Raw genomic sequence first — 72,089 nt, forward strand, 5'->3', positions numbered from 1 at the left:
ATGTGTGTTTTGGCAAACATGCCAACTAGAAATGATAGATGTAAAAAACAAGTGGCAATAAAATAGATTTTCATATAAGAAAAATGCAAGTGCCATGTGAATCGAGGTTGCATGTTGAAACTGAAATAAGATTTGAAGCAAATTCCACATGTGTGTTCCAGGAATCAAGACGCGTTATCCTATTTTGACGCCAGAAGTCCAATGCACGAAAATATATATAGATCATAAGCCCACAATTAAGTAGCTGAATTAGAAAGCAACAGAAGTTGTATATAGCAAAAAATTTGCTCCATGAACACAAATTTAAAGCATTTTACAGATACACCCATGCACTAAATGAATGGCACGTTTCCAGTACCACACATCTAAAGGCGCAAATTGGTTGCTCATGATGAAATCAACAGTAAAATGGTACTCTATTATAGCCAGAAAACAGAAGTAAAACCAAAACAATTTCGGCATGAATCACACAGTATGGTAATAAGGCTCTACAGCTTAAAGCATGTGAGTGATGATGATGCAAAAAGAATAAAAGACAGCAATAAAGAAACACAAGCATACCATGTAGCAAGTCTATGAATATAATAAAACCTCCATAGAGTAATCAATCAAAACACGCTAACTCATAGTTCCACAATCCATCCATCCATTCCATTATCACTAAAATATTTGAATTACATTGGTTTCTCAATTCTCTTCGTCAAACTAATCTTTTTAACCAGATTGTATTCTGCAAATGCATTCTACACTGCACAGGCAATTAAAGCTTTGCTATGATAATGCCAATCCTTTGACTCCATGGAGCACATATTTACTTGAAGAACCCTTTTCCCCTTCCCAGGAAAAGTCAGAAACACTTGACTGATTCAAATACCATGCATATGTAGCAACCTTCTAAACAAGAGGTCTAACTTGGACATATATTTAAGTCAAGAAACAAAAAATCAATGTATTAGGTCTTTATGGTACACCATAGTCATGATATAGTACGGATGAATTCCTTTGAGTAACATCATTGAAAATCTACATGAATCCCACTAACAAAAACAATTGCCTTGAACTTTAAACAGACAAGACTAATAATATCATGATGCTTATTGCTTCTATAAATTAAGTTGCATATGCATTAGTTATTCGACATTCTGGATCAATCAGCTTAAAGATGCCAGATGCCACTTAACTACTACACTTCCACGTAACAAAATTTTCAAGACATGGCCTAAAATTCAGTAATATTTTATCGACTTATAAATGCAATGAGCCGGAACCCAAGCAACATTTTGTGGTCGTTCCAGCCTGTATCCATCTTTAAAATTGTGCAGCCACTGGAACAATGTTTACGAGACATCATAGAAGTAGTGTACAAGTAATAAATATCGTACAAACCAAAATCATTTCACAGACAAATAGCATGAACTAAGTTAAGGAAAATTGAAAAAGAACACAATTAGATGAAAGATACCTGAGCAACATGTTCAAGTGTAATAGCCTCGGGAACAATAGCCGCCCTTAGCCGGATCACAACAAAACCAGAGCTACCTTTGAGTGGGAAACACTGACCAGGCTCTCCAAAGCTAGGCTTCAACATTCTTTCTGCATTTCTATGAACCCCATGGTTCATAATGTTTCCAGAAAACCAAGTATCAGCAGTTAGTGGTTCTGAATGCCGCACTACCCTGGCACCACCATTAGAAAGCGCATAATCAGGCCTTCCGAGGCCATCCGCTGCGTGTTTCTGAATCTCTTTCTCAACAACCTCCCTGGCGAAACCCCTAATCTCATCAAAATTCAAACCAATATCCCCACCAATTTCACCTCTCTTCAATTCATCATATACTCTGACCAAGTCATCTTTTGTCAACAATTCTTTGGATCTCAATTCTGTCAAATCCGACTCCAAACTCTGACTCCTCTCCTCTAAAATCCTCAACTTGACATCAACTTCTCCACCTCTATCCTCAATTCTCCTATTAACCTCTCTCCTCAAGTTCCCCACTTCACTCTCAATCTTCCTATCAATAACCTCTACCTGAACCTGAAGCATCTTTGCAGTTGTCTTAAGCGACGATTCGACACCCGCAATTCGACCCTCCATATATGAAAACCCCATCAAGTTACCCTCACCACCCACATTCCCATAATTAACCACTGACTTTCTAATCATCTGAACACCTCCAACTATCACAAACAACAACAACAAATTCTTTATTATAACACTCAATACCGTCCGCCACCTTGGCCTCGAATGTTTATTCGGCGTTGCTACCGCCTTTCGGTTTCGACTACGAATCGGCGCATTCGAATTAGGCAATTGCGATGATCTCTTTTCCTTGGATCTTTCAAGAACAACTGCTTCTCCCCTGATCGAGTGACTCAGATCTTTGTCACCGCTAGTAACTTTATCACCTCCTCCATCACCAACCAAATTAGGGGAATTTGTCGCATCGTTGACTATTTCGATGCTCTGCTTCACGTCTGAAACGGCCGATGGACGACGCCGAGGATTTGCCGTCACGGAAACCGTCGATGCTGACATTTGAATTGGGAAAGTTGGAGTCAACGGAGAAGAAAGTGGAAACCCTAGGTTTGAAATTGAGAGTGGGATGAGAGGAAAAGTGTAGTGATGTGTAGAAATGGAGTAAGTTACTGGAAGTGAGAGAGAGAAAAAGAGGGGAAATGAAGGCTAAAACACTTTTGTGAAATGGCAAACTATGAATTTGAATTGGAGCAATCAGGTTTGGAAGGATAAAAAGGAGGGAGATGAAAAAATATTTTAAGGTGGCGGTTCGTGAACAAGAAAAAAAAAATATTGGGTCATTGGGATTTGGCATTTGGGTGTGTGCTTTTGTGATGCCCTTCCAAGCAATTAGAATTTTAGAAAGAAAATTAACAAAATGTTTGGATTTTTCTACGTATAATTCTTATGACTTTAAAATTTTATTTCTTTTGTTTTATTAGTTGCATCATTTGTTTTGTCACGTTTGATGCGACACTCTTTTGAACATTAATATTGCTAAGTGTGTATATATAACATTTATAAAGATTTGATAGCTTGAATTTTCATATTAAAATTAATCTAATAAGACTTCAATTAACTATGTTTTTTCTTACTAGCCTCAAATGCACGTTCTGGGTCCAATGATATGGCTTACTATCTCCCACATGGGAGAACAATGTCGTTGCTAAATGCAACTTTCATTTACCATGTATAACCCACCTAAATACCAAAAATACTCTTATTCATTCAAAACTCATTTCTCCCTCTTCCTCTCCTCTCTCATCACCCTCCTCTTCTTCAGTTTCATCTCCTCATTTCTCGTTCACGAAATTTCACAAATTCGTCCACCATTAAACCCCAAATTCGTTTTCAATCTCTTTAATCTTTTCGAAAATGTTGGAAATTTGATAAATTACTAGATCTTTTACACATTTCGGGTTCAATATCAAGCGAAGAAGTTAATTGAATTTCGTCCAACTTTCTTTCAGAATTTTGAAGGGAACTTTGGTATTTTAAGGTTAGTTTTCTCCCCAATTATGTGTTTTACTAGTGTAATTTCATATTTGTGCAAAATTCGAACCTATTTCGTACTACTTCCTCCATTCCATAATAAGTAAAACATAGGAATTGGGCACAAGATTTAATAAACATCACTTTCGAAAGCCAAAAAGTCATAAAATACCCTTTTCATTATCAAAAGGAGGAGAGAGAAAAACAAACCACACAAGTTTGTGATGGGTATTCTTGTCATTTTATAACTTTCTTTTTTCCATTTAAGGTATGTTCCACTTATTTTGAAACGTTCTAAAATAGTAAGTGTTTCACTTATTATGGAACGGAGGAAGTATTATTTTACCAATTTTCGATTTTGAGAATTAGGTTCGATTTTGGTAAATTTGCATGATTATTGGTCGATTTTTGCGAAATTATTTTTGAGGATTAAGTTGGATTTGTTCAATAATTCAATAATACATTTTCCCCCTTGGTTCGATTTGTCCCCAACATTGGTGTAGATCTTTTATCATTTTCACATTATTTGATAGTGTTGGTTAGAATTTCATATAGATCTTAATGGACTTCATCTTTATTGAACAATATAGTTGCCTATTTTTCATATAACTAGGATGAGTAATTGTTATTGTTTCATGTAATTGGATAGAGAGGTTGTTATTGTTTCATATAATTGGGTTGAAATAGTTGTGCTTATTTCATCGATTTGGCATGAAGCTTGTTTATATCTCTCTATCAGATTTTTAGTATGGAAAAGTTAACTAGAAATGACTGCGTTCGTTGGCTTGTGGTATTACACTATTACTATTAGATGTGGTTCATCCAAGAATTTGAATGAATAAACATATGAGAGAAAACTTATCTCTTTTCAAACTAAGTTTGTCTTATTCAGATTGATCAAGTAAATATGAAGTCACACTAATGAAATTGAAATGTAAATGCGTTATGAGGTTGCTGTTGTGCATGGTCATTCCCTGTTAATTTCATGTATAGACATATAGTACTCTAGTTCATGCCTCTCAGCAGAAAGGCTGTGATCATAAGGAAAACTATCATATACTTGTTGCTACAACACAACACTTGTAAGGAAGCATAAAAGTGTACACATACCGAAGAGAATAATATCCCAACAAATTCCAAGAAACCTGGAATTCAGGAAGCTTGTCGATTGCCTGTTGATAAAACAGAAATATAAGAGTCAAGAGTCAAAACATGGAAACCACACAGATGTTGCAGAGTGCAGACAGATAATCCGAATTGTAAAATTAAAGAAGGTTTAAACTCACATCCCCGATAAGATTAAGAAGATAATGTACCTCTAAACAGCCAACTAACAAGTGATACAGAACCCCAAATCTCAATGGCAAAAAGAAAATAGTAGAACTTTTCATTCATTCTATGTGCACCTAGTATTCTTCATTAAACTTAAGAGAGATCATTAAATGTTAGAAGCAGCAAATGATTGTTGCAGGTAGTGACAGAATATTAGTGCCTCGTACTGAAAGGATGAATAATTGCCACATGGATCACAAAAGACCATCAAACCAATTTTTTTCCAATTGATATTAAACTTACCACAGTCAAGCTCCTCATAAATAGACTGACCAAGGGGAAAATAAGAGCAAAGATTACAAAGATTGAGTATAAGTTGATGACAGATAATTTACTTATTTCTTATTAACTTATGTATGCAAAGGACAAATAAATTTGCAAAGAAGATTCGTCTAGACGGTAGGATAGTGACAGTTTCTGCCAGGGCTACTCGTGCGGCTAGGAGATCATCCCAGGATCCTGATTCGAGTGTTGGCGGTTCCAACGAGGAACATGTTGTCGAACTAGAGCAACCCGAGGAAGACAATGGCAAACGTAAATTGGGTAAAACGTCCTCGCACTTGTGATTGGAAGTTGATTGCACCAGCACCAGGAGGGCCACTTTCTACAAATTTGCTACGTGATTATCGAGGTCATGTAGCTTGTTACATTTGGGAGAAAAATGTGAGTACTTATGTGTAGTAGATTTGTTTGTAAACACAATATCAATATTGTAGTATTTTAATTGATTTGTGTTCACTTTCTCAGATTGAGCGAGGTTGTTTGGTTATTCAGTCACGAACACGTGCGATTGATCTCTTTCGATTTACGCCTCGTCACGCATGGTATCTATTAGTGAAAAGTGTTGGGTTGGGTCATTTGAGTGAATGCATGTTTCCTCATCATAATGCACCATTGATATCAGCTTTTATTGAGAGATGGCACCCCGAAACTAATAGTTTTCATTTTCCCTTTGGAGAGATGACAATTACATTACATGATTTTGATTTTGGGTCTTCCTATTAACGGGCTTGCTATTAACAACCCAATGCAACAAAAGGAATCACGGAATTCACTATTTTCTTTTGTTGGTAAATTGCTTAATACAAATACAAAAGAAATAGAGTTTGAACATGCACATGGTGGAATTAAGTTTTAAAAATTAGAGAGACTTTGATGGATCCAAAAAATGAGTATGGTGCGGATGATCTAGCTAGAGGTTTTTTAGTTACATTACTTGGGTCCGCTATATTTATTGACAAAATTGTAGATTGAGCATCCACTCTCTTATTTCCTCTAGTACGCGACCTTGTTAGTGTTAAGTCATACTTGTGGGCTTCAGCAGCTCTTGCGTATTTTTGTCGGGAACTTGGCAAAGCTACAAGACCAGAGACTAAGCAACTGGCAGGATCATCTATTCTTCTTGAGGTAAGAAATTAATTACATTTAAATGTTTGACTTAAATTCTCAATTTAATTTATGTGTTCATTTTTATTAAGGTTTGGATATATGAGCACTTTCTAATGTTTCGACCCAAGACCAATTCTAACTATTTGCCTGGTGAGCACCCTCCCGCTATGAAATGGGATGCTCAGACTCTGACACACCGAAATTACTTTCTACAGTAAAACAACATCAATGGAAGTTAGATGACATGACAGCTCAAGAGGTATATATTTATATTTTTGTTTGATTAGTTTTTATTGTTGTCGTTTAGTTTATATCATCTTAATAATATTGTAACACCCCGATAATTCTCTCTTTTCAAAAATACCTTTATAATATAAAACTTTGAGAATTACCCAAGTATTATCGCCCGTGCGATAACGTATCAGCTCATTCAGAATTTTGCAGCGGAAAACAATTAACTAAACTTTAAACTTTATTATAAATATATAAATAAGTATTTAAAACAACCAATCTAAACGAGTCTATTTAACAACAATATGAAATATGTTCTTATAAATGCAGAAAATAAATTATACTAGTTACACAATCCCTCCATTCTAGATTCCCAATGATGCACATCTGCGAACCTGTAATGTCAATGCTATACTGAATCTACTCACCAAAATGGATCATCAAAGGATCAATAAGGCAAAGCCATGATCACACACACAAATAGAGCACGTAATCAGCAAAGCTGAGTACTACATACTAAAACATAAGCATTCCTAACATGATACTAAATAATAACGTGCAGGGATAAATTATAGTATAATCATATAACATTCTGCAGACATCTTTTACTGAACTAAACTCTAAACATCTTTTTATTACTTTAATGGAATAGTTATTGGAACGAGTTAGCTTATCTACTAATGCCTTCATTAAGAAGATGAAATACGGGCGCGACTCCGTATTCCAGAATGACCAGCGATATCGAGGAACCTTTGAACTAAAAGAGGGATGGTGATCTATCCATTCCTAGAAAAGCCATGGGCTACCACCATGTACTCCAACCCTTAATGTCCAACTCTAGATGTGCACCAGTCTAAAGTCTATAACTATTCTCATTACACTTTACGTTAATTTCCAATTATCACTTGTTATGACTCACATCCAAGCAACACAGAGATAATAATCAGACAGTCACAACCGAACTTCTTTTATCTTAGAATTTAATAATTGATCACAACTTACAATCCAAGAATACTTTCCTTTTTAATCTCAACTTTCTTTACTTGTTGAACCTAGCCAACAATAATCTCACCTTTATATAGGCATAACTTGTAAACTTACCAAGTAAGGTCCACAGTCCTCATAAGATAATAAAAATAATATTTCTCAAAGAATACATGAATAACATGATTCAACTTCTATAACATATACTAATTCTTCATGCGAATTAATAAATAAACTTTCTTTTCATGCTTGCATCAATTATTCCATACAAACATACAATCTAATATTCATACTAAATTCCAAATCACATGCTTGCACACAGGCATAAAACATGTAACAATCAGATACTAGAAATCATATATATATATGAACATAATAAGTTCCTATACATGATACTAAAAATCTCTTAAACATGATACTAATCACATAGCACACAATTATGTATGTACCTCGTGTAAACTAGCCTGTAGGCCACTTTTAATCCTTTAAAAGTCCCCTACGAGATATTCTCCGCCTAAAAATCAATATAGCCGAAATTAATAACCTTAACTAAAAATTACGACAGCCTTAAAGTACTTAAAACCCCCTTTAAATACGTTTAAAAGTTGATTTTAATATCAAAACTTCAATTACTTTTAATTCCTAGCATAGTACTACCATACTAGTAATTAAAATTCTTAAAACTCCATTAATAAAAACCTTTATGAAATTCCAGCAACTTTAAAAATCAATAAACCTTCTTTAAACATATATAAACACGTTTAAAATCATAATCTAAATCAATCTCATAGTATCTAATATGCTACTATGGTTTTCTAGTAATTAAAACCCTAAAAATACATGCTTTAATGATTAAAACTTCAATCTAAGCAAAGTAAATAAATCTGAATTTTTATTCTTGTAATATAAAATATATATGAATCAAGATTACTTATTAAAACAGTAAATTAAAACCAATAATCATAATTAAAATTAAAAGAAAGCATAAAAACATAGTCTTTAATAGAAACTTGAGGAAGAAGAAAAGAAAAAGGGAGCAAAAGAGTGATATACCGAAATCGCGAGTGAAATATGGCAGCAGAATTGCGAAACTTGCAAAGGTCATAACTAATAGAATAAGAATCGGAATTGAGTGATTCTTGAGCTTAAATTCAATAATGTTTCGAGTCTACAACTTTAAAAAAGGAAGTTTTGGCTAAAGATAAACAGAACTATGAGAAATCTGGCCAATCAAATTCGAGTGAGAAAAAAACGAGTAAAGGGAGAGAAAGAAAACCATGAGGAGAGAAAGAATAGAAAGTGGTGTGAGATTTAGTGAGAGGAGAGAGAAAAATAAATCTTTGTGTAGAATAAATAATTGGGTATTAAGATACTTATAAGAAGCTTCCTTTTTGGGCTTAGGAAAAGGAGAAAATTGATGATGAATAGGATAAACAAATTAGAACTTTTATCATCAATATGACTCCTTTTTCCTTATTGGGTTCCTCAAGTCCACTAGACTTCTTTTCCAATAGAAATTAGTATTTAAAACTTTTATCAAAGCATGCTTAATTAAAATATTTTCACCTTTCTTAAATTCTTAAAATAAACTCATGTGACTTTTAAAATAGTCAACCTTTTTAAATAGTCAAATCATTTTAAAACTAATTTGTGTTTAAATATAAATATATAAATACTACAGTTATTTCACCAAATACCCCCGACAAATCAAAAAATTCACCATATACCCTCAATGTTTCAAATATTCACCTTATACCCCTGACTTTTCAAAACTGTGCACCATATACCCATTTTCTAACGGACGTTAAGTCGCCGTTAGTTTTATTTACGATTTTGCCATTATTAATCCTAAACCCTAATTCTAATCTAACCTTAATCCTAAGCCTAATCTAACCCTTACCCTTACAAACCCTAACCCTAACCCAGCCCAACACCCCTCAACCCCAGGCCCAACCCCCACCCCAGCCCCACCCCTCCCCCTCCACCGCCGCATCCCCTTCCCTGTCACTGCCGACCTCCCTTCCTCCCCGACAGCATCCTTCCCTCTCCCCCTCCCCCTCTTCGTTGACCATCACATCAACTGTTCGCACAGGGTAGTCGGTTCGCACAGGGTAGTCGGTTCGCGCAGGGTAGTCGGTTCGCGCAGGGCGGTTGGTTCGCGCAGGGTGGTCGATTCGCGAGGGTTATCGGTTTTTCACTCAAGGTGGGGGATTTTCGCGGGGGCTGGGTTAGATTTCACCACATGGTAGTCGGATTTTCGCACAGGGGCGGGGGAGTCGACGGTGAACGAAGAGGGGTGGGGGACTCCGGTGCAGAACGAAGAGGGGGTGGGGGACTCCGGCGAAGAACGAAGAGGGGGTGGGGGGACTCCGGCGTAGAACAAAGAGGGGGTGGGGGACTCCGGCGAAGAACGAAGAGGGGGTGGGGGGACTCCGGCGCAGAACGAAGAGGGAGGGTGAGGGGTGGCGAACAGACGCGCAGGGAGAGGATGGGGTGGCCGGCACGCGCAGCGACGGTGCGGTGGGGGAGGCCGGCCAAACATCGACGGTGGGGGAGAGGGAGGGGTAGAGGCTGGGATGGTGGAGGGGGAGGGGGTGGGGTGGGGGCTGCCAAGGGGTAGGGTTAAGGTAAGGGGGAGGGTTTAGGGGTAGGATTATGGTTAGATTAGGTTAGGTTTAATTAGGATTAGGGTTAATGATGGCAAAATTGTAAATAAAGCTAACTGTGGGTTAACGGCAGTTAGGCAAAAGGGTATCTGGAGCGCGTTTTCGAAAACTCAAGGGTATACGGTGCATTTCTGAAACATTGAGGGTATATGGTGAATTTTTTGATTTGTCGGGGGTATTTGGTGAAAAAACCGTAAATACTAAAATATATTTATAAAATCCTTTAAAATTGTGGGGGATTACAAATATAATGTTAAATACAGGTTATATGGGTGCCTTATGGTATCAATGTACGTAGTACACAATTTTACCATTATCATTTTATCATGGGTGCATTCGTTACGCTTCCATAATCGAACTGTATATGCCATACTGTGTTCTACGACAACTTGGATATGTACAGAATTGCCCTATGTGTCCAATTACACCAAACAAAGAGAACAAGCCGGCCCATTTTTACTCCATCGAATATCAAGAATCTATGATGTGCTTTTGGGATGATCCTTCCTCCCATTGTTTAAGTATGCACCGTCTAGGTGAGGTTGCCTCTAATCCATGGGATTGCTCTACCGACTACATGCAATGGTTTCTACAATGTTCACATCTAAAGTTGCAAAATCCTTAACATGACCCTAATGGATGTATGCCAAGACAACACCAACTTATTGCTGAAGCGGTGAAATCTATTTAGTATTATTGAGTTATCATCTTCCATTTTTTTCGTTTCATGATAATACTTTAATTTTTTTTTATTACAGCAATTCCACTTGATTGATCACTATCTACATCCAGTATATCCTGAAGTACGATCAAAATTGAGTTTGGAGGACCAATTTCATCATATTGACGTTCTGCAGGAGTTCGAAAAATTACATTCGTCACAACGATGATCAGATGAAAATGCATGAGATTGTGCACCTTTTGTTATTCAAGAGATTTACGTTATAACGTTTTATGTATTATTTGCATTTTTATTGTATCATAGATTAAAAATTATTGGTTTTTATTATTTGTTTCCATATTAGCAAGTCACCAATCCTAATGTTATCTACGATATTTTTCACATTCTGAAAACTCAAAAGCTTACACTTATAAGACACACAATTTAATACCAAACCAAAGTTCAATTCAAATGTGATAACAAATAATAAATTACCATATCCAAAAACAAAAAGTGATGTTACCAAACAGTATATCAAGGATCAAGCTCAAAAGGGTCTACATTATTTTGTTGATCTCGTACACCCGCAATGATTTCTATCTTTCAAATCTTGAATGATAAGGTATCGACCAACCTGCCACACTAGGATCATGATGATGACACCAATATGGGTAAATTGGCAGCGTAGGAAAACCTTCTTTCATTTCAACCTAAGAAAAAGCAAACTATAAAAAAACATCAAAATTATTGTAATATAAAAATTTTAACAATGCAAGTTACACTTACCACAATGTAATGCTCCATCCGCTGCAAAAATCATAATTGATGACTCGATTAGGTGCATGGTTCCCCTCACGAGCAATTATTGGCAAAAAAGTAATTGGTTGATCAAGAGACCAACAAACAACTACCACATTATATCTAGTGGAGATCACAAAACCCATGTCAAGTAATGACATCTAGTAATCTTTAGTAGCGGACCCGACATAGTGTTGAAGGGAGATCAAAGTTGATCTAACTTTGTCGTAACCCCCTAAAATATCACTATAAATGTCTAACCTAGTCCCAATCTCCACAGCTAACTCTTGTCAAACAGTTGGCCATCATTCCTCATCCTCATAAATCTATCGAGAAACGGCCCTATAACCACAATTACCATCAGCTCCAACATTGTGTATGCTACTAATATAAGGTACTATGTAGGAGGGGAGTTGATTAACAAATGACAAGATATTGGGAGGAATTATTTGTGAAGCATTTGATGGTGTCAACGAAGAACGTCCACGTCCACGAGCACGACCTTTAGCTGATGTAGATGTAGATGTAGAAGAACATCCACCACGTTCAGTTTTAGAATTCTTGGAGCATGTTTGTTCTGTGTATTCCCAATCAGATGGATCTCTTCTTGTAGAGTTTGTTTTTGGAGGACGACCTCTAGGTTGGGTTGTAGTGTGTGGCTCGTTCAATCTTGTGAATTCAAGGTACACTATTTTTTCCAATTGAGCTGCTATTATTTTTTTACTTTGTTCAGGTAGATATAGAATATCCTTGAACTACACTTGCAATTCCTTATCAATATCATGCCAGATCTGAAAATGAGATTCTTCATCTAACTTGTAATGTGTAGCAGGACTTTTAAGTTTAAGAGTCCTCCAAAAAGGGTGGATATCCATAAGTTGAATACTGGTATTTCTTTCTTCTATCTCCATCATCTCATGAGCACATGGAAGTCCATGTGTATGTCTTAAATAACATCCACAAACGAAACCATCAACACCAACTTCATTTGCACGTTTATATTCATTATCAAGCAAGCATATAGCCTTATGTGATACTTGACCTTTCAATAACATAAATAAACTTAGCACTGTCACATGAGGATATCTGTTCTGGGACCTTTGGAAAGAGGCTTTTATTTCACGTTTCTGGGCCTCCAAAAATGAATGAATAATTGGCCATATTGTATCCAAACTTCCTGTCGAAGTCTTTAACCACGATTTCAGTGCTGCATGAGCACTTTTCACCCTGTAATATAATTAAGAATAATAACGATAACACATATAAAAAACATTATCACTATAAAATATATCATTTACTTATTTGAATTATAATTTAATCAAATGAAATTTTAATTTACCTGTTGGTCGTTCTTGTGTCCAGATGTAGGATGTTCATTGTAAAAGCATTGACAAATCTATCACTATATAGATCCAACCAAGTAGATTTCACATAATCTAACACAATTGGCATAGATTTAAAGGCTTCATTCATTTCTTTTAGTTGTTGTTCATACAAAGCAACACTTGGTGCATCCACTAACTTATACCATCTAGCACGAAATGCTTTGACAATATCTTCATTTTTAGTCAACTTGCCCAGATAGTTGTCCACATTTTCCCCAATATGTCTTGTACATTAAAGATGAGCCGAGTTAGGAAATATTTGTCTAAACCGCGTTGATAAGAGCCAATTCCCTGTCAGTTACAATCACACCTGACAACTTCTCTGGATCAAATAACTGTTTCACACATTCCATGACACTACAAAAAAATTTGGCTATAGAGGCACATCATTTGGCCGACTTGCCTCTAAAACCCCCTTTTATCATCACATAAACATGGTTGCCTCTAATTATATGGTTTTTAGGGTCAAGTATATTCTGGTGCCTCTAAATATACATTTCAGCATCAGATGAATGTTGGTTGCCTCTAAAACCATGTTTTTAGCATCACATGAATATTGGTTGTCTCTAAATTCATATTTTTAGCATCACATGAATTTAATTGTCTCTAAAGCCATTTTTTTTAGCATCAACTGTAGTTAGTTGTCTCTAAAGCCATGTATTTAGCGTCACATGACTTTAGTTGTCTCTAAAGCCATTTTTTTCAGCATCAACTGTAGTTAGTTGTCTCTAAAGCCATGTATTTAGCGTCACATGAATTTAGTTGTCTCTAAAGCCATTTTTTCAGCATCAACTGTAGTTAGTTGTCTCTAAAGCCATGTATTTAACGTCACATGATTTTAGTTGTCTCAATAGCCATTTTTTTCAGCATCACATATATTATTGTTGCATCTAAAGATATTTTTTAGTGTCACTTGAATTGTATAAGGGAAAGGGGGACACCATTCCCATGTTAAAACAATTAACTATCACTTAGAGGAAAAAAGCTCTCATAAAACTAGCAATCCCGCCATAACATAACCATTAATTATATAAAAACAAGGTAATCCAACTTTAACATAACCATTAATTCCATAAACAAGTAATAGAAAGAACTAAACGAATGAAATAAATACTACAAATTTGTGCATCTTTTCTACCAACTTTCAGCTAAAACCATTTATAATCCTTGCATCTTACTCTTGCCCATTTCAAGACTAGAAGCAGCATGTGGTAAATCTTCATCGGGAATGTACTTGCCCCAGAACCAATGTTTTATATATACAAAATCTTTTTAATATGTTAATTTTCTCTTTTACTAAATATATAACGTATTATTTTCTTTATAACTATTTATAGGTTGGTACTATTTAGAATTATATTAAAGAACACTAAACTAATAAAATGAAACACAACAACTTCAAGTTGAGACGAACATGGTGTCTGACTCTTCGACGAAGATGGTGGTTGAGTCTTCGACGAGAGACGAGCAACGAGCACCGAGTGAGGATGAGAGGTCGTGGAGAGTCTTCGAGGAGCGACGAGCAAGAGTAAACCTAAAAAATCTGAGTTCGAGTCGTCACCATTGTCTTTGGTTATATTATACTACCTCCGTCCTTTATTAGTTTACCCGTTTCGACTTTCCACATTTATCGATGTAAAACTTTGAGTAATAATATCTCTAATTATATATTTGTAAAAATTATAAAAATTTGATATTCCGAAACTACATATTGAGACGCATCAAACGATCCCACTTGATTACATTTTTCCTTACATATAAAACACAAATGATGGTCAAAGTAACAATGATGAATAATGTTATAAGTCAAATTGGGTAAACTAATAAAGGACGGAGGGAGTATAATATTAGAACATATAAAGAGTCGTTGTACTCCTTAGTCATTAGACAAATCAAACAACAACCTACGTAGGATTTGAACCTACAACCTTTGTGCAAATGCACAATGCTCTACTAATTGAGCTAGTAGGTTATACAGGAGCAAAATTTGTCGAAACAATCTAAGCTAGTAGTTTATACAGGAGCAAATTTTTTCTAATGGAGCTACAAAATATACAACACAAGTAGCAAAGAGCATTGTCTGAATAAACATATAGATTTAGAGCAGCTTATTTTAGAACTAGGGACATGCGAACGTCAAAAAACTACCAGAACAATAACCATGAAACTATAAATCATATCATTTTAATATAGAAATCTGGTCCTCTAGCAAACTGCAGCTGCTGCGTGCATCATCATCAAAAGACAACAGGTTCATCACTGTAATTAGTAAAATGGATAATAATGCATTATGGAAATTCAAGCATTCATAAACAACCAATCTCTAATTAACCTACGAATATTTTTTTCTGATTTGAGAAAATAACCAGAAATCTCTTATAATTAAGCTAATCCATCACTTTTCAATTCACTCCTGAAACAGATCCAACCAAAAGAGCTTGAAACAAAATTGAAATATGAAGTCAGAGTCAAATTCACAAAGAAAGATATATATATATATATATATATATATATATATATATATATAAAAGAACGAAATTAAAGAACAATGGAGTATAATTGCAATTTGATAGAAAACCCATGAGGATTTACGATGGAATAAAACATAAATAATTAAATTATTATAACCTTAGAGAATAATTTCAGAGAACAGAAAAAATATGCATATAGATCGTACTTGGTCACTGGCTTTGGATTGATCTTTTCATATAAAGAGTTCTCTGGATTCATATATCGTAATGGGGAAAAAAATTAACACCTTTTGAGAGATTTCAATCTGAGAAGAATGATAAAGAGAAAAGTTTCATCAGGTGGGTAGTATTATCTAGTATAGCAGATTATAAACTATATAGTTTGTTTCTTAAGATAATTTCATGATAAACTCTTCTGAATTTATCATGCAGATATCATGATAAACTCAATTTTGACCTCTTTACCATTATTCGTATTCGGGAACGTAGCATCAAATTACCTCTTCACCTTTATTCGTATTCGGGAACTTAGAGCACAAGGCATAACCATCATATCATTTTGACCATAAACCAAAATCAAGTAACTTCAAGTAATCAAATTTCTCATAGGCATTTTATCAAACATCTTGGTTGCAAAAGCAAGAGCACCATATTTAACTTATGCTTTGATCAAAGAAACCAGAAATTCAAATTGGGGAATGAAATAAATAGCACCCACTGCCTAAAATTAATAAAATCCAAAATCAAACCAGTGCAATATGAAAAAGAAAAATAATAAGGAAGAAAAAGAGGAAAATAAGAAAAATTATATAAGAAACAGATTAGTGCACCTCCAGTTCGAATTTTACCTTTATCAACGCTCGAGAATCATCAACTGGGCATCATAAATTTGAATTGGGTAACGTGAATTTGACAGAGTCCCAAGGGAGATGTAGAATATGGAGGTTGAGAACGAGAGATGAGAGATGAATCAGATAGGGGAAGGACTCTAAGGGAAAATAGGTTATGTTCCAGTGAGAGAGTGGGAAGGAGTGGGTTTTTAACAATTTGGTGTTTGAAGTTTTTTGGGGGGAACTGAAATTTTAGAATTTCACGAAAATTTAGTGGCGCTTCTATGATATTTTACTTAACTGGTGATAAAACGTTACTATTGCAACAGTAGACTATATAATGCAAATGCAACGACATTTTCTATACCATTGCAATTGATATAATACTTGTGTACCTATTTTAAGTAGTCGTTACATTAAGTATCCTACTGTAATGGTACTAAAGATTCGTTGCAAGAGCTAAAGCTATTGCAACGATCTCAAATGAACCGTTGCAATAGCTTATCAATCTATTGCAACGGCTTACCAAGTGTTGTTGCATTAGACTCTTTTCAACTGTTGCCTTTGTTAAAAAATGTAGTAGTGCCAGTAGTAGCTTGGCGGTGGCTTTGGGACCCAGCTGCGGTGGCCAGAACGGTGACGAGATAGAGAAAGTTCTATCTCTTTAAATAGAACAAACCCCTATCAAAACTGAAAACCCCTTGGTTGAAGAGCGGGATACTGAAATATTGTAGCGGCAAAATGAAATTAGAAAATGTCTAAGTGCTAGTTGCCGAAATTTAATTTTCCACTTAAATTTTTTTCTAAAGTATATCAAATATTTACCTTGCAAAATTTGGGCATTTTGTCATTATAAATAGAAATATGCAAAAAAACTCGTGATTCTTATTTCATATCAATTTTATCTAGCCTTTCGAGTTGTTTAAACTAATTTTACTTCCTCCATAACAAAATAAATGTTACACTTTGGAAATTGCATTATTCACCTACTATATTTGACTATGTATTTTTTTATTATAGATAAAATCAACCGTTATTATATGATGTATTGTTGGATTCGTTTTAATGCATACTTTCATGATATTAACTTCTTATAATTTTTACTAATAAACAATGGTCAAAGTACTGCATCGAAAAACGTAAAAGTCATAGTGTAACATCTATTTTGTCACGGAGAAAGTATATGATTTCAACATATCGTATTCAATTAAGTAATCAAATATCACTTTCTTTAAACTAGGAAAACATGCGGTATTTTTCACATCACAGCACATTATCTTATCTCAATAAACAAACACATTATAGCCTTTGTTAATCGAATAAGTCAATTATACTTAAATATATACGTATAACAATATGACTTCATTATTAGCTTTGCCAGATGAATTAAAGTTGAGCTTAGCTTATTTGAATTTACTGAAACTAGCTAACTTAATTGACTTGAATTGAACTAATTGATCATAATCATATAAGGCTAGTTAGTTATGAAATAAATACTTTGTTTGAGTGTTTAATTGGTAGACATGAAGAATTTAGGAACGACAAAGCTTTTAAAAATTATAATGTAATCTCAAGTTTAGAAAATGAAACTAAATCACAAAATTAGCAGATTTACTTATATAGCTAATAATCGAGTCATTTACGTGAAATATAGTATAACAGTATACTTATATTGATGTATTATTGTATCAATGAGGTTTAAGCCATAGGTTTTCTTAATCGATACTTATAGGCTTCATATCAAGATCTTGTTAATAAGCAATAAGATTTAATCAATTAAAATATTGTTAATGTGCAAAATGATACAGGAATTTAACAAACCTCCATATATGTTATGATTAGCTTAAATGGAGCATTGTTATGTTGAACTAATCTATTGAGTTACAATGTTCTACATCTGTTGCAACTGAATTAGATGTTTTTGGTTCCATGATGAATATACTTAAAGTGATTAACTTAAGTATGGTATTGTTATTATCCTGAATTAAACTTAGGGTACTGTCAAAGTAGTTGTTTTGAGTTTCAATATAATTCAACTTAGAGACGACTAACTTAAACGGAGTATTGTTATATTGAACTGATCTGCTAAGTTATATTGTTCCACATTTGTTGCAATTGAATTAGATGCTTTCGTTCCGAAATGAATGCAACTTAGAGATGATTAACTTAAGTAGAAAACTAATGTTATTATCTTGAAATAGTTTATCGCCTTACATGTTGATACATCTAATGTACCATCAATTTCTTTCAATTTGACTAAGATACATGAGTTTCAAATTGAATATAACTTGTTAACGATTAACTTAAATGGAGTATTGTTGTCTGATTTAACTTATCGATTCACATAGATATATACCTTGAACCAATCCACTATTAACTTATTTTACGTCGATTATATATTTCAGTTTTCAAATGCATAAAGCTTAATGACCTCAACTTAGCTTTAATTTAAAGGTGGTCGATGATTAAAAAAAGCTTAAGCAATGCAACAATTGTTTTCCTCTTTCAATTTTTCTTTTTCTTTTTAGAGTTAGACTTGTACTCATATGGCCAAATCTACATCAATATAAAAGATATCTTTACGTTACAGGTTGATCAACGGAGTACTTGGTACAGAAATAGATATGCCTTTTCAACCATTAAAGCGTATATATTTTGGCGGAATCTCTTGCCCCTGACTCCCTGATGATAGTTGTATTGTTGGCGTTAAAAAAAAGATAAATTTGTGTTGTTTTTTTCCCATAATCTAATAACATCTAAATTATCGAGTAATTTCATAATAAAAATATAGATAATTTGAGTTTTGAATAAAATAATTAATTATAGCTCTAATTCTGACCATGATTGTCGATACGCATACCGGTAATCGAGCTAAATGTGGTCGTCCAACCCCTAGTTCATTGGAAACTCTTGTACTATCAACAAGGAACAAAGACATCAAAGCTAAAAATTAAATTAAAACAATTTTTAAGTCAAAAAAATTATAGTAGTACTTCCTTGTGCCCTATTACATATTTAAGTTGACTTCTTTGGTCAAAGTATAATAATTTTTAAAACTTATTATTTTTAAAGGATTTAATGAGATCCGATTTGATTTTTTGAAGTTATAAAATTTTCATTAAAAATGTTTAAAGCCCCCGCCCTTCAATATTTTGAAAATTTTCATCAAAAGTTTAAAAGCCCCACCCTCATATCACTCTGATTTTTCATTCTGGTTTTCATTTAACTCTCATTTCTTCATCTCTCTCTCTCCTAGGTTTTCTCTCTCCCCTTTACTTCCTTCTCATTTCTTCTTCACTATCTATCTCTGAAGAACCGTTGGATTATGTCTGTGGATCTTGAATAAATTTCGATGTAAGGTATGTTATTATGATTTTCTTGTTTCGAATTTTTGGGCTGATTTTTGTTCAGAATTTTTTCTCAATATTTTATTCTGATTTGTTGTTCAAATTTTTGTTCTTATCTTTCTCTTCAAAAAATTTGCTGCGATTTTTTTCGATATTTTGCTTTGATTGTTCGAGTTTTTCTTCTTATCTGTTCGAATTTTGGTTCTAATTTTTTTGAATTTTTCTCGCTTTTTTGTTTCTAATTTCATTTCCATATCTGATTCATGTTTTTTTTTGTTTTCGATTTTTTTCTGAGTTTCTCTTTCTTAATTTTTAGTTTTTAAGAACTAACATTTTTTAAGATCTGGGATCATTTTCGTTTTTAACAAATTTCGTTTTTCTTTGTTTTCGATTTTATCTTTTGTAAGTTTTGGTGGTGATTGTTTGATTTTTGATTTCTTGGGATTTGTATGAAAGTTTTGGTTGTGATTGTTTGATTTTCTGTTTTTCTGATTATTTAACTGTTTCTAACTATTCAATGGTGGCGATGGTGTTCAGACGTTGGTGGTGGCGGCGGCGGTGGTGTTCAGACGGTGGTGTTTAAACGGTGGTGGTGGTGTTGCTGGTGGTTGGTCAATGGGATGGGTGTTAGTAGTTGTGCTAATTACCTTAATTTTGTTAATATATGTTCTCTTTCCTGCTTAATTTTTCTGCTTTGTGCTTTTATCAATATAATACATCATTCCTTGTTTTCTCCCCAAACAGTAAATGCCCTAAAAATTATGGAACTGAGGGGATATTATCTGCTAATATGTTGTGGATTGACTATGTTTTCCAATCACTTAATTCTTGTTCTAGATAGTTGTGTAAGCCTACTAGAGGTAGTTTCAAGAAGAGTGTTATTCGATGTTGTAGTACAACCATGCTATATCATATTTAGAGCTAAAGAAATTAAGCGAAGTGGAACCAGATTGCTGTCTGCAGCCCGGATATATTAGTTCAGAATGTTAAACACGATGTATATGCTAGAATTAGCTCTGTAATGCCTAAAAATCCAGTTGCAGAGATAAGGACTGGTTCAATTGTACTCTGGCTTAGCTGATTGTATGTGAGTCTATTGTCTCTTGGTCTTGTTGTTGTTTTGCAGGTGTTTCTACAAGTGATTAGGGCTTTGATGGTACCCTTTCTAGAAGGTGAATATATGTTGCTCAATGATGCATTTGCAACTCTATGGTTTTGTACAAGGTAACTTTTAAGTATTTGATCTTTTGCAACGTTTTTATACCTTATAGCAACGCTATTGAAGCGTTGATATAGCTTAGTTATGTAGTCGAGCTCGAACCACCCTGTCTTTTCATTATTGTTGAGGGGTTCTCTGTTTTACTACTCAATGCAGTGAATTGAGTTACTTTTGTTAGGAAGGTCCCGATAGTAGGTAACTGTTACTTTGCTGTTCATTATTTGCTTTTTTTCTTTTAGCGAGTCTAAGTTATTGCTGTTTTTTTAGCGTGGTGTTTGCTTTCATATAGGGAAGTAACCTTCTTTCTATACCATAATAACCTAAGATTGCGTTCATATTGATCTGTTTTTTGGGTTGAATTTGCAGATTGAATTGCGTTCAAGTTGAAGTTTTATGTTGAAGATTCAATGAAAGTTGAATGTCGGTTGAAGATGGAAATTCTACATATTTTTTATTTTTTTATTTCCTCTTCTGAATGTTTGTATCAATTCGTCAAAATTGTTAGTAATAAGATTATACTTCTAGTTTCCTTTATTAATTTATAATGTTATTTTTTTCTTGTTTATGTAAGAATGTGCTTGTAACTGTTACTGTACTAATAACAGAATGTTGACGCTTACAAGTGTCTATATAGTAGCTTCAAATTGCGACATCTTCAATTGCAATGATGCTAAAAAGCCTCAACATTTTCGAAGCCTATGAGTGTCGTTAATTATTGGTGGCTAAATGTTCGCTGCTACTTTAGGGAGTCGATAATTTTTTATTTCGATGCTTATAAACGTTAAAAAATCCCAAAAAATTGTTGAAAATGTGGAAATTCTAGTTGTTGTTGCATCTAAAAACATCCTTTAGCGACAGACTTATGGTTGCATTAGATGCAACTTAAAATTAGAGACGAACTTATGGTTGTCTCTAAATATAAATGGCCTTACCACCAATGTAACATGTGTGCCCCAAAAAGGTGGTATTAGGGGCAACCTATTATTACCGACTGGCTTATGGTCGCCTCTAAATGTAAGTGGCTTTAGCAGCACTATAAGTTCTGTGCCTAAAAAAGGTGGCATTAGGGGCAACCAACAATTAGCGACAGACATATGGTTGCCTCTAAACAGAAGTGTCTTTAGCGGCACCATAACTTGTCTGCCTCTAAAAGGTGGCATTAGGGGCAACCTACAATTAGCGACGGACTAATTAGAGGCAGCGAGAAAATTGCTTCTAATCACCATTAGAGGCTACATATATATATTTAGATGCAATTTTAGATTGCCTCTATATGTAGTTTTTTTTGTAGTGTGACCCATTGGTAATTTACTTCCTTCTCGTTTCTCAACCAAGCAAAGGTGACAACAAATTTTTTTCCAGTTGAGACTATACCAACTATCTCCAAAAAAGGCATTTTGTATATGTTTGTCTTATATGTACAATCAATGACGAACACATAAGGAAACAAGAACATAGATCAACAACATCAGGATGAGCATAAACTATGTCACTAACCAATTTTGTTCCCACTTCTTCACGATGCCATTGTAGATAGTTATTATCAACAATCAGCTTCATTAGTTGTTACATCACATACCTACCACACATTGCCTCAGTTTTTAACTTCTGACAGGCATTATAAATATGCTTTTGTAGTCAAAGTATCTTCATCCACCCTACTAAGAACTCTCATGATTTGACTAGGCGGTACATGAGATTAGTTAATTCTTTTACCAAATTGACTTAACCTGCCAATAATTGCACGTCCCTCATTGAAATCGGGAAGATCATGATTGTGCTTGCCATTAATGACATAGACACTCCAACACCACCAACACACTCAATCGCTTGAAGTCGAAAAGGACATAATATTTTTTTGTATCGGTAAATTTCTGCACATCTACACGTTCTCTAGACTTATGCAGTCTATATCTCCCGCTTCTTTCACAATTGAGGGTAGCTTTTGCATTTCCAAAACCTTGCCCTTCACCATATTGTGATCGAGCGATGATTATCACCATATTATGCAGCCTACCTACTTCACGTAATGCTTTTCGAGTGGGAAATATAGTTGTAGTGGTGAAAAAATTCACTATAATCTGGTGTATTTTCATCAACCTCTTCTACATGGACATCATCCTGACAATTTATGAAAACCATAAAATACAAATGTTATCATAAATTTGATAAACATCATCAATCATCAATTATACAATAAATCACAAACAAAAAAACTATTTATACATCAATTTTCGAAATTTGATAAATATCATCAATTTTACATCTTGAATTTCATAAATTAAGTCAACATCATCAATCACAAACACAAATAGTAAATTGGGTTTGTTTTGTCATTAACTAGATTACATTCTTTCATAAGGTTTGGACGAAACATTTATATGTGTTTCGTGTGACCATCATGAAATAGAAAACACTGCTTCGTGCGACCTATATGAAACAAATGCAATAGTCTCTTAAATTCTTAACGAAACAAAATATAAGGTTTCGTGCAATCTGCACGATACAGAATATATTATTTCAAGCAAGCTGCACAAAATGGAGTCGATGGTTTCGTGCAATCTGCACGAAACGGAATTGATGGTTTCGTGTATCTTCACGAAACAAACTAATCATGTTCGTGTAGATTGCACGAAATAAGGCAAATCATGCATTACGAATCGTCCGACATATCATAATTACGAAAAAAATTAACAACTTACATCATATTGAAATTCGATTGGGTCAAAATTATGGTCCATTGAATATCAAATTAAAATTTGTAGATCTTCGATGAAGTTTTTTTTATATCTAACAGTTAGAGAGGAGAGAATATTTTTAGAGAGAGAAAGTTTTTTTAGAAAGAATATAATAATAAGGGTTTTTTGGGTTTTTTTTTTGGGTTGCGTTAGTAAAGTGAGGCTGCGTTTAGCAACACCCTAAAATCTTGGAGGAAACAAATTTCAATGTTGTAGGGGGGAGGGTTTTGGGGTTTGTTGGGCTTTTGGGTGAGTGATCCTGTGTGAGGGAAGCCCGAAATAAATTTTTCTTACCATGTGTTACCGAAAAGGGGTCCAAAAAATATATAAGAAGGTAAATTCATACGTAATTAAATTTAATAATTGGAAACAATAATAAATTTATCAAAAAAATGGTTATCGTAAAATGCAAATAGAATACTGAATAATAAGGTGAAAGAATATCATAAAGTTATAAAATTGTGTACAGTGGATCAAAAAGAACTAATTGGGACAAAAAAAAATTAGATTAAAAGACGTCAAATCCATATAAATAAGAGTAAAGTTACATATAATAATAATTTTTTTTACATACGTATATTCTGTTCTTGATAATTTTAGTATATTTATAATATATTTATTTTTTATCTACAAAACAATCAAAACATAAATCTTCAAAATTAAAAAATTCTCAAATAATGAAGAATATATTTATATATCTTATATGAGAACATTTTTTATGTGAGAACAAATTTAGGTTTAGAACATATGTAACATTTTTTTTAGAATATATGCAAACAAGTTTTAGAACAACATACTTAATGCTTTCTTTTAGGAAATATATATATATATATATATATATATATATATATATATATATATATTATATATAAATAAGAATAAATGTACATTGAATAAGTTACTAACCTATGCTAGATTTATGAGTTTTTATTTAAAAACGTGTTAGGGAATTTTTTTCAAATATTTTCAAACTAAAACCCTTTAAAATGAAGTAATAAAATATCACGCTCATTTTACGTAAGCAATAAAAATATGCCTATAATCATTAATTTTTTTTTGGTCTAACCTAAACTGGACCTGACCTTAATTGTTGAACATAGTTATTAACTTTAGGTTGAAACTTTTTGTTCAATTGTGCATGTCTTTCTATGATAGTTTTCTTATAAACGTGTAATTCTAATCTTTTATGATTATTTTTCTTCCAAAAAAACAAGTATATCTTAGCTTCTTTGAGTACTTATTTTTTTTTGTTAGGATAGATTCCTATTATTTACAGCTTATCAGATTGGTTTTTTCCTTTGATATTTTTATTTTAAAATTAATAGAATGGTAAGTGTTGTAATTTTTTTTTAGATACATTAGTCAAAAGGAGAGGACATCAAAGTACTCAAGAGTTTCCATATAATCTCTCCCTTTTCTTTTAATTATTAGACTTCATTTCGGGGAAGAACCAAGAATGAAATACCAAGAATGGGAAATATAAAAGAAAAAGTCCATTATATATATATATATATATATATATATATATATTATATTATATATATATATATATATATATATATATATATATATATATATATATATATATATAGGAGGAACTTTTCGGGAGCATAGAGCGTACCACATAGGATTTTCATGTCATCAATTTTATTTTTCTGTATTACAAAAATAGAGTTCTTCATATATTTAAATGCATATAACGAGCTTTGGATAATCGAAAATTAGAGTTTCTATGATTGCCATGCCATCAATTTTATTTTTCTTTTTTACAAAAATAGAATTCTTCATAGATTTCAATACATATAATTAGTTTTGGATAAGCGAAAATGAACAATTTAAATTATTATATCATGTAATTTGTGTATAACTTTTGCCACGTAATTCGGAATATATTATAATTTTTGTACAACTGAATAGTGCTCGAAATATGCTTCGAAATAAGATCCATATACAATATAGTTCTACAGCTTATGAATAGAGCGCGCCACACGTAGGATTGCCATGTCATCAATTTTTATTTTTATTTTTTTTTACAAAAATAGAATTCTACATAGATTTAAATACATATAAGGAGCTTTGGATAAGCGAAATAGAGTTTCGTGTTGAATGAACAACTTAAATTATTATATTATATAATTTGTATATAACTTTTGTTACATAATTCGGAATATTATAAATTTTGTACCATTGGATAGTGCTCGAAATATGCTTCGAAATAAGATCTATAAACAATATCGTTCTACAACTTATGAATAGAGAGTACCACGTAGAACTCTCATGTCATTAATTTTTATTTTAAATATAATAAATAATAAGAGTTCTACACATATTTAAATACATAAAAGGAATTTTGAATAGGGAGAAATTTACATTTAGTTTGGAATAAACAATATAAATTATTATCTTACGTAAATTGAATATAACTTTTGCTACCTAATTCAAAACGTTATTATTTTTTACAAATTGAGAGCGCTTGAAATATGCTTCAAAATGAGAACTATCTGCAATATAGTTTTACAACTTATGAAATTAAAGTATATTTAATTAGATGAATGGTAAGATATTTTTAGTCTTTCTTTTTTATAAATATAATAATAATTAAGCTATAAGTATAGTGTACAACATGTGATTATAACATTTTCTAATAGGTCCAACTTACGAAATTAGACATATTACTCTCTCCGTTTTCTAAAGATCTTCCTTATTACTGTTACTACAAATACCAAGGACGATTCATTTGTGTGGGGTGTGGAGTGGTAAAGTAGGAGAGAGAAAGGGAGTAAAATTGAATTAATAATGTAATGGTGGACTATATGATAAGGACATGAGAGGGTAAAAAGGAAAAAAATTTCGAAATAAGGAATAAAGTAAAAGAGGGAAGATCTTTTGGAAACACACTTAAATGGAAAGAGGGAAGATCTTTAGGAAATGGAGGGAGTATCTTTCAAAATCTCAGCCTTAATTGCTCAACTGAACCAAAACAATTTAGTATTGCAACAAAATTTATTAAGTAAAATTTATTGTTACAACAAAAAGTAAATCTATAGCAATAAAGTTACATATATATTAGAATTGTGGATGATAAAAAAAATTAGAGTTTAATTTTTAAAAACAAACTTAAAATATTATAGAGAGCTCCGTCTAAGTATGCATGTCATGTTATTATTTTTAATTATTATTTAAAAAAAAAATTGTGCTCACTATAAATACAAATACTTATAAGGTGTTTGGATAAGTGAACATTACATTCTAATTTTAGATAAACAACCTAAATTATTATACTGTGTAAATTGAATAACACTTTTGTTACAAATTTGCAATATTATAATTTTTTTGTTACCATTGGAGAGTGCTCGAAATATGTTTCGAAATAAGTTTCATATACAATATAGTTTTACAACTTATGAAATTTTATTTATTTGGATAAAAAAATAACGTACGATTTATTCTTTATTTTGATTACATGTAAAAATAACTATAAAATAGCGTATTATATGTGGGACATTATCAATTATATCTTTGAAAATCATACTTTGAAAAATTGAGTTGTATAAAGATAAAAATACATATTTATAATTTTGAACCTATAGTATACCATGGTGGCATTACATGAGTCAAATGAAAGTTGTCAACGACATTGCAGAGGTATTATTCAATTCACTATTTTTTTTATTCATAAAATATTTTATTGTGTACATAATTATTCATATATATTTTTTTTTTCACATATATCTATATGTCAAATCTTATTCTTTTCTTCATGAACTTGATTCTACTAAACTAATTGGAAAATCAAGGTTCCCGCTTCTAAACTATTTGATGTCACGAATCATCAAAAAATGAGAAAGTTTGATTAGTCGTGATAGGGTCATGATGGATGAAGAGATATATGTTTCTCTAAATAGTATTTTCGATTATTAGTAGAGGTTAAGTTTATATTTAATTAATTATAATTATGATACCGTCATTATGATTTTTTTTCACTTTTCCATCTTCCATTCAATATGTGTTAGTACTTATGTGCCATTAAAAGTTGAAGCTGTGGTTGATACTTATGTTTTCTATAATTTTATTTTCCGTCATGCATCTATTAAATAAGTACCCTCTACTTTCTTCAAGTATCATTGGGGTGTTCTTCATGTTAAAATTGTGTTAACTATGTTAGTCATACCAATTATCGGGATACGTACTATGTAATAATAGACTTAATTCCAATATTTAGTTTAATACTAAAAAAATATAAAATTTATATGTTGTAATAAAAAATCTAATGACAAATACTTTATCCATTCTTTTTCTACTGCAACAATGGGTTTGAGCATGTTTTTTAAGGAAATAAAAATAAAAGGATAGTTTAGCATAAAGGTACGTGTTTAATTAACAAGCGTAGGGGATAAGTAAATCCTTAATAAAGTAAACACAACTTTACGAGACAATTTGATTAGTAATTAAAAATGATTTTATTAACATAAAGTAAAGGCAATATTGTCAATTATAATTATTTTTTTTAATAAAAGTGGAGTGGTCTAAATAGATAAAACTACCCAAAGTGGTGATTATTGCAATAGAAAAAGAATAGAGGAAGTATGTAAATAAAATGGCGTTGAAAAATCTCATTTTACAACAAGACAAAATCAACCATGTTAACAAAAAATTTGCAAAAAAAAAAAATATAAACAAGAACTCGTACAACCTTCAAAACAATATAATAATATAAGAGAGAAAGGTGGGACAAGTGGGGAAATTTTTGTTGATTAACAAAATAATAGAAAAGGTTGATGTTGATAGTTACCTTAAAATTTTAGGATATTATTTTAAGATATCAAGTTTTTCTTATCTTTTGATTATCTTTCTTGTATAGGATAATATTTGCATTTGATATAATTTTTTCTTCCTTTTACCTTTCATCTTTTTTAGAAATTTATCATATCTTCTGCGATAAAAATTTATCATATCATTTAGCATCATTTTATCATTCATCATCTAGGTTTTATTTCATCATTTTCCACACATATGTTTTAGACTAATATATTTATCATATCTTCCCGTCAAAAAAAATATGTATCATATCTTAAGATCTTTTTCAAATCATCATCCAAGTATTTTTTTTTCATTTTCGATGTATATCATTTAGGGGCATATATTTGTCATATCATATTGTATTATTTAGGATCATAATCCACCGTAATTAATTTCACCAAATATTTTTTCCTACATTTTTAAGAGTAGTGTTGTGAAGGTGAGCTCTTTTTGTCACATATAGAGTAATTACTCCTCCTGTGTCTACCTGGAGTTTTCATTTTTTTCATTTATATTGTCCCAAAAAGATATTACATTTTCTTATTTTGCATGGCTCCACCAATCAAAATATTATTAGACTTTCATTTGCTTTATTATATGACCCATTTTCCAATAAACAAGATTACTTTGTAAAGTGATCTACATTCTCTGTGCTCAATAAATAATCCAGGAATAGTACACCAACTTCAATTTTTAATTCTAAGGTAAAACAACTAAGGTCCTAATGATTTCTCATTAATACGTATGCCTAAAAGAAATGAACACTCTATTTAAGGATTGATTAGGTAAAGTACTTCTCATTAAAAAAAACCAAGGGTAAAGTAGAAAGGGTATAAAGAGATAAAGATGAGCAAGCAAGGGATGAAATGTCCAATAAAAGAGTTAATATTTGGACAAAACAATCAAAACCTTCCTTAAAAATGAGATGTTCATAACTCTTTAAAAGCCCCCTAGAAAGTCATGGAAGATCCAAACACCGAGGTAGAGGTGCCATTGATTTTTTTTTTCAATAATTAATGTTGTTCAAATTCTATTATTTTTAGAACTCTAGAAGATCCAAACACGGAGGTAGAAGTGTCATTGTATCATGGGAAAAAAATACAAAAAGTCAAATGTTGTAAAACCACGAATAAATTAGGAAGCTTCCTCTTTGAGAAGCCAAAATGTTTGAGTTATATATTTGAAACCCCCACAAACATGTAGACACAGCGCTTACATAAACAAAATGTTAATCAAATCCTGAGAAGTACCAAAAGAGCTAGAGCATCTACGTGGGATACTTAAATTAGAGGTTCAAATTTGGCTCAAAAAGCATGAAACAAAGTGGTTTAACAGAAGAACATTGAGCTGCTGACATTAGGATGAAGCTTAGGAAGTTGAGGTACTTGGAAACTACCCGCAGATGTTACACCGCCATGACTCGAAGATGTCTCAGACATGTCATCGAACTTCATGAACTGACCAATCTGACTGGCTGCAAGATGCGCATAACATACAGGAGCAACTGCCATAACACAAAGATGCAAAGCATACTCCCATCAGAAAATAAGAAGATACAACACAAATGTATATCCTGGCAAAAACAGAGAAATAGAAATGTAAAATCAGAAACTCGCCTACAGAGATAGCTGTTGTGCTTCGCTGGTACCTGTGCAACAAATAGGACACAAGTATCAGAAAATTGGAGAAGACAGAAATACATTTTAGCTACAAAACCCAGGTTTGTGATCATGATTGACGAACTATACATACGAAGCTTGATAACAAAGATTTCTCGGCATAAGTGGGGATAAAATAGAAGACATAATGTTTGATGACTGATACTTACACATAGGATAACGAATGAACCAGATCTTGCAAATCATTAGCTGAGAAACCAATCTCATCAAGCAGCACATGATAATGTGTTGGCCGAGTTGTTCCCTACAAAAATTACCCGTTTTGAAGCTATAAGGAATCACACAATATAAAACACAGAATATATCAATGAAGTACTCACTATCATTCCAGCATGTGAGCACATGTAAAAGTCATTGTTCTTGGGATGACAGATGCTGTTATCGACAACAGTTCCTATAAAATCATACAAAGAAAAAGAATTAGTTTACAACAATGTAAAAGGTTGACAAAACTTGATTAATGATATATGTAGCATACCAGCCGGAACATTGTCTGGAGATCCTTGCTGGAAAAACTTAGTATGGTGATTCTTCTGTGCAACAATTAGTGTAAACTTTGGAGCCCAGCTCTCTTCTAGGAACTTGCAAGCCTCTTTTATCTGATCCAGTTCAATATTCAGAACTTGACTGAACTGGGATTCACTGACACCATCTCTGGACCACCATACAGATAATATTATGTGATTAGTAACCACGATTCTGGCTAAGATACGATTAACAACAGATAGAGGTAACCGTTGTAGGTGTAATTCAAATACAAGAATTCTTTTGAACAATCAGAGAAAAGTAAGTGAGTTGATAGTAATTAATCTCAATAGAAAATTCACGGGCCAGATGGCGAAACAGAAATGTCTATACCTGAATATAATGATGTGCTGTGGTTTTTGCTTTCCAGAGCTCTGAAAGAAGTCAACCAACAGTTCCCTGAATTAACAAGGTCGAAAAAGTCAGTATGATATGAGAACTGGAACTCCATGATTACTTACATATATCCAAGTCACGAAAAGCTACCTAATCATGCCATCATCTTGATTAGTTCCAGGAACAGGCTTAAAGAGGGCATCTATTATCTCAACCTTGGGAGACTGTGTACGCACTGACGCTCGATAGCGAGAAATGGATGGCCATCCTCGGGAGCCTACAACCTGATACATGCGTTACACACAAAACATACTCAGATCATATAGTAGAAGAAGGATGTGTACACAGAGTTGTGAAGAAATGAATTTACAAAGTGTAGTTTGGAAGAGCAGGAAACACACCGCAGCAATTGATGGAACATCAGCACGTCCTGGAGAGCCATGTGAGACATCCATCCCAATGATTACAGTAGGAACCTTGGACACCAAAGGTATCATTCTTGAATGTTCGATGGACAACATAGAATTAAGTCCACCAAGCTGAGAAATACAAAGAAGGAATTAGTGCATTTAAAGATAAAAAAATGTGGCACAGTAAGTGGGAGTTCTCAAAAGTAAGGAAAGAAGTACCTTGGCATTGATTTTCAGCAGAACATTTGTGAGATACTGATCATTCAACCTTGTCGGAGCTATGCATTGGGTCACAAGACCAATTTCAGCTAGATTCTTCCTCTTCCATGGCCCTTCAATCCCCCAAAACAACATAATTATCTCACTGATCCTATTAGCAATAAACATGGCATCAAGAAGAGAACATTCACTAACCATAGATATCACAGTTCTTCCTCTCAGGAAGAACGCACAAAATCATTTGAGGTGGACCAGGGAGTCCATTCTTGACACTTTCCATCATCTTTTCCACCCTTGCAGGAGCCGGCAATCTTCGATCTTGAGGGTTCTCGTTAAAGACTTTAAAGGGATCACTTACTTTCTACATTTAGAAATATATAAATTTATGAGATCATAATTATGGCACAGCTAAAATCCACACTTATAGAAATTATTATATGAGGACTAACCATTCCTTTCCTCTGACCACACTTCACAATATCTCTGCATAAGGTGTTCATATCAACGCGTGCAGAAAAGTTGACAATTACCCAGTTCTGTAAAGGTTTAGCTGGTTCGAACAATCCCTACATTAACAAACGTATTGTCAGCTCTACAGGCCACAGGAGTAAGGCAGTTATTAGCTCAGCATGTACAATGAATCAAGTATATTGTACCTTATTATTGAAGTTCCATCTACCATTACGAGGACTGAAATCCTCGCCATTTCCGACTCTTAGCTGCAAAAACGAGGATAGTGAAAAAAGAAACAAAAGGATAGTTTACATTGTCATCAGAGACACCACATCATGTCATCCAGCTGATCAGGACATGATTTGCAGATAAATTTTCCATTATCGATTCATGGCTCAAATTTTTCAATTTTTTTTATACACAACAGCTTTTGAAAAGCACATATCTCATTGTATCAAGCCACTCATCCTAATTATGCAGAAAGATATTTGTTACCTGAGGTGGTTGCAAGACACGGCCATCAACTCGAGCAAATTGAGTATTGATAGAGATGCCAGATGAGTTGAGCAGCGGATCTGCCGCATAGTTGCTACTCGTCAAGGCCTAGAAAAGGAAGAGTTTAATGCCATTGGAAGGTCGAATATGAAATGAAATCTAAATGCAGTTAACAAAGAATTTACGTATCATACATCAGTCAGAACTTTCATCCTCTCCTGGGGCTTCTGACGTGATTTTTCAACAAGGCTTGCTCTTTGTAATCCAGACAAAGACTTTGTGTATCTTTGCAGCGAAACCAAATCACATAGCTGTTAAATTGTACAAAGAAATTCAGCATCTATGTCACATATAACATGGAAGGGTTCCTGTAGTTCCATCGAAATTCAGTTATCACCTCAATCGGAAAGTATGAAGGCTTCTTTGGTTTGCCAACATTGATACAGGGAAGATCATCAGAATATTTCAAGCGGATGTCACGGTGTTTCAAAAAATAATCTGACACGGTTATCTCGACACTCTGGCTGTCCCCGTTACCATTTCGTTGCCTGAATTCAAACCTGTACCATACAAAGAAATACATAATCACCTGAGTTATGACAATGGCCCACTAGAGTCCATTAAAAAAAATGAAATGTTAACTTACGTTTGCTGCCTACAGGGTAGATCACTCAGACCAGTGATTTTGAACTCCATGTTTGAGGGTCGGGCAGTGATTCTCAGGTTTTTCAACGTTCTCTTAGCCTGTTAAAGCTCAGAGTAACACATATTAGTCATAAAACTCTTATCAAGGTAAACTATACCTACTTAATTCAGGATAGCAATGTCACCTTGGTCCAATCAATCTGGAAAGGATCACGAACATTTTGGTTTGCGATGAGAAAGTCCACCACAGGGCCAGGCCGGACAATCATAGTAGTTGACACATCTACACATAGCAATGATAAAAAGTTAAATATCACCAACACAATACTAATGTTTCATGTATATAACATTATATCATCTATCGACTTCTTTGTTAATGATTATATAGTGCTAACCTATATTAAGAGAAAGTCCTCCCTGGGTAGCCCTGAAACTTGAGTGAAATCCTCTACACCCAAGAACTCCACCGCCTATGTCAGTGAAGTTGCGTGGCTCGTTATGGAAGAAAGACTGACGGACTAGAAGACAGCCCCTAGAAATGCATACAAGTGGTCAAGTCCAGTGTCACAGGAGAAAACCATCCACTAAACCAGAAAGAAACAACTCGAAAGCTTACTGTCTTGCTGCATGCTGTCTCAATATGATATCAAGAACTCTCACTGCCTCTTGAAAATGCTCAGAATCCTGACCACGCAATGCATTTGTTATCGCCTGTAAAGGGATCTTGGTTGCATAGGTAATCTCAACCTTGTATGTCTTTGACCTCTGTGGCCGCCTAAGCCTCTTCCTTTCACCGTTAGGGTCTTCATTTTCCGTAGGGCTACCACCCCTCCCACCAGGGCTTCCTCCCCTTCCACCAGATCTAGTAACAAACAACTTCCAACATAAGCATGTGCGCCAACATAGACAAGTCATATCAACACAAAATCAACACTTGTACCTGTTAGATTGTTGGTCCTCCAAGATGACATCAAAATCAACCTTGGTACAAGGAAGAGCTCCGAGTGTGAACAAAGTCTTGTCTCCATCATAGGCAAAATGCTTACCGCCAAGCTCAGATTCATATGTTTCATGTAACTTATCAAGCACTCTTCTTCCTGTGCCTTTGGCTTCAACAGCAGTTCCATCTTCATAACTCATCTTAACCTGCAAGCATTTACAGCAACAATAAGAAATTTATCCAGTTGAATCCCAACCATCACCATTACCATCATCAGAAATAGTAAATATATAAAGGAGACATACACTATATTGGTAGAAATGACCATCAGAATTAGGCATCTTGACTTGAAAGTGGTTAGTTATGAGCTGTATTTTTTGTCCCTTGGACCCCAAGCCACAACGAACCATAGGAAGCCGCTTTGGTCCTTGTGAACTCTTTGGTATGTCAAGCTCTGATTCCTTAACAGGTGTAATGCCGAGAGGAATAACAGGCGGTGGTGGAGGGAGCGCTGCTCCATTAAGTTCTTCTTCACTACCCATCTTCTGAACCAAAGCAATTGGCAGCAAGTGCATAGCTCACAATTATTGTAATACAAACAGAATCCAAATTAAGCAAACAACTACAGACTGTTTTCAGTCAGAGAACTATAAAAATAAAATCTAAGAATTCAGATTTATATATAGCAAGTAATAGCAGCCATTAATAATTACCATAAGATTCCATCACAAGTAGCAAAATAATTTTCATTTTCAACCATCAAGAATCCAAATTTCCACCTTGATTAGTAGCAAATTATCATTTTTAACTCGTAAACATTGTAAGAGTGTAAGCTACTAATCATTAATTAAACTCACATAATCTTCTTCTCTTCAAACCTTTCAAGTTTCAACCCCTAGAAGTTTTACTTTCATAACTTAAAAGACTACACAAACCTATCTCCAAATGAAGGTGCAAGAGTAACAGCAAGTTTGAAGCAAAACAAAATCATTTATCAGGAGGAATATGTCCCCTCCTTCCGAAATAAGTTTGAAGTAACCTCCAATTAATAATTTAGGACATGCAATAATGTAACAGAACAAACAGTTTTTGTGATAGTTGTGTGAAACATCTAATTAAGTCGCATAAAAACACGAAAATTTCATGAATATATTAATTTGTAAGCTGTGGAAACCAAGAAAAGCTTTCCAAATGTAATCAAGCATTAATCATGTTCTTCATGTTTAGAACAAATGTAACTAAGTACTCCTTTTAAGTTCCAACTTAAGAAACTTTGACATCCTTTTACAGAAATACAGTATATGGTAAAAAGTATTAGATTTGGGATCTTATTGCTTTTTTTGAATGTTTATTGACAAAGTAGAAGTATGAGCTTATGATAATTTCAACTAATACCTAATTACATATAACAACAATTAGGATTGTGCATTAAAACCGTAAAAAGCAAATGTCACTACTATTATTCGATAACTTCGAATATAAAAGCTATAACCATCCTTATAAAAACCGATTATGAATACACATTATTAGTAGGAATTGTCCTTTGTCACAACGATATTTTGTACAATTCTGCAAAATTATGGTTAATTTAAAGATTTTCCAAATGTTGTGTACTAAAAATTTCCTTTTTTTTCCCTTAGAATTACAAAAATGCAATTGTGATATGCAGTATCACCCTATCGCGATTATATTTTGTTAGTTTTCTCATTAGTCTCCTATCCACGTAGATACCCATTATTAGTCCTAACACAAATAAAACTATGGACTTACATAATTACATTTGAACAATGACTATCATATATCAAAGTAGGAACATAAATTCACAAACATAACAAAAGAAGAAATTCTACCAACAATTAAATTAATGACCCGACGAAAACTAAAGGGAATTGTAGACTGATAACAATTTTCTGGGTAAGACACAACATTTACCCTCCATCTACAAATTTGTACTTGATCTAGTGGTTTGATTTGTATCTCATAACTTTAAGGTTTTGGGATTAAACCCCATTAGAGCCACTTTGGGAATGAGAATTTCCCCTTACCATTCCCCCCACTGCCAAGGGTTCCTTGCCTGCAAACCCGGATCGGGTTGACCCATGCGAGGTTTTGGTCCAATTAACTTACCTTAAAAAACATTTACACTCCACCTCAACCAAAAAAGGAAAAACATTGTAGGAAAGACTCTATGATGCAACTGTACCAATTGAGAAGGGTGTGTAACCAGGTGAAAAATGTGAAAATACAGAAAACAATTATCATGAAAGATAACTACATATTTTAAGTTTTTTTACTCCCACTGTTTTCTGTTTTTTTTCTTTAGCTATGCAGTTTGCCGATGCAATTATTTGATCCTAATATCTCTAAATCCATATTATTAAAAAATATAAAATTGAATATAAATAAAATATTCATTTAGACAAATTAGACAAGACTCTACATGATTATCTTTCTTTTATATACTGAGAAAATTTTAGAAGATTTACTCTATTTGTAAATAGTTTCAAAAACTAAAAATTGTCAAAGGAAGTATTCTTTTTGTTGTTTTTTTATCTCTCTCACTTTTCCGTACATATTTCCTAATGCATATATTTGAATTTAAATATCTTACATACTATATTGGTAAAAATTATAACAATTGAATATTAATAATGTACTAATTGAGAAGAATCAAATAAAATCCCCACATAACTATATTTTTCTTTATAAATTGAAAAGATTATCTCTTAAGTATGAATAGTGTCAAGATTATAAGTGAAAACGATAAAAAAATATGGAGGATGTATTTATTAGTTCTAATAAAAAAAATAATACTTCCTCCGTTCCGTTTCTAAATAAATGCAATATTTGCATAGTGTTTACTATTCATGGTTTAAACTTTAATTAGTTTTGGTGATTTATATTTTAGAAAAAACATAGTCATATGGGATCTTGTTAAATTCGTTTGAATGTGAATTTTTTTTAATATCAACTTTTTATAATTCTTACTTATTGATAATTGAAAATATTAATGATTAAAATAATGCAATGGCAAACGTAAAAACAAGAAATATTACACTTAGTTAGAAAGGGAGGAAGTATGATATAATTCCTTTCTTTTCCAAATAAATGAATTACTTTTATGAAAAGTTTAAAAAACCTATCATTTTTTGAGAATTCTGAAAATAACAATGAAGCTTTTATTTTCCTTTCAAATTTTTTGAAGCACCCATTACACTCTCTTCACTGGTACTTCAAAAGGCCGTTCTCGAGGAAATAAACTTTTTAAAATTTATTAGGAAAATATAGTATAAAGCAGAGGGAAAAGAAGATCACAGCGCCATAAAAACATCCTCAAAACGTCAAACGTCAATTCAACAAAAGAAATATAATAAAAAAAATTAAGCAGTCTATTCGTAAGTTTCCAAAGATGAAAGTGACATAATAAAATAAAGTAAAAAACTAAGAGACTTTGCGAAAAAATGGTAAATAAATCACGCAGAAATCAGATACTCAGAAATAAAATCTTCCCTTCTAACTTTTGTTTTAAATTTTTTATGTTAGTTTTTATTTTTTATATTAGAAAAGATAATTGGTCGAAGAACGCTAAACAGCCTAAAAAACAATAGGTCCATTAAGATTGGTACTCGACTAATCTACCACTATAAATGAATCCTTCAATGTGTTCAATAATAGGCATTAATATTGGTACTCGACTAATCTACCACCAATCCCTTATAACTTTTCTTTTGATACACTTATCATACCACCTCTGTTTTTTCATGTGCAATATTACAAAGAAAACGAAACATAAGCCTCAAAAAAATAAACCTTCTTAGCATAAAAAAAATGAAGGTAAGAAACAAATACTGAGAAAACCTAAGAAATCAACAGCAAATCAAGCATAATTTCGAACCCACAAAAAAATCTACATTATTATAGCGAGAAACATCAAGCCAACGAGATAGTGGCAGAGAAACAAATAGAAAAAAAACGTAAAGTTGCGATGAAAAAGGAAAACACACATAATTTAGCAGGTACCCACAATATAGAACTTGTTTAGACGTAGGGAACAGTAACAACTAACAAGAGTGAAAAGAAAGAAAAAAAAAGTTATTTTTGTGTTGGTTTATAACATGTAAGAATAAAGATGAATATAGAGGGAGAAAAATTACAGTGAGAAAAAGAGAGAGAGGCGCTGATGAGGAAGATAGAAGGTAAACCCTAGATGGAAGAACAATGTTGCTGACTTGCTGCAACTTTAGGGTGTCTTTCTCTTTCTCCTTCTCCGTTGTATGGTGTAGTGTGGTATAGGGAAGGGAAGAGTCAGTATTAATACGACAAATAGAATGAGGAGAGCCGCGATTCTGTAGCTCTCATTATATCAAGGGTTATTTTATTTTAATTTTTTGACATCGGAAAATCATACAAAAACAAAAAAACGAAATTTATCTCTATTATATAAGCCAAGGGTGGAGGTGTGGTGTCCTCTTTTGAAGTGACCAAAATACCCTTAATGATCTAATCAATGGAATAAAAAAAATTACAAAAGCAAATCATTTAAAAATTCTCATTCCAACTTGCCATTTAAAACAAGTTTAAAATGGTATATGCATCAAATACTTCAATCAAAAATTAAATGGACAAAATATTTATACCTTATAAAAAAAAGATGGCATACATAACGTGCACATGAAAAGTCTGAACATTCACTACCTTTGATACTATTTAATTTAGTTAAACCAACTCATTATTTTTGTTCTTTATGTTCAATATTCATTCACAAAAAATTAATGTTAACAATCACTCACAGCCTTTTTATTTTTTACATTAGCGAATTAATATATCTAAATTCATCTAACTGTTGAATTTTTAACATTTAAGTTTAATCATAAATAAAGTACGAATGGAGTATCTAATAGAATAACAAATTTTGAAATTAACGCACGCATCGCGTGCATATGAAAGCTAGTACAAATATATTAAAAGGCGTGCGTGATAATATATACACGTTATGTGGCACCTTTGTTACTTCTAGAGATGTAAATGGATCGTGTTCGAGGCGGGTGGAACGTCACCCACATCCATCACCCGCATCCACCCACTCCACCCGATCCATCCGTCACCCGAATCCATCCATCCATTTGTAACCGGGTTAAACGGATGGATCAGGTGATAAACGGGTGAAATCAAATAGTATTAGGAGAAGAAAGAAAAATTACTAACAAGAACCACTAATCCATTTATATAATTCTACTTACTATGTAAAATCGTCTCCAAACTAACCATAATCCACATTATTAACATTTATATACTTATATTATCATCTTGTAACTTTTGGGCTATAGATTAATAAAGCTGTAAAAATGAAAAAGCCAAAAATTAAAAAATTATATATTTTTTAATTTAAACAAGTGACGGATCGGGTGGTAAACGGATGATGGGTCGGGTGATGGATGAAAAAATATCACCCGAACCCGACCCGCATCCATCACCCGATTATCCGTCACCCGGCTATCATCCGTCTAAACCGGGGTTTTCACCCACTTAATAAACCGGGTGGAGCGGATGGTCGGGTGATCCACTGGATATTGACATCTCTAGTTACTCCACTAGAATTGTCCAAGATTTGAACTCGTGACCTCTTATTATTATACATGACACAATTATCATCACAACCAACTTTTAATCATGCTTTAAATATCCACATTATTATATTTGTACTTTTTAAATGTTGAGTTTTCCTTAATATATTTTAGTGCGAATGGAAAAAAATGCATATTAAGTTCAAAAATACAATATCAACCCGATGCAATACCCGGTCTAAATACTAGTTAAAATGTAAAAGCAGGAATATGAGGTGTTCTGACATAAGTAGTAATGTGACAAGCCTTCTGAACATCCAGGCGTGCAACCTTGGTAACGCGACAATATTGTAGGGACTTACCAAGCGTGAGAATATCCTGGAAGGAATTGATGGAGAGTGGAGAAGTAGTAGGGTTGCGTAGTCCATATACCAAATTTTCAGATGCAGTGTAAAGATCAATTGGATGATAGCCTTGTTCCTGGGTCCACCAAAGAGCATGGAGGTAGGTCTGAGCCTCGACCGCGAAGGGGTCTGAGCGTAGATACACTTGCCATGTTCTGTGTCCGGGGGAGAAGAGGTGGTGCAGGCCATCCAAGCGATGCTAGCCATTGAAGAATGTTTCTTCCAAGAACCATCAACTTGGATGCGGATTCCAGGTGTGCCTTGTGTAGAGAGATCAATATGTGCAACACAGAAGCCTGGAGGGAATTGGGGTTCACGCCATTGTTTCTTCAAAAGCTTAGGCGCCGAGATGAAAGAACTATGTTGCTGGAGGAGGGCATTCACAAAATTGCTCATAGTTTCAAGAGTCGGCGTACTCTGTTTGAAGATCCTATCATTGCGATTACACCAGATGGCCCACAATGTAGCAATGAAAATGGGGATACGATCGCCGTGGGCACCATCTTGTTGCCTAAGATAGAGAAGTCAGGCAAGAATCCATTTTTTAAAGGGAATGTAGGTCGTTGTTTCAGAGCAGATACCAAAGGAACTCGTACGGCCTTACTTGAACAGGATCAAGGGTAATTTTAGGGGTACATAATTTGGGCAGTTTTGCTAGGCAACCAAGGGGTGGGGTTTTTAATGGACTCTATTACGGATAATTTTGGGATTTCACCTTTTTTTATTATACTCGCATTAATTTAAGTATATTAGTATCCATGTCATTTCAAATTGGTACTACAAAAATCTTCTAGAATGGTATTCAAATCACTAGTAGAAAAAACATTATTTGTTACTGTTAAATATATGTAAACATATTCTGGTATATTGTATATTAGAAAAGTCAATATTATATTTCTAGGAATTAGCCTACATGCATGCTACTGTTACTTTGTATAAGGCGTAATGCATGCTCATGATCATACTGATGTTAGTATATATTAACTACTATGTGAATAATAACATTTGAGGAAAATATTCCATTATGGTATCAGATTTCTAGGGTATTCTCACTATCTATTCTTCCGCCAGCGCCCTAGTAGTCCCATTATTCTTCTTCTCACCACTACCATGACTGAGAACAAAAGCTCATTTCACTCGGCTCTCGTGGTGTCTAACATCTGCAATCATATTTCCATCACTCTAGAAATGGAGAATGTTCAATATTCGACATGGGTCGAGCTTATTAAAATTATTACTCGTTCTCACAAGGTCCTTCACCATATTATTCCTCCCGAAAAGCCGACGGTCCTGACTTCTGAGGATGAAAAGGAATTATGGTCGACTCTTGATGATACAATTCTTTCTTGGATTTATGCTACGATCTCTAATGATCTCTTGCACACCATAATTGAGCCTGATACTACGATCATGGACGCTTGGAATAGACTCCGGGACATCTTCCAAGATAACAAGAATTCCCATGTGGTAACGCTTGAAGCGGAGTTCTCCAATACAAAAATGGAGAATTTTCCTAATGTCTCAACTTATGTCAGCGTCTAAAGTCTCTTGCTAATTAGTTAAAAATGTTGGTGCAGCGGTGTTTAAAAGTCGCCTTGTGATCTAACTAGTCTCGGGTCTCATACGCACATACCGGCGTGTCGGAACCTTGATCCGACAGAGTGACCTGCTCCCCCCCTTTTATCAGGCTCGCTCTATGTTAACTCTTGAGGAGGCTGGCTTCGCTAAGGAGGCCGCTACGGGGTCTGAATCAGCCATGATCGCATCCTCCGCATCCGAGGATTCATTTGCTTCCAAATATACGTTAGATCACCCACACAACCGTGGGACGAATTTCGGCAACAATCGAAAATCAGGCTGGAAGTTCGATGGCGGCGTCAACCAAGGTTTAGGTAGGGGCCATGGTGACAGTAGTTGGGGCCGTGGAGCTCACAACAACAGGAACAAAGGTCCGTACCTTTGTGGTCACAACAACAATGGGGGTATTCTAATCCTTGGGGTTGGATTCCTAACTTGGCTTCCCCCACCTTGCACATATCCAACCCAAGGATGGGCCCGTGGTATTTCTTCTAACAAGCAACAACAAGCAGGTCTCCTTGGGCCTTATCCATAACAACAAGCTTTTGTTGCTTCACTAAATGGGAAATCCACTTCCCATACTCCAACTGCTATTGCTTCGGCTATGCACACCATGACTCTCACTTCACTGATCCGTCTGGGTACATGGGCATCGACGCTACGTCACACATGACGTCTTCTAATGATAATTGCTCGTTTTAATTTAAGTTGAGCAATCCTTCTAGTGGTATTATTGTCGAAAATGGTCATACTATTCTAATTAGTGGTTACGGTTACACATCATTACCTTCCCCTAATCCCTCATTATCCTTGAAAGATGTTCTACATGCTCCCAAAATTATTAAAAATCTGATTTATGTTCGTAAATTTACTATTGATAATTCTGTGACAGTTGAATTTAATCCGTTTGGGTTTTCTGTGAAGGATTTTCAGACGGGGAGACCAAAAATGAGATGTGACAGTCGGGGTGACCTATATCTGGCCTCTCACCACAAACAATCAAGCTCTTCCTTCTACCTTTGCAGCCATCTCCTCTTCTCTCTGGCATGATCGCCTGGGTCATCCGAGTGATCTTGTTTTAGATGCTCTTAGGTGCAATAAAAGCATTGATTGTACTCGTACTTCTTCTTGCATTTATCGTTCTTGTGTTTTTGGCAAACATGTTAAGCTACCATTTGTTTCTTCTAATTCGAGTACTTATATGCCGTTTGACATTATTCATAGTGACGTTTGGACTTCTCCTATTTTGAGTTCTATGGGGCATAAATATTATGTTTTATTCTTGGATGATTATTATAATTATCTTTGGACCTTTCCTTTAGCTAAGAAATCAGAAGTCTATGATAAATTCTTAGTTTTTAAGGCTCATATTTTCACCCAACACTAGTAGAATAAATGCTTATTACTGCGGTTTTACCCATACGCAGCAATATATCACGTAATAAGAAAACAAAAAATAAAAAATAATAATATTGCTGCGGTTTTCACCCAAAATCGCAGCAATACTGTTGTCAACGGAAACTTTTTGAATTTATCCTGACCCCAGAGCAACAAACATTGCTGCGCTTTCCACGTAGGACCACAACAATATATTAAAAAAAATATTTTTTTAATATATTGATGCGGTCCTCCATGGAAACGCAGCAATATTTGTTGCTCTTCTCACTTACCAAAAAGCGAACGCGGGGTTTTCTTTTTACGATATTCTCTAAGTCTCTCGCTCTCTCTCCTCTCTATCTCCTCTCACACTCTCTCACACTCTTACCAAAAAACCGACGAGTTTGTTTCCGGTGAGGTTAGTTTCCGGCGACTGGGTGCAGGTGACGTTTCTGGTGATTATGTGCGGGCGACGTTTCCCGCGACTGGGTTATTTAATTCGCTACTCCTCAATCTGTTTTGGGTTCGTTTCTCCTCGCTTCTCCACCGACACCACTCCTTCACCGGCGCCACTCCTCCACATGCGCCACTCCTTCACGTCCGGCGCTTCTCCTCCGAATTTCTGGCGAGAGTTTGTCATATTAGGTTATTTTTTGTAAATTTTTCTTAATTAATAATATTTTAATGAAAATTTTGGCTTAAATTGTAGTTTAAAATGATTAGTGTCAGTGGCGAAGCCACGTGGTAACAAGGGGTAGCACGTGCTACCCCTGTTTTTTTTTTTTAAAAAAAATTTGAAACAAAAAAATCCTAAACAAACATGCGTTGTTTTCTTCACTCTCTCAACTCTCAAACAAAACTCAGAGGTCATATCTCTCACTCAGCACTCGTCGCCTCCTCTCCGTTCGTCGCCTCCTCTCAGTCGTCGGCGGTCGGTCGTCGCTTCTTCTCAGTCGTCAGTCGTCACCTCCTCAAAGTCGTGGGCTTTTCGCCTCCTCTCAGTGGTCGCCTCCTCTCAATCGTCGTCGTCGGTCGTTGCGTCGTCGGAGTCTCAGAGAAAATCAGAAAAATGGTGAGTTACTGAGTTTCTGTAATTTCGTGAATGATTCCTTAATTTTCTTAGGGTTTAGCCATTCAGGCCTTTAGAATTAGGGTTAACTTTCTTTCTCTTTCCTTTAATCCTCTCTAATGGAAGTTTGAACTTTGAATAAACCGGTTGAGTGCTCCAACGCCGAGCCTCCGACAGTTCGACTCCGACAGGGCGACAAGCAGTTCACAGAATCACAGTTGTTCAGGTAACCATTGAAATTTGAAGTTTCCTTAATTTGCTTAACTATTGAAGATTTGCATTTGTTGGAATTTTGAATGTTGGGCTGAATTTTGATTGTTAGTTGTGATTTGTGATTGTTGTGAAGTATGATTCTTAGTTGGGTTGAAATTTTGATTTGTTAGTTGAGTTTTGATTGATTGTTGTCATATTTGAATTTGTTGAGTTGGAAGAATAAGTAAGATTGTTATTGAATATTCGAACTTTTGGAATTTGAGAGTGATATTTTACATGTTGTTGAGTTTGTGGAAATTTGGGAGTGATATATCATATGTTGTTGAAATTGGAAATTTGTGGAATTTGTGAAATTTGTTAGTTTATTATTGTAATTGTGGGAATGGATGATTAGTGAATGAGAAATCTAGTAATTACGAACTTTTTTCTTTGAGTTTCTAGTAATGTAAAGTTGCGCTACCCCTCCTCGAGAATCCTGGATCCGCCCCTGATTAGTATAAAGTATATATATGATTAGTTATAAGATTTGAGTATTAAAAACTGATTTTGTGATGATTTTACTTTAGTTTTGTGTGCCCTAATATGTTATACGGGATTCTTTATGCTTAAGCTCTTGTGATATTTTTGCAATTCTTTATTTAAAGTGATATGCAATGCCTTTATATTGATAGACTCACCAATGGGAGGGGAAGGGAAATCTAAGGAATGGTTTGGTACTTGCTGTTTAATGATAACTTGAAATCGCTTGAATGCGATTATTGTTTGGTGAATACTTGGAATTGCTTGAATGCGATTGTTTTTATGTACATCATATTGCCTAGATACCCGTTCAAGACTTATTCATTAAGAGTAAGTCTTGAATAGTCCCCGTTTTGGGACTATTCTTAAACGTCACATCTCACTTAGGTGGTGAATGTGTGTTGATTCTTTGATTCTAAGTGAAATATGGTTAATCATTTCCCTAATATATTCTCTGGGTACATATAAGATAAACAATTATCTTTATCGTGTACTTGGAGAACTGAAGGGTAATGCTGCCGAATTTTACTTAGAATCAAAGATAATACATGCATCCACTATAGTGGGATTGGACATTTAAGGATGGGTTAGGTGGGAGTGATAAGGACCCAATGAAAGCATGCATTGAATATTAGTTTGTTGTGTTGGAGTTATGTGAATTTTTTAATCGATAATAATTTTTATGTATGTATGTGTTGGGGTTTTTAGAAATGGATCGAAGTTGGATGTATGGAAAGCGAAATACGTTGGACTTTGTAAAAGGTGTGAATGAATTCTATAAACGTGTTGTAGAACGTCAACAACTTACTTGCGAGGCTGGGATTTATCGTCCATATGTTGATTGCTATAATGTGAATATGATTTTTGATATTAGGACCATAAGGGATCATATTATTCGTCGTTGATTTAGGACTGAGTATTATATTTGGTTATTGCATGGTGAGAAGGGAAAATATACTCAGGATAGGGTTAATGTTGATGTTGGCACTAGTAATTCATTAGAGATTGATATGTCGAATGTCGGGCTTGAGAATGAAGTTATGATTGAAGATCATGTTAGGATTGAAGGTGATGATGTAGTAGGTGATGGAAATGACAACGGAGATAATAGTGACACTGAGGATGAAGAGTTTGCTGATGATCGATTAGGTGAGATGTTGGAAGGGGCTCGTGACCATTTTAATGAGCGGCCACGAGTGTTTGACAGTTTGTTTGAAGCTGCTGGGAAACCCCTTTATTCAGGGTGTACAAAATACACTCAATTGAGTGGGGTTTTAACTCTTTTCAACATAAAAGCGAAACATAATTTGACTGATGTAGGCTTCACAGAACTCTTAGAAGCTTTACAAGATATGTTTCCTGAGGGTAATTTATTACCAAAATCTACCTACTATGTCAAAAAATTAATGTGTCCTTTGGGTTTGGAATATGAGCGGATCGATGCATGTCCGAATGATTGCTTGTTGTATCGACATGAAAATGCAGACCTTTATGAATGCCTGAGGTGTGGTAAGTCCCGCTACAAATTGTCGGATGGGGTTGAGCCTGAACCGGGCAATACGAGTCCTTTTGCGAACGTGTTGTGGTATCTTCCAATCGTGCCAAGGTTCAGGAGGCTCTTTTCTATCAAAGAAGATGCACAAAACCTAAGATGGCATGCAAATTGGAGAAAGAAAGATGGGATGCTTAGGCATCCAACGGATTCTCCTCAATGCGATTCCAGATATAGAGAATTTGGTCAGGAAGCTAGGAACTTAAGACTTGCATTGTGTATGAACGGAATGAACCCTTACGGTACTTTGAGTAGTCAACATAGTACTTGGCCTGTTCTTTTAGTGATATACAATCTTCCTCCATGGTTGTGCATGAGTAGAAATATATTATGAGTTGTCTCTTTTAATTTCCGGGCCTAAGCAGCCGGGAAATGATATAGACATCTATCTTGCACCTCTCATCGAAGATCTCAAAAAGATGTGGGACGAAGGTGTTATGGTGTTTGATGAGTATTCTAATGAAGATTTTAGGCTTCATGCTATGCTATTCTGTACTATAAATGATTATCCTACTTATGAGAATTTATCGGGGTATAAGGTCAAAGGAAAAAAGGCATGTCCCATTTGTGAGAATGGTATGGAGGCTACACATTTGCCACATTCTGGAAAACATGTCTATATCATTAATAGGCAATTTCTACATAGTTCTCATCCATATCGAAAGAAAAAAGCACCATTTAACGAGTTTGTTGAAAATGCTCCAGCTCCTAGACCGTTAATCAGAAAAGAAGTTTATAATCGTGTTAAGGGGATGGGAACAGTATTTGGTTAGGGGGTTAAACCTTCGGAAGACGACAGTGTCATTTGGAAAAAAGAGTCTATATTCTGGAGACTTCCTTATTGGAAATACTTACCAGTTAGACATTGTCTCAACGTAATGCATATTGAAAAAAATGTTTGTGATGCAATTATCGGTACTCTGTTGAATATGTCGGGAAAGACTAAGGATGGTCTTAAGGTTCGTAGAGATATGGAGAAATTGAAGATTCGGCCTAATTTATGGCCAAAGGTTAAGGAAAAAGCTAAGAAAGAAAAGAGAACAACAACGTATTTGCCTCCAGCTTGTTATACATTGTCTAGGAAAGAGAAACGATTGTTCTGTGAGTGTTTATATGGTATTAAGGTTTGATAGGTCATTTTTATATATAGTTTTTAGGTGCATTTAGGTTGCATTTTAGAGCATTTAGTTTCATATTTAGGTTCATTATTGTTGCATTATATTCTTAAGTTATGCTTTTCTATTCCTATCCGGTATATTTTCTTGTTTTTGATGAATTTCAGGCATTGATAACGTAATTGGAGTATGATTAGCTAAACTTGAAGATTAGGAGCACTTGGAAAGAAGCTACAATGCATAAGGATCGTCATAGATATTCTATAGTACGACTTTGAGCAAAAACGAAGCGGAAAATTATTAGAAGAAATGTGAAAAAGAGTCACGTCTACTCTTCTGACCATAACTTTTTATCTGATTCTCAAAATCGAGTAATTCCAGCATATTTGGAAACTAGACTTGAAGAGCTTTCCAACGATAGGTGGCATGCCCCAAGGAGACTTCTAGTCAAGGAGTTATGCTTTCCGGAAGATTGCACTGTATGTGCTGGAATCTGCCACGCGTACACGCGGATCATTAATCCACCCATTAATAATTTATTTAAGACTTTCCTTATCTTGTAAATTACTTTCCTACTCATTTTTTAGGTTATTGAATATTATTTAGATTAGTTTTCATTCTTTCTCTCTCCACCTCCCCTCTCACGTTATTTTTGAGTTTTAGGTTTTTTTCTCTCCTCTCTTCCTCTCTAGTTTTTAGTTGTAAACCCTAGCTTTTATTCTTCTTCATTAATTCATGAATTTTATTAGTTTCTTCTGTTGATTTCTTTAATTATTTTTTCTTTTATAGTTTTAGATTTCATCTTTTATTTCATGATAGGGTAGTTTTTATTTCTAGGGTTTGGGAATCCATGTTCATTTGCTATGATTATTGATTAATATTTATTCATGGTTTGATTAGTCATTGATTTCTCTGATTGATTAGTGTTTTATTGTTAATCTTACAATATGATCAATTGTCTGATTAAATTTTACTAATATAAAGTCATAGATCGAGAGATAGTAGTCTTTAGAGGCTTACCTACAATTAGCAAATCTGATTATGTTGAGCAACCGTACTAGCATATGTTGATTTGAGAGTGTTAATGCCTGACCAAGGATTAATTTGTGCTCTAGATATCTGATTGATTGAACTATTGATGATATTTTGATAGATTATAGTTATAAACATGGTGAACCACTACCCTAGATCCTTTTTAGTTTGATTTTCGTAGTTTGATTAGTTATTTAGAACTTTAATTCAATTATTCCTGATCTTGTTTAGTTTCTCCATATATTAGAAGCTAGATTAAAACGACCATCTCTCTGTGGATTCGACCCTACTTACCCTACTACATTGTTAGAAGGTTTTGTAAGAATTATTTTTGACGGGTGTACGATAGCCTATCAAATTTTGGCGCCGTTGCCGGGGAGACGGTATAATTTATTTAGTTTTTATTGTTGGTGAAATTAAACTGTATATATATTATTATATTTTTTTCTTTCTTTTTGTGATTTTTATTTTGTTGTTTTCCTCTCTGTTTTAGTGTGTTGTTATGGAGTCGTATAATTATAGTTCAGATGGGGATGTTTTTTCTAATTATCAAGGGTAGTATGATTATTCTGGGTATTATAATGCGAATGATTATGTTTATGATGCATCATATGATTTTCAAAATTTACAAAATCTCTGCATGAGTTCTTATGAATATTCTCATTACCCTAATGAGTCTTATGTGCCTGATTATACCCAATGTTATCAACCTGAAGAGAATAATTATTTTCAACATAAAACATCAGAGTGCCAAGAATTTTTTGACATGATGAAAAAGTATATTGTTAAATAACATGAAGATTTAAATGAATTAGCTCATGATTACCAAAACATAGTGAAATCTATTGATTTTCTTGTTGTGCATCAATCTACTAACCAAGAGGTGATACTTGATAATACTGATATTAGTTTTGAGAATTATGATTCGAAAGAGAAAGGCGCTGATATGACTCACGATAATTTGGTAGAAGGTAAGGGTGTAATTGGTGGAGTTGGTAGTTTGTGTCTCTATGTTGACGAATTCATAGTTGAGAGTGAAGTGTTTGACACTTTTTCGATAAACTTTTCATCTGCATATGAGTCTAAAGTTGAGAGTGAAATAGTGCACGAGTCTTTGTCGGTTCCATCTGATACTGTTTTTGAGTCTCATGTTCCTTTCTCTCAGAAACTTGACATTATTCCTTCATCTCCTATATTATATCCTCCATCGTTTCTTTCTCCCCTTTTGAATGACTCTCATGATAATGTAAATAATGTACAATTAATTTCTTTTCTTTCTTTTGAGTCATGTAAAAAAACTAACGATCTTTCTTTTTCTTCTTCTTGTAAATATAATTTTTCCTTTGATTTTTCTTTTTGTAGTTTTCATAGATTTTTAGAATCAACTTATTTCATTTTTCCTTTTCATTCTTATATAATATGCTTTGAGATTTCTGCAGGAACGTATGATAAACTTCTTAGAGCATTGAACTATTATGAGTGATCTACTAGTCTTAAACGGTCATGCAAGACCTTAAATTTGCGCTTTTCGGGAGGCAACCCGAGTTTTAACTTAGTTTATTTCTTCTTTTCTTTCCTTTTTATTTTTTCATTCTTTGTGTGTGATTTTTGGTGTGTTGTTGGTTCTTGTGATTGTAGGTGGAAATTGAAATTGAAAAGAATATTAAAGAAAACAAAAAAAAAAAAACATAGAGCATTAGCACTGTAGCAGCGCCCAGCAGGCAGTAGACACCACGACCAGGTCGTGGGCTTCATCAGGCATTCCCTTCCCTCCTGTTTCTCATCTTCTTCCATGACGCCATCATCAGCTTCTGCACGTCACCATCATCGACGACCACCAAGAACTAACACACACCCGCACTTCCACCGCATGCCCTTTTTCCACCGTTTCTTTCTTTCGTCCATCACGCACCCTTCTGCTTCACTCCATTCCAGTCCACCACCCGCATCGGAATTTCTCCTCCTGCCCTCCGTCCTACCGCCAACCACCATCAACCTGCACATGCAATAAATACTTTCGAATTTCCAGCCTGAACTATCCCTGCTTCTTTCATTTCTTGTTTTTCTTTTTTTTGTTTTGTTTTTTTTTTTTTCTGAATTCTGATTCCTTTTTTTTCTTTTCAGTTTTCATCTTTTCTTTTTAATTTTCTTTTCTTATTACTTTCTCATTCTCTTACCACTTCTTTATAATTTGATTAATGATGGTTACATGATTTTGTCAAGTAGGCACCAACTAGATTCAAGTTCGCCTTTGTGAAGCATTACAACATGAATTTTGAGCATATTTAACTCTTCTCCCCAATCAATTGGGTAGTAAGCATTTATTCTCACTTGTACCTGTTGTTTATGTTCATTCCAAATTTTTGCTTGGATTTTTGTTTTAATGCCCTCTTGTGAGAATCTTTTGCACACATTGATTGAATTTTTAGATTATTGGAGTTTGTGTATGGTTTTCGTGATGTGTTAGGGCTATTGTTGGGTGACTTTGGTGTTGGATGATTGTCGGGGTCGGTTATGGTTCCTTTTCTGAACTGGTTTATGTAGTGAGGACACTGCAAATTCTAGCTTGGGGGAGGAGTATTCTATCCTTTATTTGCTTTTTAGTGTAGATTTTTTTTTGCTTTTGTAGGATGTTGCACGGTTTGTACTGCTTATTAGGAGTGGAGTTTACGTGTAACCAAAAAAATTGACTCTTTCTTAGTTGCATTAGCATATTTCATCTCATATTAGATTTCATCTCATTTTAGTTGCATCTATGGGACTACTGCTAAGACTTTTTGAGAACCTTGTTGATATTTTACTACATTTGTTAAGTGTCACTCATCTTGTTCATGATACTTCATAGCACGATTGTTTCGCAATGATTGTTTGTGGTAAGATTGATTGATCTCTCTCTGGCTCGATTTAACATTCTATGCAGACACCTTAACCTAAGTGAGCTTTTGTGCCTATAAACTGACGTATCTGTGTTAGTTCTATTCTTTCATGTGTGATTAGTTCCTCGTTGTTGCATTGATCTTGTCTTCGACTTGGTACTCTTTGATATTTGAGGCGTTTCATTTGATGATCTTAGCTCCAGAGTTATTGTATTTCATATTATCCTTCCTCTAGCCCCGCTGAGCCTTTTCTGACTTTGTTTGATTGATACCTACATTACAAGCCATTGGCCTCATTTGATTCTTGTCCCAAGCCTAGCTTGGGGAGCGAGTATTAGTTTTGGTTTGTATTGAATTGAAGTGCTCTATTTGTGGTTAGAAGATGAAAAGTATGTTTAGTGAGCTTTGAAATTAAAATTGTAAAGAGTAAAAAGAAAAAGAAAAATGAGATGAAATGAAAAAGAAGTGAAAAAGAGTTGTGAATAAAGTGAAATAAAAAGGGTTATGATTGAATTTCTTGAGTGAAAAAGGTTGTTGATTTATTTGGAGATTGTTGGTTGTTGCAGGAGTTGTGATTATCTTGGTCATGTTTTCAGTTATATGATGCTCCCCTTCTCTGGTTTTTCCACCACAATTCCCAAATTATTTCCATACCTTTAACCTCAGCCCCATTACAACCCTTAAAAGTCCTCTTGTCATTATGTATTGTATTGTTGAGTATTAAGTGAGTCAAAAAGTCAAAGTTAAAGAGTATTTGCTTCATCTGAGTCGACTGATTTAGGTTGAGAGTCATTATTTAACCCTTAAACACATGAGAGATTTGAGTGCACATAACTATAGTGAGGTCTGTCATGTTTGGTTAAATCCAGTTTGGGAGAGATGGTTTGTGGTATGATTGGAGAGTCGATTGCGATACATGATATGCTATGCGGCTTTGTTCGAGATTGTTTCGATGCTTGGTTTATGTAGTGATTATATCTATTGTGTTTCAATTGAGTGTTTAGCCCTGTTGTAGTCCTATATTGTAGGTTGTCTAACTTTTCCGATGTCTATGTCTTATTGCTTGAGGACAAGCAATGGTTTAGCTTGGGGGAGTTTGATAAGTCATTTTATATATAGTTTTTAGGTGCATTTAGGTTGCATTTTAGAGCATTTAGTTTCATATTTAGGTTCATTATTTGCATTATATTCTTAAGTTATGCTTTTCTATCCTATTCGGTATTTTCTTGTTTTTGATGAATTTCAGGCATTGATAACGTATTTGGAGTATGATTAGCTAAACTTGAGGATTAGGAGCACTTGGAAGAAGCTACAATGCATAAGTGTCATAATATTTATTAGTACGAGTTTGAGCAAAAACGAAGCGGAAAATCATTAGAAGAAATGTGAAAAAGAGTCATGTCTACTCTTCTGATCATAACTTTTGATGTCTCTTAAAATCGAGTAATTCCAGCATATTTGAAACTAGACTTGAAGAGTTTCCAACGATAGGTGGCACGCCCGAGGAGACTTCTAGTCAAGGAGTTATGCCTTTCGGAAGATTGCACTTTTGCTGGAATCTGCCACGCGTACGCGGATCACTAATCCCCTATTAATGATTTATTTAAGACTTTCCTTATCTTGTAAATTACTTTCCTAGTCATTTAGGTTATGATATTATTTAGATTAGTTTTCATTCTTTTCTCTCTCCTCCCTCTCACGTTATTTTTAGTTTTAGGTTTTGTTTCTCTCTCTTTCTCTCTAGTTTTTAGTTGTAAACCCTAGTTTTATTTTCTTCATTAATTCATAATTTTATTAGTTTCTTTCTTTGATTTCTTTATTATGTTTTTTTTATAGTTTTAGATTTCATCTTTTATTTCATGATAGAGTATTTTTTATTTCTAGGGTTTGGGAATCCATGTTTATTTGCTATGATTATTGATTGATATTTATTCATGGTTTGATTAGTTATTGATATCTCTGATTGATTAGTGTTTTATTGTTAATCTTGCAATCTGATCAATTGTTTGATTAAATTATTGCTAATATGAGTCATAGATCGAGAGTATAGTTCTTTAGAGGCTTACCTACAATTAGCAAATCTGATTATGTTGAGCACCGTACTAGCATATGTTGATTTGAGAGTGTAATGCCTGACCAAGGATTAATCTGTGCTCTAGATATCTGATTGATTGAACTAATGATGATATTTTGATAGATTATAGTTATAAACATGGTGAACCACTACCCTAGATCCTTTTTAGTTTGATCTTCGTCGTTTGATTAGTTTAAAGCTTTAATTCAATTGTTCCTGATTTTGTTTAGTTTCTCCATATATTAGAAGCTAGATTAAAACGACCATCTCTCTGTGGATTCGACCCTACTTACCCCACTACATTGTTAGAAGGTTTTGCAAGAATTATTTTTGACAGGTGTACTATCAAGGTTCCCACTAGATACTTATCTAACACGAGAAGACTTGTTTCTATGACTGATCTGAAATTAATTGGGTTGAAGACTCATGACTGTCATGTGATGATGTAAGTGTTTTTGCCGATTGTAATACGCGGGATTCTTTTAAAACATGTTAGGCTTGCCATCACGAGGTTGTGTTCATTTTTCAATACCATATGCAACAAGGTACTTGATCCTGATAAGTTGGATGCTTTGCAAAATGAGGTGGTGATCACACTTTGTCAATTTGAGATGTATTTTCCACCTTCTTTTTTTGACATTATGGTTCACTTAGTCCTTCATTTGGTAAGTGAGATTAAACTATGTGGTACTGTGTTTTTAAGATGGGCATACCCTTTTGAGAGACATAAGGGTTCTTTGAAAAAGAAAGTGAAGAATCCAACAAGACCAGAGGCGAGTATTATTCAAGGAACAATTGCCGAAGAGGTTGGAGGATATTGCTCTTTTTATTTTGCTAAGGTTGTGACGATAGGTCTTCCAAAGTCCAGACACGAGGGTAGATTAGAAGGCAAAGGCGGGGTCGGAATGTGACATATTCACCTTCATTGAGTGAGTTGAATAAAGCTCATCTTTTCGTGTTGCACATGTTACTGAAGTTAATCCATACTTAGAAAGACATATGCGTGAATTGCGTCACAAAAATCCGTCAAAAGGGGTGAGGCCATTGATGAATGAGCATAACAAGTCGTTCATCGACTGGTTTCACAATAAAGTAATTGGTGAATTGTCTGCAAACAACCATCATGTACCTGATACAATTAAGTGGTTAGCATACGATCCACGTGACAGTTTTAACTCGTATGAAGGGTATAATCAATGGTTATACCTTTTACACTGAACGTCAGGATAAGAAATCAAAGGTGGTCCAGAATTGCGGGGGTTTCAATGCTTGCATCATCTAGGGAGTGTGCGAGTGCAAAGGATAAAACTCCGATTGATGCTAAACAATCATATTATGGGATGGATCATTCAAGAAATATAGGAGCTCAATTATTGTGACTTCACTATGCCTATTTTTCAATGCAAGTGGGCGGATAATAGACGTGGTTTGCAAAGGGATGAGTGCGGTTTTACTCTAGTCGATATGAGTAGGGATGGCAATGAGGCGGGTCTAGGTCGGGTCCACCTGGACCCAGACCCGTTTATTTTTCATAGAGCTAGACCCGTCCCAGATCCATTGGGTCTAGATTTTTCAGACCCAGACCCAGATCCGCTGAGTCTAGCGGGTCTATGGGTCTTTATGGGGTCCTTAGTTTTAAGTTTTCATCACATTTTTGAATATATGTAATTAAAAATTTTTGCCCTAATATATATTTAGGTTCTTGTATCCATGGTTAAAGCATTCTCTAAATAAAATTTTAAGAACTAACTCATAAAATATTAAAATGTTACAACTTACAAAGTTACATGTCTTAGTGGAGTTACAACACTAACGAGTTCACAAAATCACAACTCATAAAATTTTAGAGTTTAGGAAAAAAAATTCTAATATGTAAATGGGTCCGCGGGAGGGTCTGGGTCTAGCATATGTGGACCGGACCCATACCACACATGCTCTTCGGGACCCAGACCCGACCCAGACCCATTGGGTCTAAAATTTCTGGACCCAGGCCCTTATAAATGGGTCGGGTCCTAGCGGGTTTGGGTCGGGTCCAAGACCCATTGCCATCCTTAGATATGAGTCGTCTGCGTGACACTGAAGAATCTTTTATCCTCGCATCGCAAGAAAACACAAGTGTTCTATGTATCTGATCCTGTAGACACTCAGTGGTGCATTGTTGTTAATGGTAAAATGCGAATTTTAGGAGTAGATGATGTTGACAATGAAGAAGAATATGATAAGTTTGATGATATCCCCCCTTTATCAATCCCAAATGATGATATGATGAATGTGTTTGATCTGAAAATAGTTACATGCGAATGGATCACCAAGAAGGTATAACGATCATCGAGCAACCTATTGACCAAAATACACTAGTAGAATAATTGCTTATTGCTGCGCTTTTACACATACGCAACAATATATCACGTAAAAAGAAAATTAAAAATAAAAAATGAACATATTGATGCGGTTTTGACCGAAACCGCAGCAATATGGTTTAAATGGAAAATTTTTGACTATTTGACCAAACATATTGCTGCGGTTTCTGAAAAAACCGCAGGAATATATTAAAATAATATAAAACAAATTTATTTGAACCTATTGCTGCAGTTCTTATAAAAAAACCGCAGCAATAGGCTTTTAAAATTAATTATAAAAAGATTCATATAGGATTTCCTTGTTAAGTTAGGGTTTCATTCCTCCTCTCATCAATTATATCACGCCTCTCCATCTTCTCTCTCTCCTCTTACCCAGTATCACGCCTCATGCCTCTCCATCTTCTCCTCTCCAACTTCTCTCTTCCTCTGTCTCCTCTCTCTTCCTCTCGCTTCCTCTTTCTTCTTCCTCCTCGTTTTTGGCCAGTATCACGCCTCTTGTTTTCCTTCTCTCTCTCCTCTTACCCCGTAGGCGTTTTCGCCCACAATTTGCCGGACACACCGCCTTTCGCGAGAAGTTGCGTGTAAAACCGCCCACAATAACGACGACTGACGTCCACAAACCGCCCACAATAACGACGATCGACGTCCACAAATCGCCCATAAGTTACGATTTCTCCGCCGTTCGTCTCGACTCATTCGCCGGCATCGTTAGTCCGCACCAGATCGTTCGCATCTCTCCATCAATGTCGCGTCGTTCGTCTCTCCACCACCGGCCCGTCGTTCGTCACTCCACCACCGGCCCGTCGTTCGAGTCATTCCACCAGATCTAATGATATTTTCGCTTTTTTCTTTAATTTTTAAATTTTTTTTGTTAATTCTCTGTACTTTTGTTCAAGATCTAATTTTGTATTTTCGTTCAAGATCTTTGTATATCTCTATTTTTTTCCTTTTAGTTTTTAAATTTTTTCTTATTAGTGTTTCATTTTTGTATATTTTGTAATTAGGGTTTGTAAAATATTATTTGTATTGAATATATGGCAGTTTGGATTCATTAATTTTTTGTTGTTGTTGTACGACAATAGTCTTTTTTAGATTTAAAAATGTTTATATTATAAGTGTATTAAATCTACCAAAAATTTACCACTTGAGTATTGAATTTTTTTTTTTACTTGCCTTGCATATATTGCTGCGATTTTGGAAAAAAACCGGCAACCATATACCTATATTTTCAATATAAAAATATTTCTATTGCTGCGGTTTTCCCAAGAAATCGCAGCAATATTCCTATTTTTTTTATTATCAAATACTCCCTCCGTTTCCTAAAGATCTTCCCACTTACTGTTCCTACAGATACCAAGGAAAATCAAGTTGTGTGGGGCATGGTGTGAGTAAAGTAGGAGAGAATGGGGTTAAGATAAATAAACAAATAAAAAGGGGTTAAAGTAGGAGAGAAAAGGGAGTAAAATTGAATTAATAATGTAATGGTGGACCATATGATAGTGACATGAAGGTAAATAGGGAAATTTGTTTTGCCAAATAAGGAATAAAGCAAAAGAGGGAAGATCTTTTGGAAACACCCTTAAACAGAAAGTGGGAAGATCTTTAGGAAACGGAGGGAGTACATCATATTGCTGCGGTTTTGCCTAGAAACCGCAGCAATATGTTCAAATATTGTTGCGGTTTAAGAACGCAGCAATATAATTATTATCTATTGCTGCCCCCTTAATTGCTGCGCGCCCAAAACCGCAGCAATAGGCCACTTTTTGACCACAACAATAAGCATTTATTCTACTAGTGATAAAAGGTAAAAAAATGTTCTATATGAGTAATTTGAATTATAAATTGATGTGCATATAATAGATTTCGTTACAAAATTATATGATATGTTTAAATCGTAACACTTTTTGTTTTTCTATGTATATGCTACAGATATGGCTAGTGACGGTTCGAGCGATCATTCATCGGAGTCCGATGCACCTTTTCACCCAGACAAAGAGGTTGACCAGGGAGAGGACAATGATCGTGCTGCAGTTGCGTTGATGCTTGGATGGAGAGGATGGAACTAAATGCTGATAGGAATGCTTTACTTGACATTGAGGTGACATCTGATCAGTAGCCACCCCCTCAGGTTCGCGTTCATTTGATCATTGTAAATATTGAATATGTAATTTATTTGTTCGTTCTCTAATTTAATTTTCTTATTTTGATTCTTAGATCCACGTCAGACCACTGCATATTATGGTGCACAAGGGAAAGGGAAGAAGTCAAGTGGGAATCCAAAGGCATCTAGAAAGATTAAAAGAGGTCCCACGATGAATCTCCATAACACAGGAGATATGGTCTTAGAGTTTGATGATTTGGGAAGACCAACAGGTAAATAGTTATAATTTATCATGCTTATTACAATTATATGTTTGGATTTCTAATTGTTTGCTTTATTAGGTCAATGGCGAGCCAAGTATGGTATTTGGATCGGTCTTTCTATACAGAAGCTTAACATCAATTGGTCATGGAGACACATTTCTCCTACTTTGTTGGATTTGATGTGGACAGACACTATGGTAAGACAAGTTGGAACCAAAATAAGCCATTTTAGCCCATTTTGGGCTAGTTTCTTTCTAAATGAATGAATATGAATAGTTTCATGCTAGTTTAAGTTGTAAACACCTCTAACATATCATATATGTTTAGTTTCATGTGTTTAATGGTAGTTTTGATTGGTAATACAAGATATAGACAAGTTGGAACCAAAATAAGCCATTTTAGCCATTTTGAAAAATAGAATATGTTTCACATTCCCGACGAGGTTCCATATAAGAAGCAGTACTTGTCTGCTGTGAACCCTAGATGGAGGGATTTTAAGAGCAAATTGGTATTTGGTTGGATCACAATGATGAGAGTTAGATCAAAGAAAGAGAAGTTAGGTGATTGTCTGCCAGATGTATTCAAGCACATCAAGAAGGAGGATTGGGCCACCTTCAAAGAAAAGATGACATCAGATGTGGCTATAGTAAGTTTATAATCTAATTATTAACTTGGTTTTATTTATTTAAATTATATTCTGCTAACTTAATGTAATTTTTTCCCCAGAAAAAGCGAGAAAAGGGGCTCAAGAACGCAAAAAAGAACACACATCATCACCACTTAGGTCAGAGGAGCTATGGTGATGCTAGAGAGTTGTGGAAGCAGGAGAACTTCGGTTCACCTAGTTTTGATTCTGGATCGTCATCTAGTACACCATCCTCCTCGGTGTCCTCCACTTTTAACCGGGGTGATGACCGGTGGTGCGCGATGCATAAGAAAGATCTTGTTACTAAACAACGATTTATTCCAGCTGAGGAAACAAAGATTGCAGCTGACAAATACTTATGTATATCATTATAATTAACTTTTAGTTTGCCATGAATATTTTTTTATTTATTAACTACATTATTACTTGTAACTTACTTTTTGGGCAGTTGGAGTACAAGGAGAAGCAAGCCAAGGGTGAGTTCATTCGAGTACGTAATAGAAACGCCCTTTTTATGGCTCTTGGAGAGAAGCCAGATCATTCGGGTCGTTGTTATGGTTTTGGAGGCGTGAATGTTGGCTATACGAAGGCTTTTGGGTATGTACCTCGTAGGAACTATTGGAGATCGAGTCAGGAACAAGAGGAAGCACTCATGCGGAAAATGAGTGAAAGGTGGCGGGAGGACATCGCCACATATATGCAAAATGTGATGATTTAACAGCCCACTCAGCCACCTACTCAGCCACCTACTGGGGCATATCCTCTTTTTCCTTCACCATATGGTGTTCCATCTCCTTCACATGTAAATCCACCACATACTCAGCCACCTACTCAGCCACCTATTGTGCTATATCATATTTTCCCTTCACCATTTGCTGCACCATCTCCTACACAGCCCACTCAGCCACCTATTCTATCATTTGTTCCACCATCCGCTTCACCATCTGCTGGGCTATCTCCTGAGGTAGCTGCTTCACAGCCCACTCAGCTACGTACTTCACTATCTGGATTTTCCGACACTCATTCTCCTCAGATGAAGGTACATATAATTATTATATGTACATGTGCTTTATACAAAAAATTATCTTATATACATGCGCTTTATACAAATAATTATTATATATACATGTGTTTTATTCAAATAATATCTTACATAATTAATTAGAACTTTACGTTGTAGTTAGGACGAGGTTTCATATCGATTGTATTTGATAGATCCAACTAGTGGAGAGACTTCTACAGTTCATGGGTCTAGAATGATGAATGATCACCTGAAAGTGAAAATTCATCGAATTCTAGAGAAATATGGTCATTTGCCACTACTTGTTCCCGTCCCTGCATATGAGATCGACACTACAACTACTGCTTTGGGTAATTGGGTGCATTGGCCAAAAAATTTAGTGCAAATGTTAAGTGATGCGGTAATTGTTCATATAAGCCTCCATTTTTGTAAAAATAATAGCTTTCAATTTAAAATCTTCATAATCTTATGCGCGTTTTGAAAAATGATTATTAGGTTACACCGACACTTAAAAACCAAAAAGGGATTTCGAGGGAGGCTGTTAGATCTTCTAGCCAGCTGTTTTCAGCCGGTTCGGCTTCTCGTTTTAGTCCAGTTATCGATGATCGATCGTTCTTGGACTCCCTCACTGAAGACTATAGGGAATTAGCAGATACACTTGCCCTTGTCGTCGCAGACGATGATGCTGTTGGTGTTAACTTCCCGAGATCCTTGTTCCATTATTCAAAAGATGATGGCACCGCTTTTCTGACCAAGGAGGATATTGGTCAGTTTCTGAAAGGAGAAATGATTAATATTTCTATTATCCAAGTGTACATGAGGTAACAATAATCAAAGTTATGATTCTTTTTACATTTAATTATATGGTAGTTGTATTTTTCACAAATAATTTACTTTTGCCAATTTTTGGGGATACGCAGTCGGACTTTGATGGATTTGGTGATGCTATTGAACGTGTTTGCTGGATGTGTCCGGATAGTACCGCTGCGAAGGTGCATACATCGGAGGAGGTAACGAAGTACATTGTGCATGCTATGACGGGATCCGTCGATGTAGGTGCTAGTATCATGTTCGCGCCAATCTTTCAAGAGTAATATTGTATCTTAATATATAATTCTACAAATATTGATTGTTGCATGATATGTGATTTTTTAAGTAATTATTGTTATTCAACTTGCAATAGCCACATTGGATGCTCCTTGTCATATGTCCCTTGCTCGGGATAGTTTATACCTTTGATTCTGCCAGCTTTCACAAACCGCGGAAGTTAAAGATTAGAACGCCTATGATAGCGTAAGTTGATACGTTTGATATATACTTCAAATGAACTGAGATTATAACATACAACAATTAAAGACTAAATCATTTGATGTTGTGTTATCTAGTTCTTTTAGGAGGTTTCGGATGAGCGGCCACAAAGTTCGTCGGGAGAAGCTTTTGTGGAAAATGTTGAGGTATATATAATAGAATTGCTTGATTCAATTAAAAGCTTACTTTATTCTCATTATACGGTAAATTTTCTCATTTTCTTAAAATTTTGATAAAGTGCCCGCAACAATAAGGAAGCACGAAATGCGGTTATTTTGTGATGCAATACATTTTTGACGTACTCGCTTCATATTTTGGTTCGGAGGATTTCGACAAAGTAAGTTCATATAATTATTCATTTATATTTAATATATTTAACTATTGGATGCTAACTTTGGTAAACTATTTCCAGGTTGCTCGTACCTTTACGAAAGATCCTTATACGGAGGATCAAATCAATGAGGTGAAGAATAAGTGGGCAAGATACTTTGCATTGCGTAGGTTAGTTAGTTAATGTTAAGTTTCTTTGTTTTTCTAACTTTAGACGAATATATACATTATTGCAACTTGTACCAACCAACATTATAGTGATTTGGATTTCATGATATATATATATATGTGTGTGTGTATGTGTGTGTGTGTGTGTGTGTGTGTGTGTGTGTGTGTGTGTGTGTGTGCGTGTGTGCGTGTGTGCGTGTGTGCGTGTGTGCGTGTGTGCGTGTGTGCGTGTGTGCGTGTGTGCGTGTGTGTGTGTGTGTGTGTGTGTGTGTGTGTGTGTGTGTGTGTGTGTGTGTGTGTGTGTGTGTGTGTGCGTGTGCGTGCTGGATTCGCTAGATATTTTAGTTGGATTATTGAATTGTATTTAATTTTTTTTAACGTGAAATTTGGATGGTGGATGTTGGTTGTTTGGTGGAATTTTGGATGATGGATGTTGAAGATGGTGGTTGTTTGATGGAATTTTGAATTTTCTTGGATGGTGGATCTCGGAGATGTTATTGGTTGTTGTACAGGTTAATTCCCAATAATGGGTTTATCCAATTTACAAACGGAGCTCTGTCGAAATTTATGCAAAAAATTTAATGCTTTTTAATATTTTTAAATAAGGAATATTGCTGCGATTTTTCTAAGAAACTGCAAAAATATACCTTAAATTTTTTTTAAAAAAGGAATATTGCTGCGGTTTCTTAGCCAAAACTGCAGCAATATTATCTTTTAAACTGATAACACATAATAATATTGTTGCGGTTTGGCCTTGAAACCGCAGTATTATCTGTAGATATTGTTGCGGTTTAAAACCGCATCAATACATTATTACCTATAGCTGCCCCCTTAATTGCTGCGCGCCCAAAATTGCAGCAATATGCCACTTTATAACCGCAACAATAAGCATTTATTCTACTAGTGCAATTTGAACGTAATATTAAAAATTTGCAATGTGATAATGGGAGAGAGTTTGATAATGGTCAATTTTGGAATTTGCGTAAAACTCATGGCAGGCCCTTCCATCTTTCTTGCCCTCATACATCTTCTCAAAATGGAAAAGTCGAAATAAAAATACGTGCTGTCATTAATGTCACCCGTACTCTTTTAGCAAATGCCTCTCTTCCTCCATTTTGGCATCATGCTTTACAAATGACTACTTATCTTCTAAACATTCTTCCAAGCAAGCTTTTGGGAAATGTGTCTCCTCTTCATGTTCTATATCAAAGGGTTCCCTCATATTCACACATTCGAGTTTTTGGTTGCTTGTGTTATCCTCTCATTCCCTCCACTACTATAAATAAATTGCAACCTAGGTCTACTCATTGTGTATTTTTAGGATACCTTTCGAATCATCGTGGTTACAAATATAATTTGTCTTCTAATAATATTATAATTTGTCGCCATGTTCTATTTGATGAGCACATTTTCCCTTTTGCATACTTGCATTCTTCATCTTCATCCACTTATTTATTTTTATGTGATGAGCTTTTCTCCATATACAATGCATCACCTTAAAAATTTTGTTACTACTGAAACGGCCCAGCAACCTACCACGACCTAGCAAGAAACGACCCATCCTGCATCTCCTCCTACCCATGATAGGTCACCCCCTGCTGGCCCATCTCCCTATCCCTTTGAGAGCCCAAATCCCGCCAGTATTGTCCCCCTTTTAACTACCCAGCGTGCCCCACCTAGCCCATATACTTCTGCTATCAGTCCACCTACTTCTCCTCCTACCCCACCTACATATCCCACATCCTCTCTTGCTTCCATACATCAACCACGACCCACCATGGTCACAAGGAGTCAAAAAGATACTTTTAAACCCAACAAAAAATATTCCCTAGCAGCTACTATCACTCGATCCTCTTTGCCTCGTAACCCAGTTGCCGCCCTTCATGACTCGAATTGGAAAATGGCCATGGATGATGAGTATGATGCTCTTATTAAAAATAAGACGTGGCATTTAGTACCTCGTCTGCATAATGTTAATGTTATTCGTTCCATGTGGATTTTTAGTCATAAAGAAAAATCTAATGGTGTGTTTGAGCTGTATAAAGCCCGTCTTGTAGGTGATGGAAAAACTCAGCAGGTTGGCATTGATTGTGGCGATACTTTTAGCCCGGTGGTTAAACCTGCTATGATTCGTACATTTCTTTCTCTTTCTCTCTCCAAAGCATGGCCTATTCATCAATTGGATGTAAAAAATGCTTTTCTTCATGGTGAGCTACAAGAACCAGTATATATGCATCAACCTTTGGAATATCGAGATCGGAATCATCCGGATTATGTATGTATTGTGCGTAAGTACTTATATGGTCTGAAGCAGGCACCCCGTGCTTGGTATAAGCGGTTTGCTGATTATGTCATCTCTCTTGGTTTCACTAATAGCAAGTGTGATAACTCGTTGTTTATTTATCGCAAGGGATTTGACATGGCTTATATCTTATTATATGTTGATGATATAATTCTCACTATTTCATCTAATGCTCTCCGTTTGTCTATTATGGATCTTCTTAGTTCGGAATTTGCTGTGAAAGATCTCGGTCCCTTGAATTATTTCCTTGGCATTGCAGTTTCTCGACATATGGGTGGTATGTTTCTTTCACAACGTAAATATGCCGAGCAAATCATTGAGCGGGCCGGTATGTCTTCTTGTAAGTCTGCTACTACTCCTGTTGACACAAAGGAAAAGCTCGGTGCTACTTCTAGTGCTCCTTTTGAGGATCCCAATCTCTATAGGAGTCTTGCCGGGCCTCTTCAATATCTGACATTCACCCGTCCGGATATTTCTTATGCGGTTCAACAAGTGTGTTTACATATGCATGATCCGAGAGTTAACCATATGCACGCTCTAAAGTGCATTATCCGGTATATTCAAGGTACACTTAATCATGGCCTCCATTTTTACGCCTCGTCGTTTTCCTCCCTAGTTTCTTATACTGATGCTGATTGGGTTGGTTGTCGGGATACACAACGTTCTACTTCTGGCTATTGTGTATTTTTGGGTGATAATTTGATTTCTTGGTCGTCCCAACGACAACCTACTCTTTCTCGCTCAAGTGCCGAGGCTGAGTATCAGGGTGTGGCAAATGTTGTATTTGAATCATGTTGTAGGTAATTTGTTGTTGGAATTACATTGTCCGCTTAAAAAGGTGACACTGGTTTACTGTGACAATGTGAGTGCAATCTATCTATCAGGTAATCCAGTGCAACATCAACGCACTAAGCATATTGAGCTGGACATTCATTTTGTCCGTGAAAAGGTTGCCCGTGGCCAGGTTCGTGTTCTCCATGTTCCTTCTCGATATAAAATCGCGGATAATTTTACCAAGGGCCTTCCACATGTTCTTTTTGAAGATTTTTGAAACAATCTCAGTATCTGCCCATCTCCCGCTACTGAGGGGGTGTGTTAAATATATGTAAATATATTCTAGTATATTGTATATTAGGAAAGTCAGTATTATGTTTCTAGAAATTAGCCTACATGCATGCTACTTTTACTTTGTATAAGGCGTAATGCATGCTCATGATCATACTGATGTTGGTATATATTGACTACTATGTGAATAATAATATTTGAAGAAAATATTTCATTAGTTACTTAGCAAATGCTGCAGTTTTTAAAAACTCAGAGGATATATAAATTTTTAGATAAGTAAATGAAACAAAAAAATACACGGGAAGTTTTGTTTTATTAACTTAAGATTCTAGGATGTCTCGCGTAAAATCATGGTTGAATTTTATCTCGTGATTCAAAGTTTTTTTTATAATCATATTGTGTATTAGGAACATATTTTAAATCGGATTATTGACTATGCATTTAGCGATTGATGTAGCTAATTTCATGGTGGAGTATGTGACCAACTTTTTTTTTAGAAAAAAGGTTGACTGAAAAACATTTTGCTCTATCCATTGCTTCATAGAAGCTCATATAAAATTTACTTGCACCATTACTGACACTCAATCAAACCACTTCCGCTTCTCCTTTCGTGCTATTGCTCAATCCCTCTCTTTTGAGTTTTAATGATTAAACATAAAATTAACAAGAACAACCCCAATTATAACCCTATCATAAAAGGTTCCAACTATCGAATCATCCAGAGCAATGCCAACTATTTGGTGTAGTTGACATATGTGATATGTGCTCCTTATAGCCAGGTGACCGATTGAACCTGTCCAAAAAAATTTGTTATTTTTTCTTGTGTCAACTCAATTACACTTGCTGAACTAAATTCAACCTCCTCTTTCTTTACTCGATAAAAAAAAAGCGGAGAAAAATGAGGTAACTGGTTCAACCATTAAACTCCTCATCTTGAAAAAAAAATGAAACAAAATACAAAACTAAAGAGAAAATTCAAGAAAGGGAGGGGACAACGAAATCATCAGTAAACCACTTGATTACATGAATTAATGATCCAACAATGAAAGCAAGTTATACAGTTTAAAACTCACAATTATATTCAACATAATATATTGTTTTGCAGCGAATGAGGAGTTAAGATTAGATAAGAAGCAGGGGAGGGGAGAGATAAATGATTTTGGTCCATTTTGTTATTGTCTCTTGCGCTTGCCCCTTGAATGGATTAAATCAGACCAAGTGGAGTTATGGGCTGCCATGGGAAAAGAGTGGAAAGGTTAGAGGGAGGGGAAATGTGGCTTTTTATTATTTGAGTCAACTCGTTATCAAGTGACTCCATTGACCGTCTCTAGCATGTCATTAACCTGTAAGGATCACGTGTGTCAATTGGAGTTGCTAAAAAATGACATGATTTGAGAATCCGACTTAAATCTGTAATGACATGTAATTGATTTGTACCTAAAATTTTGGTAAAATAGGTCACCTGAAACCTAACATGTACCCGACTCGATAATAATTGATACATAATCTTGATAATACTTATGATGTGAACCGACACCTGCCCAAAAAAGACTGATAACTGAAGTGATCGGACCTGACAACGATCTGAAGATTCGGAAACTGACTTGATTAGGACCTCAAACGATTATAACTCGACATAACCTGCTATTGTCCCGACTTGTTGCTCCCCGTTAACTGATTTACAAGACTTGTTGCGACCTGGTACATGTTTTTACCAGAATTGTCCCTACATGTTGCCCGACTTGTTGATTTTTTGATAACTCAACTTGTCATTGATTTCACCACATAGTAACATAAATTATAAACTAACACTACTACAAAAAGGCATTGATTCTCAGTGAAGCCGCGCCACACAAGTTTCATGACTTGTTCTATACTCGAAGCGATCCGAAAATAAGTATCGCACAACCCAATTATAACACAAACCAATAACTGCCGAAGTGAACTGGACTCGAACCTGACCTAAACCGTTATTCTCCTGTCCTGATAAGCATTCGACCCACGCATGACCTGAACCTTAGTGCAGGCGCTATAAACCCGACCCGACACCACATATTCACGAAAGATGACCTGTCCTAAAATTAACTATCCTGAACCCGGCCAAATCTGAAAAAAAGAAACAAACTGAGGCAGGCCTGACCGAATTACGATCATTTCCGACCTGTACTCGACCTGTTTGATTTATTGACCTGACACAACCCGACCGAACATGGTTTGAAACCCGAGATGACCCAACCCGAACCCGACTCGAGTAATTGAATTGACAGTTCTAGTGTCAACTACACCAAATAGTTGGGCTTGTTGTAAATTATTCGATAGTTGAGACTTTTTATGGCAGAACGATTACAGTTCGGGCTGTCCTTTTCAATTTTTCGTCAACTAAATTTGGCGTTAAACTATTTGAACAATGAAGTATCTCTCCGTTGTGAAAGTTCTATAGATGTTATGTAGAGGCAACGTGCCATGATCATGAAACACCATGTATATATTATCCCCGAAAAAAATTCTCTTATGTACTTATGGTTGCACCAACATTACAGTTGGCTCCAATCATGATGAAAAACATGCCTATATATGGTTCTATAAAAGTTATGATTTAGAAGTTAAAATTATAAAAGATAAATCCATATACGGTAGAGAAAAAAAATGTCAAACTTTTGATTTATCTATAAAACACATCCATGTACAACTTTTCTAAAGCGTGGGTCGTAGTGAGTAGGAAATAAATTTGAATGATTATGTACTTAATCACATAATTGGTGACTCGGTTCATTCTTTAAAGTTGTTCTCTTTTCTTTCTCTAGGGTCTTGAATACATATATTTGATCATCAATTTTTTTAGTTATATCTGACAAATGAATATATACATACCTTACATGATATTAAGATAAAACGAGTATTTTTGGCCCGGGCGATGCCTCGGGCAGTTACAATTATCAAATATATTATTACTCATAAGTTTTATAATTGATTTTATTAGCTTCTCATAATTTTCTTTCTAGTGAAAAATTGAAAAATGAACATTATATCATGATACATTGTTTTTAAAAACTATGTCTTCATAGATACATATAATTACAAACTTTATTATGTTTTACTTTGAAACATTTAAACATTAAGATTGTAGTGGATTGGTGGTTTAACTCTCACATTTTACTTCAAAGGTCATGTGTTCAATTCCTAGTAGAACACATTGTTAATATATCTAAATTAAATTATAAATATGTATTAGAAGCTTAAGTAGAGTGCCACGTGGCACCATTCCTTTGATAGGAATGCCTTCTAATTACTCCCTCCGTTTCCTAAAGATCTTCCCTCTTTCCGTTTAAGGGTGTTTCCAAAAGATCTTCCCTCTTTTGCTTTATTCCTTATTTGGCAAAACAAATTTCCCTATTTACCCTCTCATGTCACTATCATATGGTCCACCATTACATTATTAATTCAATTTTACTCCATTTCTCTCTCCTACTTTAACCCCTTTTTATTTGTTTATTTATCTTAACCCCATTCTCTCTCCTACTTTACTCACACCATGCCCCACACAGCAACTTGATTTTCCTTGGTATCTGTAGGAACAGTAAGTGGGAAGATCTTTAGGAAACGGAGGGAGTATTTGTATATAGATTATTTTAAAAAATTCAAAGTTTCGACCTTAAAACATAAAACACGTATATATAGCCTTATGATTTAAAATTTTAGAATCTGGTAATGAGAATAGTTTAAAACTGGTTTACGATCCTTCTTTTTTTTGTTAACTAGAACAATATAATTAAACTTAGTCAAAGTTTAGCTAGCCTGGCTAGCAAAGGGATCATTGATCGCATCATTAGAGCACCTACGTAAGTGTTCAAAAGTAGTATCCTCTGGATTAATTCCTAATTTTCCCATGGGGCGATACAAAATTAGCGAAAAATAACTGCCTCCCCACTTTGCTGGCGAGCCGATTTAGCTAAGATGTCAGCCACTCGAACTTGAACCCTTTCCACTTTTTCTAACTTGACTTGCTCCTCCACTTGCAGTAACTCCCTGCACATCATATAGTATAATTGCTAAATCTGTCTCTAATCCTCGTATTCCCATTTATACAGTCCACAACAACTAGAGAGTCCGGGAGAATAATGTAATTTGTCAACTGCTTAGCTTTTATCCACATCAATGTCTTGTAAATCGCTAGTATTTTCGCAAGGGTAGAATCATTGTTGATTATGTTCCCACGTATGCCTTCCACCTAGTGGCATGCCAAATTTTTACAGATAGCACCCATTCCTGCGTGGAGATTAGAAGAAGAAAAGGAAGCATCCAGAAATATAGAAAATTCATGGTTGAAGGAAATCAGGGTAGGTTGCAGGGTTTTTGTGACCGGGTTTGGCTTACGACCCTTGTGTTGCACGATTATGACTTACAATATGGGATTACGATAAGGTCAAACACTCAACGACTGAAAAACAAGATATATAATCACTATAGAAACTAAGCATCAAAATATTCTCGAACAAAGCTGCACAACATGTCATATATCACAATTGACTCCCCTATCATACCATAAACCATCTCCCCCAAATTGGATTTATCAAAACGTAACAGACCTCACTATAGTTATGTGCACTCTTACTCTCTTGTGTTCAAAAGATACATAATGACACTTAGCCTAAATCAAGTCAACTCAGATGATGTATATTATTTTTAACTTTGACTTTTTGACTCACTTTTTACTGAACACCACAATACACGATGATTAAGAGAACGTTTAAGGTTGTAATAGTGCTGAGGTAAAATGTTTGGAAAATAATTAGGGACTTATGGTAGAAAAACCAAGAAGGAGGGATCATTAGATAACTAAAAACATGACCAAGAAAGTTCGTAGCAACTCCAGACAACAACCAATAATCTCCAAATATATAAGAAATAATGATTTTGCTCAAACGATTCAAGAATACCCCTTTTTCACAACTCTTTTTCACTTTTCCATAAACTTTTTTCTTTCTTTCTTTCTTTCTTTCTTTGTTTTTGTTTCTTTTTCGAACTTTCAATTCAATATCCAAGCTCACTAAACATACTTTTTCTTTCATCTAAACTACAAAAAGAACACTTCAATTCAATACAAACTGAACCAAAACTAATGCTCGCCCCCCAAGCTAGGCGTGGGATAAGAATCAAATGAGGTTAAGGGCTTGTAATGCAGGTATCAAATCAAGTTAGAAAACGCTCAACTGGGTTAGAGAAAGGATAATAAGAAAACAAGAATGACTCTAGAGCTAAGGTGTTAAAACAAACGCCTTAATCATATCAAAATGTATGCAACAAACAATATTAAAGGGTATCAAGTCAAAATCAAGATCCATACGACAACTACAAAACTAATCACACATGAAAAAACGAAATTGACACAAATATGTCAGCTTATTAGGTACATGAGCTCACTTGGGTTAAGGTGGTTGCACAATAAAGTTAAATCGAGCCACAGAGAGAGACCGATCAATCTTACAACAATCAATCAATTGCGAAACAATCGTGCTATGAAGAATCATGAACAATATGAAAGACGCTTAGGAAATATAGTAAAATATCATCAAGTTTCTTAAAAAGTACTAGCAATAGTCCTATAAATGCAACAAAAATGAGAGGAAGTAAGCTAATACAACTAAGAAAACAGTACAATTTTTTTTGTGACATGTAAACTCCGACTCCTAGCGAGCTGTACAAATTGTGCAACATCCTATGAAAGTAATAAAATCTACACTAGCAAGCACTAAAGGATATAATATCCCTCCACCAAGCTAGAATCTATAGTGTCCTCATGGCAAGAAACAAGATTAGAGAAGGAACCAAAACCAACCCCAGGATCACCAAATCACCAATTACTCCCACAAACACCATGGTTACCATAAATCAGCACACCAATCCCACCAATAAAAGAATCTAATCGATGTCGCCATAGAATATGAACAAGTATATCAACAAAAACAAAAATCTAGGCAAAAACTAAAACAAACATCACGAGCATAAACAATAGAGAATAAAGAGGCTACTACTCAATTGAATGGGAGAAAGAGCCAAAAAAAAAAACTCCTCAAAAATCACGTCCCAATGTTTCCTAAAGATCAACTTGAATTAAGTTGTGGCTAATTGAAGGAACCCTAGAATAAGATTGATGGAAAAAACTTAGTTGTTTAGAGATTGGGATAAATTAGTAATAATCACAATTTACTGAAATTATATAACCTATATAACTTGGAACTCATGACATCATTTCCTATTTTTTAAATCCATTAAACTGACTTGCAAACCACATCCGTAAAACTAAACTAAGGACCAAGGCTAAATGATCAATCAACATCAACAACAATGAAGTTAGATAATATCCATTATCCTTAAATATCATATGAATGATTATTTTGATCAAACTCTTTTAGTAGAAATTGTTTGAACAATTGGTAGACGTCCTCCTTTTCTAAATAGAACTAACTAAACTCTAAAACACAACATAGCAAGCAATTTCTAATTCTTCCATTCATGCCCTTACTAATCACAATTTAGATGGATTTCATACTCATGATCCTAAATCCAATAAAATACCACAACACCTTAACTTAATAAACTAATTCAACATCCTATAAACATCACTAGTAGAATAAATGCTTATTGCTGCGGTCATTAAGTGCCCTATTGCAGCGGTTTTGGTCGCGCAACAATTAAGGGGACATCAATATGTAATTAATATATTGCTGCGGTTTTAAACCGCAGCAATATTTGAACATATTGCTGCAGTTTCTTGAAAAAGCCGCAGCAATATGTATATTTTTCAATATTAAAAAATACAGGTATATTGTTGCGATTTCTTCCCAAAATCGCATCAATATACGCAGTAACGCAGGGCAGGTAAATATTTTTTTTTTCATTACTAAGACGTAAATTTCTAGTAGTCATAATACACTTATGATATACATATTTTAAATCCAGGGAGACTATTACAGTACTAAAACAACACAAAAGTTACTAACCCAAATTGTCATATATTCAATAAAAATAATATTTTACAAATCCTAATTACAAAATATTAAAAAAATGAAAACAGACTAATGAGGAAAAAT

The 72,089-nt window shown here is 34.7% G+C and overlaps 3 protein-coding genes and 1 long non-coding RNA gene across 5 annotated transcripts in view; 1 reads left to right on the plus strand and 3 right to left on the minus strand.

The window, feature by feature from the left end:
- The window catches only part of LOC104907623 (SUN domain-containing protein 1), a 6,923-nt gene extending 4,103 nt beyond the window's left edge, over window positions 1–2,820 (minus strand). Inside the window, exon 1 of the mRNA XM_010696581.4 lies at window positions 1,463–2,820. Within this exon, the coding sequence (XP_010694883.2) occupies window positions 1,463–2,536 (1,074 nt within the window). The 5' untranslated portion in view covers window positions 2,537–2,820. The remainder of the gene's footprint in view (window positions 1–1,462) is intronic.
- Window positions 2,821–14,829: 12,009 nt separating this feature from the next.
- Window positions 14,830–16,543, minus strand: LOC125496384 (uncharacterized). 2 transcript variants are annotated; one of them, XR_007273046.2, is made up of 3 exons: window positions 16,274–16,543; window positions 15,321–15,367; window positions 14,830–15,213 (listed from the first exon to the last, which is right to left on the minus strand). It is a non-coding gene; the product is annotated as an uncharacterized LOC125496384 (long non-coding RNA). The 2 variants fall into 2 exon arrangements; XR_007273044.2 differs by having other exon boundaries at window positions 15,321–15,391.
- A 12,944-nt stretch (window positions 16,544–29,487) lies between these two features.
- Window positions 29,488–34,656, minus strand: LOC104907636 (protein argonaute 4A). The gene is made up of 21 exons (XM_048643063.1): window positions 34,367–34,656; window positions 34,062–34,267; window positions 33,738–33,983; window positions 33,517–33,653; window positions 33,307–33,404; window positions 33,123–33,220; window positions 32,874–33,036; window positions 32,671–32,787; window positions 32,477–32,584; window positions 32,185–32,247; window positions 31,978–32,094; window positions 31,724–31,889; window positions 31,529–31,641; window positions 31,301–31,438; window positions 31,050–31,183; window positions 30,897–30,962; window positions 30,517–30,692; window positions 30,359–30,432; window positions 30,188–30,282; window positions 29,976–30,007; window positions 29,488–29,863 (listed from the first exon to the last, which is right to left on the minus strand). Exons 1-21 carry the CDS (start codon window positions 34,634–34,636, stop codon window positions 29,688–29,690), a joined length of 2,793 nt encoding a protein of 930 aa, XP_048499020.1. The 5' UTR covers window positions 34,637–34,656; the 3' UTR covers window positions 29,488–29,687.
- Window positions 34,657–41,139: 6,483 nt separating this feature from the next.
- Window positions 41,140–41,571, plus strand: LOC125496618 (uncharacterized). The gene has a single exon (XM_048642125.1). The coding sequence runs from the start codon at window positions 41,140–41,142 to the stop codon at window positions 41,569–41,571; it is 432 nt and encodes a 143-aa protein (XP_048498082.1).
- Window positions 41,572–72,089: the final 30,518 nt, after the last annotated feature.

Source organism: Beta vulgaris, chromosome 4 (genome assembly GCF_026745355.1).
Source record: "Beta vulgaris subsp. vulgaris cultivar EL10 chromosome 4, EL10.2, whole genome shotgun sequence".
Lineage (NCBI taxonomy): Eukaryota > Viridiplantae > Streptophyta > Magnoliopsida > Caryophyllales > Amaranthaceae > Beta > Beta vulgaris.

Bases quoted from the DNA above. Each gene is read 5' to 3' on its own strand.
- LOC104907636 (XM_048643063.1), bottom strand. From the start codon at position 34,636: ATGCACTTGCTGCCAATTGCTTTGGTTCAGAAGATGGGTAGTGAAGAA. The intron at 31,642-31,723 runs GTTAGTGAATGT...GGGGGATTGAAG, and splicing joins GAAGAACTGTGATATCTATG to GGCCATGGAAGAGGAAGAAT. The intron at 29,864-29,975 runs GCGAGTTTCTGA...GTGTTATGGCAG, and splicing joins CACAACAGCTATCTCTGTAG to TTGCTCCTGTATGTTATGCG.
- LOC125496618 (XM_048642125.1), top strand. From the start codon at position 41,140: ATGACTGAGAACAAAAGCTCATTTCACTCGGCTCTCGTGGTGTCTAAC.